Source organism: Quercus suber, unplaced genomic scaffold (genome assembly GCF_002906115.3).
Source record: "Quercus suber isolate HL8 unplaced genomic scaffold, Cork oak 2.0 scaffold_823, whole genome shotgun sequence".
NCBI lineage: Eukaryota > Viridiplantae > Streptophyta > Magnoliopsida > Fagales > Fagaceae > Quercus > Quercus suber.
Window position 1 is genome coordinate 145,629 of NW_027070253.1, and position 72,089 is coordinate 217,717.

The 72,089-nt window shown below is 35.7% G+C and overlaps 3 protein-coding genes across 3 annotated transcripts; 1 reads left to right on the forward strand and 2 right to left on the reverse strand.

Annotated features, from left to right (window-relative positions):
* Positions 1 to 1,024: 1,024 nt before the first annotated feature.
* On the reverse strand, positions 1,025 to 3,113 carry LOC111986656 (transcription factor MYB1). Its single transcript, XM_024018340.2, has 3 exons — positions 2,825 to 3,113; positions 2,548 to 2,677; positions 1,025 to 1,899 (listed from the first exon to the last, which is right to left on the reverse strand). Exons 1-3 carry the CDS (start codon positions 2,955 to 2,957, stop codon positions 1,392 to 1,394), a joined length of 771 nt encoding a protein of 256 aa, XP_023874108.1. The 5' UTR covers positions 2,958 to 3,113; the 3' UTR covers positions 1,025 to 1,391.
* A 7,106-nt stretch (positions 3,114 to 10,219) lies between these two features.
* Positions 10,220 to 11,997, reverse strand: LOC136064994 (transcription factor MYB1-like). The gene is made up of 3 exons (XM_065767565.1): positions 11,798 to 11,997; positions 11,521 to 11,650; positions 10,220 to 11,094 (listed from the first exon to the last, which is right to left on the reverse strand). Exons 1-3 carry the CDS (start codon positions 11,928 to 11,930, stop codon positions 10,587 to 10,589), a joined length of 771 nt encoding a protein of 256 aa, XP_065623637.1. The 5' UTR covers positions 11,931 to 11,997; the 3' UTR covers positions 10,220 to 10,586.
* Positions 11,998 to 23,330: 11,333 nt separating this feature from the next.
* Positions 23,331 to 58,065, forward strand: LOC112003027 (uncharacterized). Its single transcript, XM_024035195.2, has 12 exons — positions 23,331 to 23,810; positions 26,261 to 26,489; positions 32,505 to 32,652; positions 36,408 to 36,506; positions 38,522 to 38,679; positions 39,126 to 39,291; positions 43,905 to 44,041; positions 46,909 to 47,596; positions 54,723 to 54,835; positions 55,593 to 55,848; positions 57,340 to 57,658; positions 57,804 to 58,065. Exons 1-11 carry the CDS (start codon positions 23,621 to 23,623, stop codon positions 57,634 to 57,636), a joined length of 2,481 nt encoding a protein of 826 aa, XP_023890963.2. The 5' UTR covers positions 23,331 to 23,620; the 3' UTR covers positions 57,637 to 57,658; positions 57,804 to 58,065.
* Positions 58,066 to 72,089: the final 14,024 nt, after the last annotated feature.

Here is a 72,089-nt window from a genome sequence, read left to right on the forward strand (position 1 = left end):
ATCATTTAGTATCAAAGCCAACCACAACATCTAGTAATCAGACATAGCTCATTGAGTATGGGGTCAAATAAGTTGTGGCTTTATGGTTGGGTCTCAGAAGGGGCGACCTAGAGGCTAGATTAAAATGGCGTACTAAGTCATTGAATAACTGATAGGTGAGTAGAGCCACCAAAAATAGAAAGGGTTACTATCGGGTCAGTGTTGATAGAGTGGCCATTGTGGATATTGGCTGCGAAGCATGGTGGTATGTTATGATCCAAGTGTTCCACATAAATTAAGTGTAGACTTAGCCATGTGTTTATAAACTCTTGGACACCTTCCTCTTGCAAGCCAGTTTTCAATGGTGAGTTCTATCCATGGATTTCTAACATTTTAGGTCAATCAAATTTGTCGACTATAGCTATGGTTATGGTTAGGATAACCCTAATAGTTCCTATATAAATCACCAACCATCTCCTTTAAAAGGTCTCAGGGAACATACTATAGTTGTATTTTACTTACACTCCTATTGATTGTGAGTTATAGTTAAGCTATCGAGTAAAGATAGGGACACACCCATTATCGCACTATGTTTGTGTATCAACTATTGATTGGACTTCAGCATCTTCAAGTACATGTGGTGGGCCTATGTAAAAGTATTGAAATTCAATCAAGAGTTGACACATAAGCAAGGTGTGGATTTGGGTGCATCTCTTGCATTACTCTTAGCTATCAAAGAGGTTTTGGCCAACACACACCAATGCTCTCTGGCAAAAGTGTTTACTATTTTTCGCAAGTCTTCCAAGTTCAAAGTAGATCAAGTTGTCTGTTGACGGGTCTTTTGATCGGAATGTTGTTATTTAGTATTGTTTAATATACATTTTGTATTAGGAAAATTTATTAGGTAGTCTAGGAGTATACTCCCTCCCCCTTACATGGGAGTGAGTCTCATGTTGAGTGGGACTCACCCCTATGTAAGAGGGAGGGAGTCTACCCCTGGAGAACCCATAATAACCTATGTATTTTTTTTTTATAAACTAATAGCTTATATATTAGCATGATAAAGAAAGGACAAACTTTTATTTATTGCTCTACAAAACTTACACACCAAGTATAACTATAAAAATTCATTCTCAAAAAAAAAAAAAAGTACAACTATAAATACATTGTTTATTTAAAAAGCCCGCTAACATCAACAAATGGAAATAAAGCACTAATAAAATTTTCAATAAACATACCAAATTAACATAAAATCTTACGAGGTAATAAACAGTAAAAGACCAAGGTTTCATTGTCATATTAAGATGAGTTAATTTCTACTCAATTATCCTACCTGCTATTCCACTTCAGAGTCAAGAGAGGAAGCTAATGGATGTAGACTGCTGGGAGGAGTCACCTTGGGTTGAACACAATTACTGAATGAAGGTCCAGTCACACAGCATTTCACTGGAGAATATTGAACATTTTTCCAAAGAGGGGGACAATCCATTATCATAGCCATTGCTACATTCGAAGACACATGAGTCTGGAAGGTAAGAGCTGATGAGAAGATCAGAGAAGCAAAGCTCTCCCATATTGAAATCCATCATAAAATCCGATGATTGGATATTTTCTGATCCGTTAGCAAAAGACGACAATCCATGGTACATATCAAATTCCAAGGACTTATTATTACATGTATGGTCACAGTCCTCGGATAGCCATGAATCTTTGGTGTCAAAATGATAATTTTTTTTGTTAATTGCGTCGTTGGTCCGGACCACCTGCAAATTAATCTTGGATTTGTCCTCGGTGGAGTGGCCTGAAGGAGTTGGAGTAGCACTTTTGTTGTCATGAACTTTTCTGGCCAGATTTGAGTTCCAATAGTTCTTTATTTCATTGTCTGTTCGGCCTGGAAGCCTCCCAGCTATTAGAGACCATCTACAAATTAGAATAAACAGATCAAATGTCTGTGTCTTATCATCAAATTATATATGGTGTTCTCTTTTTCTAAAAGTATAAGGGTTGGGGGAATTTGACCTCTGGAAATTAATGTCGATCCATCTGAACGAAAGCTATATAAGCAAATTAACACTCTTAATTAGAACTAATTAAAGCTCACAAAAAGATAAGAATTATGTCTGGAAATATGTAGGTTCCAGTAAAACATGTATCTAAGGAACAATTCTTCTACAACTGCAACTTTAATTTGTTACAAGTTGAAGTAGTCGACGGTCAGCAGTGGACTATCATTTTCAGTAATGGCAGAACTAAGAATTTTGGTTTTGGTTTGCCCGCGGTGGCAAACTATAATTTTCAAATTTTAGCTAGGGGGTCAAATTTGTATTGTTACATACACAAAAATTCAATAACTTAAAAATATATTTGGGGAACATCTCAAGCCACTGATTTTCACATTATTCTACTATTGTTCTCCACCAGTCACCACGACCACTTTACACACACACAAACATATATAAACCATCCACGACATGAGGTGAGAATATTGGAGAAGATGACACGTCTAAAGCTATCCATAATGATTTTTTAAACGATTTCAGGGGTAGCGGATCGGAGAAGAAAGAAAACCTGTTTCCCAGGAGCTTGTGAAGCCTAATGATGAGTTCTTCTTCATCCGGTGATATGTTACCTCTCTTAATGTCTGGTCTAAGATAATTCAACCAGCGAAGCCTGCAGCTCTTCCCACATCTTTTCAAACCTGCACGCAGACCAATTGAATCTAGCTCTGTACGGACGTACGTACCAATATTCTAAATTCTAAGCTAGCTCTCCCTTCCTTAATTTATTAAAGGAAACAGAAAGAAAAGCACTCTTATTAGCTACTATATATGTATATATATCTTACCTGCTCTTTTTGGAAGTTTTCCCCATTGTCCTTCACCATGGATTCTAACGTATTCTGTGAGAATTTTGTCTTCTTGAGCCGTCCAAGCACCTTTGTTCAAGCCCTCCTTGGAACAACAGGGGCTTCTTCCCATTAAAACTGTCCAAACTCTCTCTCTCTCTCTCTCTCTCTCTCTCTGGTTGTGATTGTGGTTGTGAGTACAATGTGTAGGTCACTGATAATTATATATATTAATGCTAAGGGATACATATTTCATTTATTTATTATGGTATATATTTGGACCACATGCCTCAATGTTGTGGTCCTATATGTATCTGTGAAATCAACGTAATCATCATGAACATTATTCATTTATTAGTCAAATGGATAATATAGATGGGAGATAGGATTATATATTTTAGATGATAAATAATATTTATTTGTATAATAGGTGTAGTTGCGTGTGTGCGTTTACTAAGTAGCAGCAGTAGCCATCAACTCTCAAAGAGTCAATTTTTTGGCGCTTAAAATTTTTTTTTTTTGGATGCAAATGTGCAACTCTTTAGCCTTTATTATTATATAGATGATGGCCCTGTAAAGCTTTTCTATTTCATAAAGGTAAAAGTATCAAAATAATTATTGAACTCTGTATAGCCACTCTACTTCTCAACCTTCAATAATAATTGTGTCTTCTCCCAACGACCTTTCTATGTAGCTATTGAATGTTTGTTGAAGCACCCAGCCGCCCCACTTGGCATCTCTCTCTCTCTCTCTCTCTCTCTCTCTCTCATTGGTTAATATTTGTTATTTTAAGGGTGTGTTTTTTTTTTTTTTTTGGTGGAAGAGACGATAATATAAAGCTAAGAAGGAGCAGCAAAAACCGGACACAGTCTGTTAAAACACAGACCATTGCTGTCCTGATCCAAAAAAACAAAAACGTCCACAGGCGGACTTTCATAAATTCTAAAGTCTAAGTCTTGATTTGCACCTAACCTTGCAAGAGCATCTGCACACTGATTCGACTGGAGGTAGCAGTGATTAAATTGCACGTGTTGAAACTTGGTAATGAGCATCCTGCAGTCATCCAAAATGGGGGAAAACACATCATTAACATACCCCATTTTACAAAATATCTCCACAATGGCTTTAGCATCCATTTCAACAATAAGAGAGGGAAAATTTAGATTACTACACAGCAATAATCCATCCCTTAATCCCCAAAGTTCAGCCACAAAACAATTCGTGGTAAGGGTGTGTTTAGATACCTCTTATTTTGTTGAAAGTACGATAAATAAAGGTAAAAGTTAGTTGAAATAATACAGTGAGACCTATAAATAGTGTCAAAAAATATAGTAAGGCCCATAAATAGTAGTAAAAATAAACCGAATAGTAAAACAATTTTAATTTTTAATCTTAACCCAAACACATACTAACTTTAAGTGCCAATGGTGTACCTTACTTTTTATTTTAATCTTTTTTAGGTGTTTCCATAATAGAAGGTACTCAGTAGTCCAGACAAATAATAACCAAAGTCATGAAAGCAATGTTTACTAAAATGATAAAGTTTATCTACAAAATTAATTGTAGTATAAGGTTACAACTTTACTCAATAAAATAAATATTACTGCATATTTTAAAAATCTAACCATTGAGTTACATGTTCTTTACATTCTCAATACATATGTAAACTTTTGTATTAATTGGATGTTATTTACTATATAATCTACAACCTTATATTTTATACATAATTTTAAACTACAAAAACATGCAATTTAAACAATTTATTGATGATATAGCTACTGATATTTGATTTTTTAGAAATTTTGCAAGTATGAGGGATATAAGAAAAAGAAGTAATCAAACGGTGGATTTGTCAACATTCATATCCAATAAAAAGATATTAAGATTATAGTCTTATGTTATAACCAATTTTGTAACTAAATTTTATTCTTATTAAAAAACAAAAAGTCTTGAAAGCAATGTCACTAACAAATTAACAGGTGGTTCTATGGCCCATCATCCAATTTTCCTAACCATGTCTCCTCCTCTCCCCCCAAATGAAATTTTCAATCATCTCGTTGGAGTACGGCGAGCAACTGTAGTTCTTAAATCCAATAACGTAATATCATTTATTTAAATAAAATAAAAAGCCATAAAATCTCCCTGAATTTTTGGTTTAAATCAAATCACTAATTTGAAAATAAAAATGCCTAAATTTTAAGAAATATCCAAATTAGTCGTTTCAACATTCTAGACAGACAAAAAGCATGTCATGCATTGTCAATGGCAAAACTTCTATGTTTAATAGTATAAAATTGAAAATTACGGTAAGACTTTACTTACCAGTTATTGAAGGCCTATTTTTGTCATTTGCCAGCCCATACTCTAGTTGTAAGGCTTGGACTCTTCAAGGCCATAATAAAGCTATGGATGTGTTAGGGTCATATTTTCTATGTATTGGCTTATCCTTTGACAAAATGTACTTCACTTGTAATTGGATAAATCTAAGTTGGGTTTAATGTATCAAAATGTTGCATAGACATAACAAGTGGTATCATTAAAGACATGAAGATTGAACCAAGAAACAAGTGAAGAATAGCTCGACATTAGTCACAACACAAGCTCAACACTAGCATCTATTGAGACTTAGTGAAGAATTCTCGACACTATGCTCGACACCTCTTGATCTATTGAGCTCTACGATTTTAGAATTCTTATATCTGAATTTCGGCCTATAATGACTTGAATTGCTAGGATTTCATTCACTAAACCTCTAGACCATATAAAAGCTGATGATGCCATAAAACACCACCTTGAAAATGTCCATATGGCTCGTCTACGGAAGAAGAAAGATGGCACAGCCAAGATTGCCGCGTCCGTCCTTTGGGACGGACGAACAAGGTCTCGTCCGTCCCAAAGGACGGACGAGGAAGGCATGGCCATGCTAAGGCACGTCCACCCCTAATTAAGGATGGACGAGCCAAGCATTCGTGACTTAACCAATAAATCAAAACCTCCATCACTCGCAGTGAGACACCGGTTTAGGTGAAGCAACATCTACGGAAGTTATGGAAGTTACCTCCGATTTTGGTGAACTCCTTGACAATAGGAACGGTTATCAGAGAAAATAACTGTTCCATACACTATATAAACACAATTCTGCGTAGAGGTAAAGGATTCTGACTTTTTCATTTGAGAGGAAGGAGAAAACACTTAGATATTTTTTCCTCTATTCCAGCCTTCTAACTTCATCATCGGAGGGTCATAGACCGGCCTCCACCAGTCTTTACTCTGATTGAGTTTGGTTTTACAGGATTCAACTCTCAAGATTATTGAAGTCTGAAGATTTTCAACCCACTGATTTTCTTGAGTTATCAGTTGGCGCCGTCTGTGGGGAACGTATTTGTCGCTCTTGAACTTGTTTAGTTCTGCGATTTTCTTTCTCACGTGAAAGGGTTTGAAATGGTTCGGAGTAGATCAACAGCAACTAGCCCAGGCCCTCAACAGAGTAGGGACGCATCAAGTAATCCTCATCGCGACCGACAATGTGCACCCAATATGTAGGCCCTGTCTGTCCAACATATGCAATCTATGGCGGCTGCGATGGCGGAGTTAACTCGCCAGAATCAGGATTTACGGAGAGAAGTTAACTTAAGAAGGCAGATGCGTCAAGAGCAGGAAGAAGAAGGGCAAACTCAGGGTCAAGAGGGCAGAGAGAACTTTCAGCATGGGAGTCCATCAAGAGATACCACTTCGAGAAGGGCATCCGACTTGAAGAAAGAGATGGATCAGATGAAGAAGGCCATGGACGAAATGAAGGAGAATATGAGGAGGGCAAGCCCAGTAGAAGATTTGGTTCATAGAACTGATTCTCCCTTTACGGCCTCCATCAATGGCCATCCCCTACCACCGAAATTCAAAATGCCTTCTTTAGATTCGTACGATGGGAATCGAGACCCTTTTGATCACATTGCCACCTTCAAGACCACTATGCATCTTCAAGGAGTTCCAGATGAAATAATGTGCAGAGNACGAGGTCTTTGGGATAAACTTCTCTCGATGTGATTTGGAAAGGAGTGATTCTCTGTGAGATTCACCCCCACTAAACCACATTCTCCATCATGAGTCCAAATCCCTAGAATTAAGCCCTACTTAAATGCCACCACTCCCATCATGCCATGACAAAGGATAATGGGAGAGAATTGAGCAGAAAATGGCCATATACATTCTAGAATAGGAAAATTGGTTAGGATGGGTTAGGTTCATTGGGTTATGAATTATGAATGATATCGGGTTTAGGTTTATCGAGTTATGGGTTATAACGAGATCAGATCAAAACAAGTTTTCTTAAAGAGGTTGTGAACATGTTGGGTCAATTGGATTACAAGTGGACCTAAATTCTTTAACATGAAGAAAAATAAATAATAATAATAATAATAATAATAATAACAACAACAACATGATTATGTTGTCTTATGTCTTCATTTCTATAAAGTTGTATTTTATAACTATTTTGTGTTGGTTTTAATTTTGTGCCAAATTTGATTGTAATTTCTTCAATTATTTTTTCTTGTATGTATGTGGGTTTCAATTTTAAGGGATGAGTGTGAAGACTCAAGCTTAAAAGGATAAACAAGTGGATTTCGAGAGTGTCTCGCGAGAAGCTTACTCGCGAAAAAGCCACGCGTAGAGCACATGACTGGAAGATGAAGAGTCATGCCAGCTTAGAGGTTTTCACAAGTGTCTCGCAGAAAAGGCCATCTCGCGAAGTACTCGTGAAACTTTCTATTTGGCAAAAAGTTATGTTTGCTTTATCAAGTCTTTACCCACACTATATATACCCTCATTACCTACAAATTGAAAAAATGAGTGTCTTTCAGAGAGAAAATCCTAAAAAATACACTTGAGAGTTAGAGATTATTGTACCCACAATCATCTACACATTTTCTTGCGGTTTTCCTCAACTCCTACCTCTCCATTTCCATATCTCTGAGAGGTTGATAGCTCAAACACTTACCACACCCATTCAGAGTAAAAAGTGAGAATTTGGTGCTGCTGGGAAGCTTTGGAATGAGCCATTCATTGGCGAATGCAATTGGGTTGAATTGCAAAATCCGGAAAGCTAGAGAAGACGAGGTTTTGAGAAGTCAGTTGGTAGCAAGAGCTTGAAGGGTTGAAGTACACTGGGTAGACTAGGTTTGGAGGGTCTTTTATTATTCGTGTACTCTAACTTTATTCTCTAGTGGATCAATTTCAACTTGGAGGGTCACGGAGAGGTTTTTCATTGAGTTCTTCGGTTTCCTTTTCGATAACACATCTCGGTGTTATCTTGTATTTGCATCTCTCTTCCCTACTCTTTATGCTTTCCTTTTATTGTTGATAATGGATGAATATGGCTTAGGGTAGTGATATCGGTTATTTGCGCTCATTTACTCTTGTTCCGCTCTTAGTATAAGTTAGAGTAAAAGTTATCTAGTCGTAATTTTTTAATTGGATTTGGGGGTTTGAACAAGCTCTTGTGTTTTTATACAAATCCGAACTTTCAATTTCAATACAAATAAGATAGCAAATTACAAATTACTCAAAAAATAAAATTTAAATAAAACACAATTTTTTAATTATACACAATCTATAGTTTACTGATGATTATCATAAAAGATTAGTAAATAAATACATATTATAGAACATAATTTTTCTTTAGGTATAGTATATCATTACCATAAATACTAAATGTGTTGTATAATTGTAAAAATGAATATGTTGTACTCTCTTATAGAATTTGAAATGAGGAAACAAAAATTGATTTTAATAAATAGGTTGGGTGCGGGTTGACCTGACTTGTAGTTAAGCGGGTCAAGTATAGGTAGACCCATTTTTTAATTTGGTTTCAAAATTCTTGAGACAGATTTAGTATTTTTCTTCGGGTTATGTGGTCTAGAACATATTTTTTTTAAATCTAATATAATCCTAATTAAGGGTGTCCACGGGTTGAAACTGATAGATTTGGTGTCCACTTGTCACTAGATTCAACCATGTTGGGTGGAAAAATTGAAGACCTATCGTCAACCACTGCTTTAGTCGAAATCAACCACCACGGTGGAGTGGAGATCTCACCAAATTTTGCGAAAATCCGCAGCGATAGAGGAAGGCAATCAGATAGGTCGAATTTGTTGAAGTCTTAAAAGGTAAACCCACCACTCAAATTGAAATCATTAGTTCCTATTATCAATGACCTGCCATAGACCAATTTAACACTTGAATTTGGTGGTTTTATGTTATGATCATAGTGTCCCATATGGAATAAGTGTAAGCTTAATCATGTGTTTATAAGATCTTAAGCACCCTCCCCTTACAAGCCGGTTTTCAAGGGTGAGTTCTACCAATGGGTTCCTATCATTTAGTATCAAAGCCAACCACAACATCTAGTAATCAGACATAGCTCATTGAGTATGGGGTCAAATAAGTTGTGGCTTTATGGTTGGGTCTCAGAAGGGGCGACCTAGAGGCTAGATTAAAATGGCGTACTAAGTCATTGAATAACTGATAGGTGAGTAGAGCCACCAAAAATAGAAAGGGTTACTATCGGGTCAGTGTTGATAGAGTGGCCATTGTGGATATTGGCTGCGAAGCATGGTGGTATGTTATGATCCAAGTGTTCCACATAAATTAAGTGTAGACTTAGCCATGTGTTTATAAACTCTTGGACACCTTCCTCTTGCAAGCCAGTTTTCAATGGTGAGTTCTATCCATGGATTTCTAACATTTTAGGTCAATCAAATTTGTCGACTATAGCTATGGTTATGGTTAGGATAACCCTAATAGTTCCTATATAAATCACCAACCATCTCCTTTAAAAGGTCTCAGGGAACATACTATAGTTGTATTTTACTTACACTCCTATTGATTGTGAGTTATAGTTAAGCTATCGAGTAAAGATAGGGACACACCCATTATCGCACTATGTTTGTGTATCAACTATTGATTGGACTTCAGCATCTTCAAGTACATGTGGTGGGCCTATGTAAAAGTATTGAAATTCAATCAAGAGTTGACACATAAGCAAGGTGTGGATTTGGGTGCATCTCTTGCATTACTCTTAGCTATCAAAGAGGTTTTGGCCAACACACACCAATGCTCTCTGGCAAAAGTGTTTACTATTTTTCGCAAGTCTTCCAAGTTCAAAGTAGATCAAGTTGTCTGTTGACGGGTCTTTTGATCGGAATGTTGTTATTTAGTATTGTTTAATATACATTTTGTATTAGGAAAATTTATTAGGTAGTCTAGGAGTATACTCCCTCCCCCTTACATGGGAGTGAGTCTCATGTTGAGTGGGACTCACCCCTATGTAAGAGGGAGGGAGTCTACCCCTGGAGAACCCATAATAACCTATGTATTTTTTTTTTATAAACTAATAGCTTATATATTAGCATGATAAAGAAAGGACAAACTTTTATTTATTGCTCTACAAAACTTACACACCAAGTATAACTATAAAAATTCATTCTCAAAAAAAAAAAAAAGTACAACTATAAATACATTGTTTATTTAAAAAGCCCGCTAACATCAACAAATGGAAATAAAGCACTAATAAAATTTTCAATAAACATACCAAATTAACATAAAATCTTACGAGGTAATAAACAGTAAAAGACCAAGGTTTCATTGTCATATTAAGATGAGTTAATTTCTACTCAATTATCCTACCTGCTATTCCACTTCAGAGTCAAGAGAGGAAGCTAATGGATGTAGACTGCTGGGAGGAGTCACCTTGGGTTGAACACAATTACTGAATGAAGGTCCAATCACACAGCATTTCACTGGAGAATATTGAACATTTTTCCAAAGAGGGGGACAATCCATTATCATAGCCATTGCTACATTCGAAGACACATGAGTCTGGAAGGTAAGAGCTGATGAGAAGATCAGAGAAGCAAAGCTCTCCCATATTGAAATCCATCATAAAATCTGATGATTGAATATTTTCTGATCCGTTAGCAAAAGACGACAATCCATGGTACATATCAAATTCCAAGGACTTATTATTAAATGTATGGTCACAGTCCTCGGATAGCCATGAATCTTTGGTGTAAAAATGATAATTTTTGTTGTTAATTGCGTCGTTGGTCCGGACCACCTGCAAATCAATCTTGGATTTGTCCTCGCTGGAGTGGCCTGAAGGAGTTGGAGTAGCACTTTTGTTGTCATGAACTTTTCTGGCCAGATTTGAGTTCCAATAGTTCTTTATTTCATTGTCTGTTCGGCCTGGAAGCCTCCCAGCTATTAGAGACCATCTACAAATTAGAATAAACAGATCAAAAGTCTGTGTCTTATCATCAAATTATATATGGTGTTCTCTTTTTCTATAAGGGTTGGGGGAATTTGACCTCTGGAAATTAATGTCGATCCATCTGAACGAAAGCTATATAAGCAAATTAACACTCTTAGAACTAATTAAAAATATATTGTTACATACACAAAAATTCAATAACTTAAAAATATATTTGGGGAACATCTCAAGCCACTGATTTTCACATTATTCTACTATTGTTCTCCACCATTCACCACGACCACGTCACACACACACACACACACACACACACACATATAAACCATCCATGACATGAGGTGAGAATATTGGAGAAGATGACACGTCTAAAGCTATCCATTATGATTTTTCAAACGATTTCAGGGGTAGCGGATCGGAGAAGAAAGAAAACCTGTTTCCCAGGAGCTTGTGAAGCCTAATGATGAGTTCTTCTTCATCCGGTGATATGTTACCTCTCTTAATGTCTGGTCTAAGATAATTCAACCAGCGAAGCCTGCAGCTCTTCCCACATCTTTTCAAACCTGCACGCAGACCAAATGAATCTAGCTCTGTACGGACGTACGTACCAATATTCTAAATTCTAAGCTAGCTCTCCCTTCCTTAATTTATTAAAGGAAACAGAAAGAAAAGCACTCTTATTAGCTACTATATATGTATATATATCTTACCTGCTCTTTTTGGAAGTTTTCCCCATTGTCCTTCACCATGGATTCTAACGTATTCTGTGAGAATTTTGTCTTCTTGAGCCGTCCAAGCACCTTTGTTCAAGCCCTCCTTGGAACAACAGGGGCTTCTTCCCATTAAAACCGTCCAAACTCTCTCTCTCTCTCTCTCTGGTTGTGATTGTGGTTGTGAGTACAATGTGTAGGTCACTGATAATTATATATATTAATGCTAAGGGATACATATTTCATTTATTTATTATGGTATATATTTGGACCACATGCCTCAATGTTGTGGTCCTATATGTATCTGTGAAATCAACGTAATCATCATGAACATTATTCATTTATTAGTCAAATGGATAATATAGATGGGAGATGGGATTATATATTTTAGATGATAAATAATATTTATTTATATAATAGGTGTAGTTGTGTGTGTGCGTTTACTAAGTAGCAGCAGTAGCCATCAACTCTCAAAGAGTCAATTTTTTGGCGCTTAAAATTTTTTTTGTCGGATGCAAATGTGCAACTCTTTAGCCTTTATTATTGTATAGATGATAGCCCTGTAAAGCTTTTCTATTTCATAAAGGTAAAAGTATCAAAATAATTATTGAACTCTGTATAGCCACTCTACTTCTCAACCTTCAATAATAATTGTGTCTTCTCCCAACGACCTTTCTATGTAGCTATTGAATGTTTGTTGAAGCACCCAGCCGCCCCACTTGGCATCTCTCTCTCTCTCTCTCTCTCTCTCTCTCTCATTGGTTAATATTTGTTATTTTAAGGGTAAAAAAAAAAAAAAAAGAAGATAAAAACACCTTTAGAAACAAAACAAAACAAAATGCAAGGACGATAAGGACTAGAAACATACTTCTCCTTACTGTGACCTCGTGAGCAATAGCTTCGTCGGATGGATTAGGGCCCAAACCCCACTTGGCAAGGCGTCTAAGTGAGACCAAGGAGTGAAAGTCCCTATCCACGTGAAGACGAGCTCTGTGGACGCGGTCACGAAAAAACTTACTTAGGGACGGACGTTCAACAGCTGAAATAAAACATACTCCTGTTAGTTGGCCGTCGATATTAAAAATAAATAAACAAATATAAAGACAAAATAAAAAGAAAAAGGGGAACAACTTACCTTCAGGACGAAGGTTTCCTAGGTCCCCAGTATAACGGCCAAAGGAGTCCCGGCCAACGTCTACAGGATTTCCAGCCCAGAAGCCGGAGACGAAGAAAAATTCTGTCTTCCATTTTCTGTCAGACGAGGCCAAGGACTTGATCAACCTACAATCTTTACCCCTGGCTGTAAATTGGTGGAAGCCAAGGGATTGGTGTATCTCTGAAGGTTTGTAGCAGTAAAGGAACTCGTCCACAGTAAGAGGACAGTCCCTTCCAAATACTTCACCCCACAAAACTTGCATTGAGACGATTAGTCTCCATGCATTTGGGTTGAATTGACATATTTCTAAACCTAACCTAATTAACAACTCCCTAGTAAATACGTTCAAAAGAAATCTTAAACCCCCCAAGAGGTAAGCTTCATAGACGCCAATCCCGAAGTGAGGGTTGCAACACCATTCTCCTCGGACGGGTAACCTACCAGCTTGAGACCCAGAGGCCTTCCTAAGCTGTTCCTGTAAAACTTCCACAGAAAGCCCAAGGACGCCAGAGACGTATTCCTCGTCCGTGGTGTTCCCCCCACTACTGTCACTATTGCTACTGGAACTATCGTAACTACTCTCGTCATTATATTCGTCTATAGCCTTATTTACACTATCACTAGACGAGGAAAGTACAATATCTACCATCTTAACAGGAAAACTAAGGACGAGAAAAAGAAAAATACCTGGATCTAGGACGGAAGAAGGCTATAGACGCGAGAAGCTTCTAGACGAATATCTAAGACGAGGAAGGACAAGGAAAGAAATTTCAGAAATGAAGAGGGTACCGGAGGTATTCCACTATTTATAGGGAGCAAGCTCAGGCATCTGAAGCGACGTAGCCCAATCATTAAGAGACACGTGGCACGCTCCTCGAGTAGATCAATCGACGAGATTTTTCTACCAACAAGTTCTTGACACGTGGCACACCAAACTGCTACTAACACACCCTCTGTCTTAAGACGACCCAATGAACAAGGGGGCAACTGATGATGCCATAAAACACCACCTTGAAAATGTCCATATGGCTCGTCTACGGAAGAAGAAAGATGGCACAACCAAGATTGCCGCGTCCGTCCTTTGGGACGGATGAACAAGGTCTCGTCCGTCCCAAAGGACGGACGAGGAAGGCATGGCCATGCTAAGGCACGTCCACCCCTAATTAGGGATGGACGAGCCAAGCATTCGTGACTTAACCAATAAATCAAAACCTCCATCACTCGCAGTGAGACACCGGTTTAGGTGAAGCAACATCTACGGAAGTTATGGAAGTTACCTCCGATTTTGGTGAACTCTTTGACAATAGGAACGGTTATCAGAGAAAATAACCGTTCCATACACTATATAAACACAATTCTGCGTAGAGGTAAAGGATTCTGACTTTTTCATTTGAGAGGAAGGAGAAAACACTTAGATATTTTTTCCTCTATTCCAGCCTTCTAACTTCATCATCGGAGGGTCATAGACCGGCCTCCACCGGTCTTTACTCTGATTGAGTTTGGTTTTACAGGATTCAACTCTCAAGATTATTGAAGTCTGAAGATTTTCAACCCACTGATTTTCTTGAGTTATCAAAAGCTTTATTTTAAAGTCATAAACACACAGCGACTCAATTAAAGAACTTATACACTTTGTGAGAAGCTTTATTTATCTTGAAGATAATTACTTTAAAACCATATTATTTACAGTTTTTAAATCTTATCAGCTTACTTGTTTTAATCTTATGCAACAAATAACACCTTAGTAAAAATATTCCACCAATCACAAAAATTAATTTTATTTAACAACCATTCAAAATTAATTTCAATTTATCATGTGTGATAGGTTTCACCCAAATGAATGCATGCAAACCGTTAAAACTTGATGTTGCGATATCTTTCGATCAGACTGTCTGATTTGGAAACTAGATGTATCATTGGGATCATTGAAATCTCAAGATCACTTTCATGATATGATGAATGAGTTAATGACTAAACTGCAACCATGATTTTTTGTGGCACATAAAGCGGTTACTTTGTTATCTTCCAAGGTTAAATTATGGATACAAAATGGAGTGTCTACAGCTAGCCTTAAGCTCTTTCTTATCACTTCAATTATCATGAATATGATCTGAAATTGATGTTGATGATGAAATACTCTTAACACGGGGGGGGGGGGGGCCCCCCCCGAGGTAAGGTTTTAAAATGTGCGTGGCACCAATAAAATTTAGGTTTTAGACTTTTTGAATTTGGCTCCCTCAAAAGTTAGATTTTAGACTTTAAAAATGTATAATTGATGACTCAAAATTTTGAATTATTTAAAAAAGAAAAAAAAAAACATCTGGCCCATTCCTCAGCAATCAACAAATTCCAAATACATAATCCTTATTGTAATTAACATTTTTCCAAATTGTAGATATTTAAAAAAAAAAAAAAAAAATCAATCTTACGATAAATATGATCACTATTTATATGTACCGTTATACTTTTGTCTCTCTCTGATATACTCTTGAAAAGAGTAATGATTATCACACGCTCACAATTACACACAATCTAAACACACTACTTTGAAAAAACAAAATTTCAATTAAAATTGTAAAATCATGTTTCAAGAAATGACTTCAAAATTTTAGCTAATTTTAATGGAGTGTGTACAAGTTGTATGCATTGACGAGTGTGTAGCAAGATTTAATCTTTTGAAAATTAACTAATGAGTGATATAATAGTGTTTATAAATTATAATAGGGTATAATGTGGTGTATCTGATTTATTGTGTGTATCTAGTACATGTGTTGATATAATGGTGTTTATTTTATATTGCTTCGCCAAATTTATAAATGTGAAACATTTTCAGTCAAATATTTTCAGATGTTTGGTATAACAAGTAAAAATTTTCAAAAAAACCACCAAACAAGTAACTTAGCTATCGGGGTTGCTGGTGCTAAAGGTCCGATGATCAAATCATTGGAAGCAGTAGTTAGAATGGCAGCTCTAGTGACTGTCGCTGGAGTGGTGTCTCTAGTTGCTAGACCGCTAACACCAGTGTACAAAACAATGACATTTCCAGTAACGAGATTGTCGACACTACTAGTCGAAATAGCATCTTTGGTGACTAAACCTTCGACAATAGTAGCCAAAACAGTAGCTTTGACCCCCTAATCGATGGAACCGGTCATCGAAACAACAACTCCAAACAGTTGGTACTAATCACTAGAGCGGGCAACTCCAGGTGCTTAGCCCACCAAATGGGGTGAGAGGAGCATGTGATGAGCAAGCCACTCAGGAGATGCTTTTATAAAATATTTTACCAAAATTTTAAAAAGAAAATATTTTACAACTTTTATAAAGGATTTTACGGTTAACGAAAAATATTTTACAAGTTTGACCACATTTTACATGTAAACAAACATTTGAAAAGGGAAAAACATTGTTCGTAAAATATTTTACCTCTATTAAGGTATAAATTTTCACACATTTTGCATGCCACAATCCTATTCGATCCTACTTACCCACTCATTGAAGAATACCCAAATATCCTATACAATTATTTACCATCTTACTCCCTAAATTAGCCCACGATATAAACCATCATAAAAAGCCCAAAGTCTCATATCCTATGAAAATTTATATTACTATTTGGGAAAGCCCAAAATCGGTCCTATGAGCCCAAAATCGGCCTTATGAGCCCAATACATACATTCCATTTTATTCAAAGTCCAAGCAAACTACTTGGCAACATCAAAGCCCAAGCTAACTACTTGGCAATATCAATATCAAAAGTCCAAGACGATTATTGCTTGGCAAAAAAACATTTTAAACCCTAAGACTATTACTGCTTGACACACAATTATTTTAAATCCCAATATCATTTGGCAAGTATTGTCATATTATTTCAAAATCCTGAGACTAATAATGCTTGGCAAATACTATTATTTTAAAAGCTCAAGATTAGTAATGCTTGGCAAATTCTATTATTTTAAAAGCTCAAGATTAGTAATACTTGGCAAACACTATGATTTAAAAGTCTAAAACCAATAATGATTAGGTAGCCCAATTATCAAATATAAATATTTTACTAAAAGCCGATGACTAATTATGCTCAAATGCTACTATTTCAAAAGTCTAAAGCTAATAATGCTTGGAAAATCATAATTATTTCAAAAGCCCAAGATTAACGATACTTGACAAAATACTATGATCGTCAAATATAAATGTTTTCCTCAAAGACCAATGCTAACAAACTTTGGCCAATAAAATTATCTAGCAATTTTTTCATAAACCCATGGAGATTGTAAACCCATCGAAATTATTTATTTTATAGCATATTACAAACCATGGAACTTTTTTTTTTTTGAGGGACTCCAAACCATGGAACTTATGTTAAAAATATGTGGTAATTATTTATCTTATGTTACACTATTTATCTCTCCAGTATTAAGTCCGTGGAAATTACTATTGATAAAAACTCATGGCAAATATTTTTTATGGAATACTATGGGAATTAAATAGTCCATGGCAAGTATCATTTATGAAACACCAACAAGTTATTACGCATGACAAATATTATTGAAATAATTAAACCTATGTAAAATATTATTTATGAGATTAATAAAAATTATAATTTAAGTTCATGGAAATTATTATTCAAGACCCTATGATGAATATTTATAGAAGCCTAAAGTATATGTTATTCTCGCTAACAATCAAAGCCAATGAAAATACATTTATACTAACCTATGGCTACATTATCTATCTTTTAGGGCCTAAGAGTAAGAGCAAAGGAGCAAGCCCAAATGAAGAGAACCACTAAGACAAGGCCTACCAGAAATGCTTAACCCACACGGTAAAACCCAGCAAAAAACAACAGCAAAAGAAGTCCACATGTGCAACTAAGCCAGCTGGGTAGTTCCTCTTGAGTTCAGTAAGTTCTAATCAGATGCCAGTTGGACAACTGTACAAAAGTAAATAAGCTCCCTAAATAAGTCAATAGCTGGCCACCTGTCAACTTAGAGTCCCATCAGCATTACTGGAACTGTAGCACCTGAAGTGAACAGTACCCAAGTCACATTAATTGATTAAGAAAGTGTTTGGTATATGCACTTAAAAACTAAAAACATGTATTTGAAAATATGTATAGAAATACATGTGAATAAAAAAGTGTGAAAATATATGTAATGTTATTTAAAAACTGAAAACATGTTTGAGTTGCCATACCATACTAAACAGAGCCTAAAAAGTTGAAGAACAATAAATGCTTTTCTTCTCTTTCAAGTTTCAGTCATGGCTCAAGGAAGTCATCACCAAACCTTCTAAGCTTCAACTAATTAGATTATTTAGTGCTAAAAATGTATAATAATTGATTTATGAATCAAGCTCATGAATCTTAAAATGGGAAATTTAGGAAAAAGTGGTTGGAGGGCATACAAAGCTCTCCAGCAGAATTTCCAATAATGACCTCAATAGCTAGCCCTTGAAGCTCTGATCCCAGTTACAGCTAACAAGATCTCTAATCTTAACCCATGTCCTAAACCTATTGGTTGAGATATATCCACAATATCAGCACTTAATGTTGAGATTAGCTGAATCTTAGCTTCCAGCTCCCATTATCCAAAGAAGCTAAAATGCCCAAAAGCTAATCATACAATTTTTGGCCAAATCATAGGATATTGTGGATATATCTCAACCATTTCATTGTTTTTCAAGTAAAAATATTGTTTTTGGGGCATTTTCATGCAATAAACTGTATAAATCCATTCACAATGGGTGCAAATGGTCTAGACCACATTGAAATATGATGGATTATCTACTCCTAAAAAAAGGGGCTTGATAATATCCCATTTGATATTCCAAGAAAGGTGCTACATAATTTTCTATATTGCACTACCTCTCTTTCAAGCATGACATCTTGACAACCGCAACTCTGAATTTCATTAGGCCAAAACCTATGGAAACTAGACATCCATAAATTTCAAGTTTGAAGAAATCCAAACTCCCAAAGACGTCCAAACAACAGCATGAAAATAAGGTCGAAGAAGGGAAAAATCAGAAAATCAGGAAAGGCAGGTCGGAGAGGCTTCTAGAAGACTGATGTGGTGGCAGAAGGCTCACACCATGGTGAGTGCCTATTGCAAGAAGCACACACTATGGTGTGAGCCTCCACCCTCATTTTTTTTTGGTATAAATACCCCCATTCCCTCTTGAAATAATCAATCAATAATATGCACAAACAATCTTTGTTAGTAATGATTTCATTTTTATGGGTTTTTATGGTGCTTTTGTAACTAGGTTGAATAATCTTTTGATAAAAACTCTTGACACTAAATTCAGTTAAAACATTAAAAAAAAAATCGACTATTTGTATAGATTATGAAGTTGTTAAATTAGGTATAGATTATGAATTTGATTATATAGAGCAATTCCTTTGATTTTTCAACTATTTGATTATATAGAGCTCATAGAAAACACTTGGAATTTACTAAGTGGTTATTTGTCATCTATGAGCTCTTTTCTTTAGACAACTTGTCTTCTTCGTAGACGAACCCGCTTCTTCCTTCTGGTGCTTCTTCATTTTTCTTTGGATGATGTTCTTTCTTCCTCTTCTTCTTTTAGATGACTCTTATGCTCTTGGACGATACTTATGAATAATGATTTGCCTTTTAGTTACCCATCACTCCCCTCCAACCATGCATTTGAATTCAACTGAGGGAGAAAAAAAGAAACTCCACTATGAGAGCGTACAAAATAGGCTTTGGGTTTGTAAGCCCAAAGCCCAAACAAACCCTCTTAAATAATAATAAAAATGAGAAAATAAGGGTCCGTTTGTTTTGGGTGAAAACAATTTCAGAAAAGCATTTTCCGTAAAATAGGCTATTTGGGTGCGCAAGGAAAATTCGGTCAAATGGAAAATCATTTCCGTTGACCTTCAATAATACCTTTTGATTACGGAAAATCATTTCCGTTTTCATTTTACCTTCAATTCACTTTCGGAGAGAGAGAGAGAGAGAGAGAGAGAGAGAGCGCAAGGAAGAAGAGAGAGCCGGCGACCCACGAACCCAGAGCCCAGATCCGGCGACCCACCGCCACTCACCTTCGACCCACAAACCCAGAGCCCAAAACCGTCGACCCACGACCCACCGATCTTCAAACTAGAGCCGGCGACCCACGATCCCAGAGCCTAGAGCCTTCGACCCAGACCCAGACCGTCGACCCAAACCTTCGACTGACGACTCATCGCCTTCGACCTTCGACCTTCGAACCATCGCCTTTGACCCAGACCTTCGACGACCCACACCTTCGACCCAGATCTCGTCGTCGACCCAGACCCAGATGGTGACCCATCGCTCTCTCTTCCTCGATCTCGTCGACGACTCAGTTTTGTTTTTTTAAAGTTTGATTGTTGTTGTTGTTGTTGCCGGAATTTGTTGCTAGAATTTGTTGTTGAATTGGCTGTGATGTTGAAATTTTTTGTAATAAAATTTATTTGGATGCTAAGAAAATGTGAAAAAATTGTAGGAAAATAGCATTTCCTAATAAAACCAAACACATGAAAATATTTTATACAACAATTTTTATAATACAACCAAACACTTGAAAATATTTTTTTTTCGAAAAATAATATTTTTAAAAAATAGGTATTTTTTGAAAAATATTTTACGGGAACTAAACGGACCCTAAAAGATTTACTATAGCGGCGTGGTTATAAAAGGAAAAAAATAAAGGAAAATAACAAGGTACTTTCTTGTTTCTTGGCCACTAGGGGGTTGGACCTCGATCCCCGCAAACTTGATAAGTATTGAATGATATTCAATTTTACAAAGTTTGAAATCAACTGGGAGACAACTTTTTGATTAGACCTTAGTGGTAGATATAGCTTTCTTTAAAATCCTTTTAAAGCAAAAGTGGGGGCTCTTTTTTCCCCATACTGCTCACTTGCACAGGTTGAATTCAAAACCTTTGGGATAATGTGTCTTCAATTTTTCTTTATAGGATATTTTCTTCATTACAGAGATTGGTGATTAGCGGAGGATAGTAGCTTGTTGTATTAATTGTAAAGGGGAAGATTCATTTGCTCGACGGAGTGGAATATGAGTTGTGGCAAATTGTATATGCTGATCGACTTTAGTAAAGAGAACGAGGGTCGTTGCGAGTAATAAATGCTGATAGAGGCCAATTCATTTGGGTGGCAGACTTATGAATTTGTAAAGAGACTTGACAGTTGTCATGTAAATCATGGCTGATTTGTTCCCATCTCTCATGATGTTTTTTTATACAGTAAAAACAACACCAAGGAGGTGTGCCAAGTGCCAACCAACCACCCATTCAATCTTCTCTCCCTTTTCAGCCAAACCTCATCTCCTTGGGCTTGATAGTAATATGCAAGTTCTCTCTATAGGCTTGAGTTGCTAACTGGGTCACCCAATTTGGGCTTATGTTGGTTGGGGACCCACAAACATACATTGCAACTTATTTATTTATGGCAGATTTAAGACCATCAACCCCTTTTTGTGAAGTCCCTCTTTTGTGTCTTCATATCTATGGCCTAATTTAGGGCTTTGTAGCCCAAAAGCCTTGAGAACCTGTGGATTTGGGTCTCTATTTGGGTTTGTAAGCTAAATATCAAGGCGAGATGGAATTTTAGAGAGATTAAAAAAAAAAAAAAAAATTCAATGATGTCCTATTAGCCAAGCAAATGAAAGAAGAACACACATTTAATTCATAAGGTGTTCAAACACAGACTTTCCATTTTTTTTTTTTTTTTTTGCAAATGCCGTTGCATCAAGGAAGGGGATGACATGCATGACAATTGACAAAGCCTAATTGGTTCAAAGCATGTTATTGAAATGGGGTATTGGTGGAGGGTTGGTACACATGCTACGTAATAGTGCTTTGTTGGAATTCAAGTCTAATAGACCAAAATTTCTGGCCTATAGATTAAAGAAGCGGAAGCTATAATAAATATCCCTTTAAGCGTCGGAGACAAACTATCATTTGAATTGGGACAAAAAATGGGCATTCGCCGGTTAGGACTGCATACATAATGATAATGGTCTTGGTCTTGGTGAAAGAAGAGGATAGATAAAGGATGAGTTGTAGTTGTGTTCTATAGGATTTTTTTTTTACATCGTTTTTCTACTTGTATTAAAAGTGCGTTTGGTTTTTGTTTAAATTTTAGTACTTCACCGCTGCAGGCAGGCTATTTCATGTGTAGGCCATAATTTTAAGGCCCAAAAGTATAATATATTCAAGATTGGGCTCTATCTAATCTATCCATGTTGTTTGTTTGTGTTTTACTTTTAGGCCATAAACAAAAACAAAAACCCAGCAAGCAGCAACAGTACTCACCACTCCGCGCAAGCGCAACGCAAAACATTCACCAAACAACACCAAGGAGGTGTGCCAAGTGCCAACCAACCACCCATTCAATCTTCTCTCCCTTTTCAGCCAAACCTCATCTCCTTGGGCTTGATAGTAATATGCAAGTTCTCTCTATAGGCTTGAGTTGCTAACTGGGTCACCCAATTTGGGCTTATGTTGGTTGGGGACCCACAAACATACATTGCAACTTATTTATTTATGGCAGATTTAAGACCATCAACCCCTTTTTGTGAAGTCCCTCTTTTGTGTCTTCATATCTATGGCCTAATTTAGGGCTTTGTAGCCCAAAAGCCTTGAGAACCTGTGGATTTGGGTCTCTATTTGGGTTTGTAAGCTAAATATCAAGGCGAGATGGAATTTTAGAGAGATTAAAAAAAAAAAAAAAAATTCAATGATGTCCTATTAGCCAAGCAAATGAAAGAAGAACACACATTTAATTCATAAGGTGTTCAAACACAGACTTTCCATTTTTTTTTTTTTTTTTTGCAAATGCCGTTGCATCAAGGAAGGGGATGACATGCATGACAATTGACAAAGCCTAATTGGTTCAAAGCATGTTATTGAAATGGGGTATTGGTGGAGGGTTGGTACACATGCTACGTAATAGTGCTTTGTTGGAATTCAAGTCTAATAGACCAAAATTTCTGGCCTATAGATTAAAGAAGCGGAAGCTATAATAAATATCCCTTTAAGCGTCGGAGACAAACTATCATTTGAATTGGGACAAAAAATGGGCATTCGCCGGTTAGGACTGCATACATAATGATAATGGTCTTGGTCTTGGTGAAAGAAGAGGATAGATAAAGGATGAGTTGTAGTTGTGTTCTATAGGATTTTTTTTTTACATCGTTTTTCTACTTGTATTAAAAGTGCGTTTGGTTTTTGTTTAAATTTTAGTACTTCACCGCTGCAGGCAGGCTATTTCATGTGTAGGCCATAATTTTAAGGCCCAAAAGTATAATATATTCAAGATTGGGCTCTATCTAATCTATCCATGTTGTTTGTTTGTGTTTTACTTTTAGGCCATAAACAAAAACAAAAACCCAGCAAGCAGCAACAGTACTCACCACTCCGCGCAAGCGCAACGCAAAACATTCACCAGTCACCGTTACTCTCTTTACCAGTTGCCATTGCAAACAGAGAGACCCACAAAAAAAGTTCTTGTTCTTGCTCAACACGAAACAGAAATACACAAAGTGAAAGTCCCTCTGTCAGTGTCAACCGCGTACCCTTCAATCCAAGTTCTTGCTCAATACTCTAGATTTTTGTGCTTCATGTATTATTATTATTATTATTATTAGTACTTCAAAAAGATGATCTCAAAATCCCTAATTGCCCAGTTGAAACCATCCCCAGCTGCACCCAGTTCTTTGATTTTTCATCATAATAAGGACTTTTGCAAGTTTGGGTATTCTGCAAAGAATTTTTCTGAGCACAAGCACAGGTTCAAGCTTGTTGGGCAGTCTTTGGGGGATAGATGGAAGCTGACTGACATCAATACTAGTGAGTTTGTCTTCTTATTGTATCTGTTTAAATTTTAATTTTAATTTTTTGTGTTTCTGGTTTCTTAGTATTCCTAGGTGAAGCCTATCAGTGAGTTTAACAAGTAATTAATATAAAGGGCAAATTTAGCTTACCGGCATGTGGTACATAAAAAGTGCTACTGAATATTTGGACTTAAATTTAAGTTCCACCTAATTATAGTTTAAAATTTGACACATTATCCCACATGAGATTAGCACAGTTAGAGTTCTGTAACTCATAAAAGGCTAAATATATAATTTTGCTTTACTTCTATATTTCTCTTTCTCCAAAAACACAAAAAAACATAAAAATACAAAATTAAATAAGATCAAAAATAATCCCACGGAACACTTGCATTATGGGATTTCAAACTGGTAGAAAACTTAAATTTTGGTCAAACCTCAAGTGGGCAAAGCTTCAAATTTCAAATCATAGATAAGCAACTTAAATTTTGGTCAAACCACTGATGGGTAAGTTGTAATTTGCCCTAATATTAAATTTAATTGAATGAAAGATAAAAGAAAAAAAAGGGTGCAATTGCATTTTGTCCCTTAACTATGCTGCAGTTGCAACTTCCCTTAAACTAAAAAATGTCCCCCTAAATTATTGTTAATTATGAATAAAAAAAACTTTACCTTCTGTTGTCAGTAAAATAGAAAATTCATACTTTTATAAAATTTAAAGTTGTATTAAAATTTTTTTATTATAAAATATTTTGACTTTCCACCAGTTTTTGAAGTTTAGAGGTTATAGGCTTATAGCAAAGGAATGAAAGTGCAATTAACCCAAAAAAAAAAAAAATGAAGAAGAAAAAACATCGGAAGACAGTGAATGTATACAAGAAAAAAAACCATAAAAATTGCAAACATGTTACAAACCAAGGCCTGAGTTAGACAAAGGATTGATTGTCCTTAAATTGCAACTATCTTCACCTTGGGCCAAATTTCATCTGAATTAAAAATAGAGAAAAGTTTCCTAATCTCTTATCATCATCTATAGAAATTGTTTTGGGCCTTGCATATGTCATATGTGTGTGTATATTCATGGGAAGTCAATACTTCAATAAAGTAGAACAAGTTTGTTTGCAGTCAAGCCCTGTTGGGAAAAGTTTATGGTCAACAAGGGAGGTAAGAAGCACTCGTGGATGTAGATAATTATGGAAGAGTATTAAGGCGAGGTTGGGATAGATTTGCAGGGTATGTTCTGTATGACATAGGAACTCCGCTTGTGTTTGTGCTTAGTGTCATATATTACACTTTATCATGGATGGATCCATAGCATATACAAGTTGGGCTGTCACCTATGAGTGACTCTTTGAATTGAACCTGGGTGCAATGAAAGGTGGGAAAGGGTTAGGTAGGGGCTTAGGGTATTTCCTATAAGCAATGCACCATTTCCAAATTGCAAGAAATAGATAGGCAACAGTGGCGGACTATCTGGAGATCATAAATGATGCTATTCATTGGAACTCTTAATTTATTCGAGCTGTTCAGGATTGATCATTGATTCGTGTTTGGAGGAGTTGTATGCAGCTAAGGTGCAGCAAGGTCAGGAGGATAGGAAGGTTTGGTCAACTTCTTAAAATTAGGTATTGAGAGTACATAATTACTATGATGTGTTGAGGGAGGTGGATGATAAATCATTTCCTTGGAGACCTATTTGGTGAGTTAGAGCTCTACCTCATGTTGCTTACATGGTTTAAAAGTTTAAACATCAGTGAAGGGTAAAATTATAATAAATGATAATTTTATATACCAGAGATTATTATTATGGATTGGAGTTGAATTGTATGTGCAAATCCGAAGGGGGTAGCCCGAAATTTATGGACATTTGTATTTTACTAGGAGTGAGTTGGTTAATGCCGAAGTCAGTCTCTCAGTGTTTGAATTTTTTGACTTGTTGGAAGTGAACTATTGGACAAAAAAATGCAGCCTAAAAATTGGGGGGCCATTCTGCCATGTTTAATGTGGGGTACGTGGAGAGAAAGAACTGCACGTACCATTGAAGGAAAGGAATGGTGGTTAATTCAGATGAGGTTAAAATTCTTGGGATCTCTTTGCAAATGGAATCAAGCTGCAAGGCCATGTACTGCTTCAGATTTGTTGGATGTTATAGATACTTTGAGCTAGACATTTTGACCTTGTAGCTCCCATTTCTTTCTTTTATGGGGTCCTTTTGTATACTTGTCTTGTACTTAAGCTACTCCCCTCTTTTCTCTTTAATGAAAAATTATTTCACTTATAAAAAAATGGAGCTTCTTATTGGATTGTGATTTGGAAAGATACAGCAATCTGGGATACTTTATATGAGTTAGAGGAGATTGAAGTAGACATATCAGTGTGCTTTATAAAATGCTTTTTGTTCCATGGTAACAATCTTCCTCATTGCTTTTACTTCTGGTACTTACTCGACTCTTTATTTCTTGACAGATGTAGTGCAAGAAAGATTGAACTTATGGCTTTTGAAAACTCAAAATTTTTTTAGTGAAGTGGCTTCTCCATTTGCAAAAACTGTTCAAAGTAGAAAGCCTGATCCTGGAAATGCTTTTGATGCTCCGGATATGGAGGACATATTTATGGCAGAACAGACTATTCAGAGCAGAACACCGAATGGGATTCTCTCTTTAGCTGCTATCGTATCTATTGAGCAATTTAGCAGGTGAATATTTTTATCTAGAGTTTTCCATATTGGTGTCTCCCAAAGTGTTATTTTTTCTTCACTTGTTAACTGAAATTTTCAGTGAGATGAATTATATGTTATAACATTTGTAGCTTTTTACTTTCACTTAACATAAGATGTGGAACTTTATTACCCACTCCTTATTGCACACTCTGTACAAACTTCCTGTGAAAACACGATTTCAGTTATAATTGTGAAATGGTGTTTTCAAAACACGATTTCAGTTATAATTGTGAAATGGTGTTTTCAAAACACGATTTCAGCTGGCATGACATTGTGTGTACCATACACTCGGTGTATAACCATCACCACTCATATATATATGTGTGTGTGTGTGTGTATGTGGGTATATAAATCCGTGTGTGCGCGCCTCTCTAAACAAGACAAAATGTTTTAAGTGGGTATATATACCTGAAATATCATTATTTTTTGGTATTTTTGGATCAAGATGCCAATTGATAATCATGTATTTCTGGGAGTTTTGAAATGGAGGCTCTGCTTTGTTGATGTATATTTTTTGATAGGTAATAAAAGTTTTATTGATAAGAAAAGTGCAATGTGTTTACGATAGTAAACTCACTGCACTTGAAGCGGATACAAACAAATCAGAGAGAAGAGCTAATAGAAATACTGAATCAAACATGGAAAAGCAATGCATAAAACCCCAAACATGAGACCACTCAAACAACGTCCTAGCTAGTACAAACTTTAATAGATCTACCGGTCTCTCAATGTCCTCAAATGTTTGGGCATTGCGTTCCTTCTAGATTAACCACATAAGATATGCCGGTACCATATTCCAAACATTTGAAGAATAAGTCCCTAACCAATTCCTCCATGCAAACAGGAGAGAGACAACTGTATTTGACATTACCCACTGAGCCCCAAACATAAGAAAGACTTCACTCCACGAAGCATAGCAAACTTACAATAGAGTAAAAGATGATCCATAGTTTTCTCATCACAATGACATAGGCAACACCTATTAACAAGAGGTAAGTTTTTCTTAACAAGGTTATCTATTGTAAGAATCCCGCCTTTAGCAGTTGTCCATAAAAAGAAAAGACACTCTTTTAGGTACCTTAACACACCAAATGCTCTGCTAAGTGAAAGAAACAAAATGGGCTTCCAATAATGAATTATAAAAAGAGCCCACATAAAAAGCACCACTACAAGTCAACTGTCAAATCAAGATATCATCACCCTCCCCCTTGGTATTTTGGAGGAAATATGCTCAAAGAAAGAGTAAAATCTCTACAACTCCCAATCATTAAAGTCATGACGGAAAAGTAAGTTCTAGCTCCTACCTTACCCATTTGGTGCAATAAAAGCTAGATTAGAGATCCAAGCTTCTTGAGCCATAACATAGGCAAACAATTTTACTTATCAAAAAAAAAAACATAGGCAAACAATTCCAGATACAAGTCTTTCAAAGAAATAGGACTACTCCAAGGGTCGAACTGGAACTGAATGCGAAGGCCCTCTCCTGCCGCATACACCACATGACTAAAAAAATTCTTTGAACCTTTCCTAATGTTCTTCCATATCCCACAACCATGTGTCCCTCTAACAAAAATAGTGCACCAACCTCCATTAGCCTTCCATATTTGGTGGCTATAACCTGACGCCATAAATGGGTGACTTCCTACCCAAAACGCCATAGCTACTGTCCAAGCAAAGCTTAGTTAAACATCCCAATCCTCTAGATCCCCAAATCACTTGCCTCCATTGGCCAAACAACCTTTTCCCAAGCAACAAATGGATATTTAAAACTTCATCAGATTTCCTCCAAAGGAAATTTCTTTGAATCCTCTCTAATCTATCCACCACATGTTTTGAAATAGTAAACAAAGATAGATAATAAGTGGGAAGGCTTGATAGAGTGCTCTTCAATAAAGTAAGCTTGCTCCTTTTTAGCAAATATAATTGCTTCCAACCTGACTGCTTTTTCTCCATCCTTTCTATAATAGGGTTCCAAATCAAAGAATCCTTATAATGAGCCTCAAGAGGCATACCCAAATTAGTCATGGGCAAACAACCAACCTTACAACAACATAAAATACAAGCCAGAGCATCCAAATTCTTAACCTCACTAATCAGCACAATCTCGCTCTTACCAACATTTACTTTCAAGCCTTTGATAGCTTCAAAGAAATCAACACCATTCGGATATGTAATACTTGGTTCCTTGGATGCATCACAAAAAAGAATAATATCATTAGCAAATAGAAGATGAGAAATATAGTAATATACAAACCTCCTCCCGCATTTGAACTTGCTTGGAAACCACTAACAAAACCTCCCTTTTCTGTCCTCTTCAATAACGGACTCAGTTCCTCCATCACCAATTGGAAAAGGAGTGGAGATAAGGGGTCCCCTTGCGAAGGCTGTGAGAACTGCCAAAAAAATCAGTTGTAGACCAATTAATAAGCATTGAAAAATGTACTGTAGAAATACATGCCTTCATCCATCTCTTCCACTTCTTTCCAAAACCCACCTCTCCATAAGGTAAAACAAAGCACTCCAATTCACATAATCATAAGCCTTCTCAATATCCAACTTGACAATCACACCCGAAATACACTCTTCAATCTACTATCCAAGCATTCGTTTGTGATGAGAATAGAGTAAAGAATTTGTCTTCCCCCAACAATGGAATTCTGGGAATTGGATATAAGTTTATCCAACACACATAGTAGCCTATTAGCCAACACCTTTGATAGAAGTTTGTACAAACTACCCGCAAGGCTAATAGGACGAAAATCTTTATTGTTAACCGTGTTGATCTTCTTGGGTATCAAACACAAACACAGAAAGGTGGCATTGAGAGATTTCTTAAAGATGCTTTGTCTATGAAAGTCTGCAAAGAAAGCCATAACATCCCTCTTAAGCACACACCAACACTTTTGAAAGAAAGCCATGGTAAAGCCATTAGGACTAGGAGCCTTATCACCCTTAGCCTCTCTAAGAGCCGCAATGATCTCCTCCTTTTCAAACTCATTTTCTAGTGAAAGTTGATTGGATTCATCCAGACTAGCAAACTCTAACCCTTTAATAGTGGGCCTCCAAGATTCAGACTCTTGATATAACTTCTTTTAAAAATCCACCACTTGATCTTGGATATCTGACTAAGCCTCATACATCATGCCCTCAGTGATATATGCATAACATGGAATCCCACCTTTCTTTTCCTCTTTTAAATATTATCCATTACGAATAAGGAGAGGGTTTGGAATTTGATTGTATTGGGAATATGGAGAGGGTTTGGCTTGAAAGGAAGTTTGAGAGAGAGGAGATTCTTCAAGTTGTAAGTGACTTGGATGGGGAGAAAGCTCTAGGTCCGGATAAGTTTACGATGGCGTTCTATCATCATTGTTAGAGGGTAGTGGAGAAAGACGTCTCAGCGGTCTTTGAAGAGTTTTTCCATCATTGCAAGTTCGAAAAATCCCTTAATGCTACCTTCATCGCATTAACTCCTAAAAAGAACGATGCCTCTAATATTAGTGATTTCTGTCCTATTAGCTTGGTGGGGAGTGTGTATAAAATCTTGGCTAAGGTCTTAGCAAACCGTTTGAGAGTAGTTTTAGATCAGTTGATCTCTGAGAATCAGAATAGTTTTGTGGGTGGGAGACAAATCCTTGATTCGGTTCTTATTGCAAATGAGTGTGTGGATAGCTGAGGGAAGAGCAGGGTTCCTGATGTCATTTATAAGCTTGATATGGAGAAAGCCTATGATCATGTAAATTGGGAGGCTTTGCTATATTTGTTAAATAGGATGGGTTTTGGAGTGAAGTGGTGTAAGTGGTGTCATTTATAAGCTTGATATGGAGAAAGCCTACAATCATGTGAATTGGGAGGCTTTGCTGTATTTGTTAAATAGGATGAGCTTTGGAGTGAAGTGGTGTAAGTGGATCCGTTCTTGCATATCCACGATTCAGTTCCCTGTTTTGATTAATGGGTCTCCAGCTGATTTCTTTAGTAGTTTAAGGGGTTTAAGACAAGGAGATCCGCTATCTCCCATGTTGTTTTTGATCATGATGGAGGTGTTTAGTAGGATGTTGAGAAGAGTGGAGGGAGCTGATTTGATCCATGGTTTTAATCTTGAGGGTAGGAGGGTTGGTGGGGAACGTGTTTCTCATCTATTGTTTGCATACAATATTATCCTATTTTGTGGTGTAGATTTGGAGAAAATTTTTCATATTCGGTTGTTGTTACTTAGTTTTCAGGCGGTAACAGGATTGAAGGTCAATGTGCATAAGAGTGAAATGGTTCCAATAGGGGAGGTTGCTGATGTGCATGCCCTGGCTGAAATCTTGGGCTGTAGAGTTGGAACTTTTCCTATGTCGTATCTTGATTCTTGGCATGTTGTTGGGGGCTTCACATAATTCCCTTTCAATTTGGAATCCAATTTTGGAAAAAATTGAGTGGAAATTAGCCGGGTGGAAGAAGTTGTATTTGTCTAAGAGGGGTCGATTGTTGTTACTCAAGAGTATGCTATCTAGTCTTTCGACTTACTTTCTATCGCTATTCACAATTCCTGCTCATGTGGCTAATAAAATTGAAAAGTTGCAAAGGGATTTTCTATGAGATGATAGCAAGATTCATCTGGTAGGTTGGGATAAAGTTTGTGCGCCTATAGCCAATGGTGGCTTGGGGATAAGGAAACTTATTACCTTCAATAAGGCCTTACTGGGGAAATGGTTGTGGTGATTTGGAAAGGAAGAGGATCGGTTATGGAGAAGGGTGGTAGTTTCAAAATATGGGGAAGAATGGGGGGATGGACCTCTAAGTTGGGTAGGGGAGTTCATGGGTGTGGTTTATGGAGAGGTATTTGCATGGGTTGGGAGGATTTCAGCAAAAATTGTCAGTTTGTTGTTGGGTTGGGGAATAGAGTGAGGTTTTGGCAGGATGGGTAGTATTGGGATCAACCTTTTCAATTGGCATTTTCAAGGTTGTATGGTATTGCCATTGATAAGGAGGTTTCTGTAGAAGCTTCTTTGCCAAGGCAGGGGGTGGAGGAGAGAAGAAGTTGGGATGTTCGTTTTATTAGGGATTTTAATGATTGGGAGATGGATGAAGGGCTGCATTTTCTTCGTATTTTGGGAGCCGATACTCATCCTATGGATGCTGGAGACCGGATGAGATGAAAATTGAAGCCTGATGGGGTTTTTGACATCCGGTCATATTATAACGAATTAAGGGATTCTCCCTCAACTGCCTTTCCTTGGAAAGCTATTTGGAGAGTAAAAGCCCCTAGGCGAGTTTCTTTTTTTGTTTGGTGTGTAGTTTGGAATAAGATCCTTATGGGAGATAACTTGAGATTGAAGAGACTGGATTTTGTGGATTGGTGCATTATGTGCCGTCATTGTGGAGAGACAGTAGACCACTTACTTCTTCATTGTGAGATGGCGTATTGGTTATGGAGCTTTGTTTTTATAACTTTTGGCTTGTCTTGGGTTATACTTAGATTGATTCCAGATTTGCTTTTTGGTTGGTGGAATTGGCTGGGGAAGCATTCGTCTCAAATTTGGAATTTAGTCCTGTTGTGCATCCTATGGTGTATTTGGAAGGAACAGAATCAGAGAATTTTTGAGGATTTGGATAGTTCCGGTGGTCAGATGCTTGCTTCTTTTAGTGGAACTCTTTTTGATTGGTCTTGGATTTGGGGACTCACGTCTAGTGATTCCCTCTCTTCTTTTCTTTGCTCCCTTTCTCTTTTGTAATTATTCTGTTGTTTGGTTTTCTATTGTGTTTTTTCTCTGTTTTCTTCTTCTTGTACTTTTTGGGTTTGCTCTATGTTCTTCATGCATAGAGTAGACTTTTGTATATATATCATTCTTGCTTATCAAAAAAAATAAGGAACCGTTAAAGGGGAAAGACTATAACCCATTTTATTCTATTATTAACTTTTGTTTTTAAGGGCTTGCTAAGTTTTTTATGCCTATTGTACTAATAAGGGAATTGTGATTTGACTCTCCAACTTAAGATATGCAGGATGAATGGATTGACTGGGCAGAAAATGCAGAAAATATTTAAAGCACTCGTTCCTGAATCTGTATATAATGATGCCCGTAATTTGGTTGAGTATTGCTGCTTTAGATTCTTGTCAAGGGATAGTTCTGATATTCTTCCTTCTCTCAAGGTTTGTAATACTTATTCTTAGATTATAGTAAGTGGTTGGTATAGATTTTATTGGGCTTTATTTAAGTCTGTGTACAACGGAAATCCTTTACAGCAAATAAACTTATGAATCTCTGGTCTAAAACAGTTTTTTTTTTTTTTTTTCCTGATCTCATAGGCCATGCATGTATTCCTCGGTTCCTTTTCTGTTTCCCTTGCTTCTGTTCTCTAGTCTTTGACTTTTATATGCTCATGGGGAGTATTCTTGCCATCTAAGATCAAGTCTATAGTAATCAGTGTCAAAACTTTTAGCATGCAGTTTTATATAATTTTTCATTGTTCTGTAAAGTCCAATAAATGGAAAAGAGTAAAGACTAATGCCCTGCTTGGTAAACGTTAAAAAAAAAAAAAAAAGGTTTTCCGGTTTTAAACACCAAGCTGTTTTCCACACCAAGAAACATGTTGGCACCTTATTCCTGGAGAACTACTTTTAGAAAGCAGAGAACAGCAGAACAGCAATAAATGGAGGACACGTAAAATTTAGATGCTTTCCACACTATTGAATACAACCTTCATTACTCTCATCCGAAAAAAAATTGCAGCAGTTGAAGTGAGGAACTTTCGGCTGATTAGTCTTGTTGGGGGGTTTATAAAATTATTGCTAAAGTCTTGGCTACTTGATTATGCACGGTCATGGGAGCTATTATTTCAGCTTCTCAGAATTCTTTTGTTCTGAACGGGTAGATTCTCGACCTTGAACTTATTGCTAATGAAATGCCTTGATAATAGATTGAAGACCGGTCTACTAGGGTTACTTTGTAAACTAGATGTTGAGAAGGCTTTTGATCATGTTATTTGGGGTTTTCTTATTAAGTTGCTAGAGTGTAGTGGGTTCTTTGATAAGTGGAGGCAGTGCATTTTCTTTTTTCTATCTACTGTTTGTTTCTCTATTTTGATTAATGGTTCTCCCTTTGGTTTTTTTTGAGAGTTCCAGAGGGTTGAGACAATGTGATCTTTTGTTTCCTTTGCTATTGTCTTGGTCATGGAAGCTCTTGGAAGAATGTTGGATAAAGCTGTCTAGGAAGGTTGTATGTTAGGTTTTTGTGTGGGTAATTTGGAGGGAAGATCTTTGGTGGTGTCTTATCTTCTTTTTGCTGATGACACTCTAATTTTATGTGATGCCGACCTTGATTAGATTTTGATTCTCCATATGATTTTCCGTATGATTAGATTTTATCCTCCCCAAACCCCCTTGCTGGCAAGGCCGGTTTGGTCCTCCTTGAAATGTTAAAATGTGGATAATTATTCCCCATTGTTTAATATGGTGTCTTTGGAGGGAAAGAAACAGTAGGTGTTAGACCATGTTAGGTTTTTGTGTGGGTAATTTGGAGGGAAGATCTTTGGTGGTGTCTTATCTTCTTTTTGCTGATGACACTCTAATTTTATGTGATGCCGACCTTGATTAGATTTTGATTCTCCATATGATTTTCCGTATGATTAGATTTTATCCTCCCCAAACCCCCTTGCTGGCAAGGCCGGTTTGGTCCTCCTTGAAATGTTAAAATGTGGATAATTATTCCCCATTGTTTAATATGGTGTCTTTGGAGGGAAAGAAACAGTAGGTGTTAGACCCATACTAATCATTTTGGATTGGTTGTCTACCTTGCAAAACCAATCATTCTCTTCTATCTTTGTTTTTCTTGATTCTTGTAATTTTTGTATTTGACCCCCTTGTACACTCCCTTTGTACTAGAGTGTCCCTTTCTGATATCAATAAATCTTATTACTTATCAAAAAAAAAAAAAAAATGGTAAAGTTGGGGTTAAGAATTAGCTGTAAGTTCTGGGACTTATTAATCTTACTGATATGTAAGATTTGTCAATTGGTAATCTTCCATCTAGAAACTTTTTTTTTTTTTTTAGGTAAAAATACAAATTACACCTTTTAAGTTTGGTCAATTATCATTTTCATCCCTTAAGTTTTATTTTTGTCATTTTAGTCTGTGGAGTTTACATTTGTTGTCAACATTGATCCTTCTGTTATAAACTATCCTTAACCATTAATTTTTTTTTTTCATTTTTTCATTTTTAAATTTGAAAATTTATTTACATTTTTCCTAAATAAAAATAAAATTCATTCTTTCTCTCCTTTCTCATCCCATCTCTGGGAGGAGTGACTCTATGGAGGCTGCAGTCTTCTGTGATAACATAAACATTTTGATACTCATCATTCAGGAGACTTACCTTCGTAGTTTCTGTAAAGGTAATATATATGAACAAAATGCCTTCTTGAATTTACCTGTTCGACCGTGTTTTCTGCATGTGAGAGAGTTCCTGGCTCTTGCCAAAGAGTTTGGCTAATGTGGTTGTGTGGATAGCATTGATTATCTATGAGAGGCACCACAGGAGGAGTGACCAAACCCAATTGACACAGCGGTGAAATCCACCACAAATTGATATGATATCTCTGCAATAAAATAATAGTCAAAATGTTGTAAAGCTTAATGTGATGCCTCAAATTGTGTGAATTTAGTCGAATAGGAATTTTTGAGTATGGGTTGTGTGGGTGTGGACTGAGTTCTACATTGGGTATTTACTAGGTGGATTTTGGGTTTCTAAGTGTTTGTGAGGAGTCCCAATTATAATTTGACTAGTCCTTTTGGGGTATAAGAGTAGATGTCGCTAGCAGATGTGGCTAGTGCTTTTATCAGGTCGTTATAAATGGTATCAAAGAAAATCTAGTAAGTGGTAACGTCATGTTACTTGGACTGGGTTGCAGCACAACTTGGGCCCATATGAGGTCGTTGGGAATTTAAGTGGGGGAGATTGTGATAGCCCAAATTGTGCTGATTTAATTGGATTGGATTGTTTGATTGTGTGTTGTGCTGGCTGTACAAGCATAGGCTGTCCTACATTAGGTGTTTATGAGGTGGATGTTGGGTTTATAGGTGGTTGCGAGGAGCCCACTTGTAACCTGACTAGTCTTTTTGGGTTATAAGCGCAGAGGTGGCTAGCGCTTTCCTCGGATCATTACAATTATAAATCTTGTCATTTTTAGTCCATAGCTGCAAATGAGGTGGAGCTTGGCACTTGGGACAGGGGGTAGATGCTTGTCCACCATAAAATCCAATGGATTTCTTACTGATTCATCTTCTTTCTACTTTTTCTTCTCTAATCTCACTAACCCTCTTCTTTCTCATCTAACCATCAGATCTATTTCCTTTCTTTTTCCTTAGCAATGGCCAAAACCCCCTTTTGTCTCCTTTATTTGTTTTCTTTCTTTTCAATTTCACCTTCTTTTCTACATGGCTGAATTTTATTGCTAGATGTTTTTAGCTTTTCAATTTTTTAGGTAAATCATGTTTTTGAATTTGTTGCTTAGTTGGTATTGGTAATTGGAACGGTGCTATTGTTGGGCATGTGAGATATTTATTATTGTTTTATTATAGTTGCTATTTTATTTAAAATATTATTAGTTTGTTAATATTAAAAAAAGAGTTTTTAATGCTTAACGGTAGTTTGTGATGGAAAGACTAATGTTGACAACTAATGTAGACTTAATGGACTAAAATGACACAAATGAAAAATGAGGAATGAAAATAAAAAATGACCAAACTTAAAAGGTGTCATTTGTAATTTTTTTAAAAAAATAATTTTTTAATAATTAATAATTTACATTTTTTAATTATAAATTTCAAACTCAATAAATGTAAGTTTTGGATCTTCTACACTTACAGATTTTCTTCTTGTTTTTGGACAAACCTTGGCCCATTTGCAGGAGCCTGCATTCCAGAGACTGATATTCATAACAATGCTTGCATGGGAGAATCCTTACCAAGAAGAGCTTGCAAATGCTTCAGAGAAAGCTTATTTTCAGGTTCATTTTTTGTCATTTATTTGCTAAACCACCTCTGGAATGTTGTGAGTTTCTTTACTGACTTCAGTGGCAATTAGTGGTTTGAGCTTTGTGTTTATTAAGATAATTAAACTACAATGCTTGCATGGGAGAATCCTTACCAAGAAGAGCTTGCAAATGCTTCAGAGAAAGCTTATTTTCAGGTTCATTTTTTGTCATTTATTTGCTAAACCACCTCTGGAATGTTGTGAGTTTCTTTACTGACTTCAGTGGCAATTAGTGGTTTGAGCTTTGTGTTTATTAAGATAATTAAACTCTTCTTATGATCAATCACGGAATAAAAGGAAAGATTAGAAGAAAAAGCATGGGTTTTTATATGCATTAATTGCAAACCCGATCATTGCGTGTGATAATTTTTTTATGGTGATCTTGTTATATATATATATATATATATATTTTGGCAATTTAGTCTAATTTAATGGAGAGTAATTTATTTCATAATCACGTTTTCATTTATTATAGAAACAATAAAAAATGTACTATATATAATTTATGTCGTACCAAAATGAGACAATACAATTTTTTAGGAATTCAAAAGGTAAGTTAGTGAACATATTCATTTTTTAATAAAATTTATTTATAATATTTTGTGTATCATTAAAAAGTATATAAAAGGGAAAGAGAAGACTTTTGTGAAGGGAAATGAAAAAAAAAAAAAAACACACACACACACACACACTACCAAAACACATATTGAAGAAAAAAAAGGGAACCATCAACCTTAATTAGAGTTATAAGGAAGAACAAAAATCCACCAAAAGAAAGGAGAGAGAGAGAGAGAGAGAGGGAGAGAGAGAGAACTCACATATTTGTAAATGTGGGAAAAATATGAATTGAATGGGAGAAATGATATCAAATTTATACAAAATAAAATAGGGAGAAGAAGAGTCAAAATATAAGAAAGATAAAAGGATGAAGGAAGTGTAATGGTAAAGAATAAAGTAGTGGGGGGAGATAAAGAGGCAAGAAAGGAGGAGAAAAGTTGGAAGAAGTATAAAGTAGGTGTGAGCTAATAGGGAGAAGAAGAGGTTTTTTATTTATTTTTTATTTTTTATTTTTTATTTTGAGAATTGGGAGAAGAAAAGTTTAAAAAGAGAAAAGAAAAGATAAAAAAATAAGTGGATAATGTAGCTCCACAGGAGCGTAGAAATAATAAATACTATACTTCAACTTTTAGATATATATAAATATAGATTGGTGTACATCTTTGCAGATAATGAACATTTTTCTATTTTGAGATCATTCAAGAAATAAATGATTTCTTGCTATATAAGATAGTTAGGGATTGGATAGTGACATCGCATTCTCATCAGCCTGCATTTGATAGGTCAAAAGGAGACATGCATTCTCACAGTTGATGATCCTGATCCTTAGAAAGCAATTCATATTTGACTGCTATATCATAACTCCCTAGCTAGGAGAGGGGCTCATATGTTTGTGTTCTAGTGGGCTCCCTTTTTCTTGCTCTTCCCCCTCCCCCCCTCCTAGCTAAGCTTTTTGGTACTGATAATAAGTACTTCTAATGACATTTTTCTTGGTATTAGTTTCACTATTATTTAATTATATAATGATGGGTGAATGACCTCATCTCCTTCACTTGTTTATCATTTTCTACATCCTTCAGTTATTCTCAAGTATAGCAAGTTAAGATTGCAGAGTGTGGTTTTCTTCTGGAAAGTGGGAATAAACTAGAATATTTGCAATTTCCATGACATATATTTTATTATATACCACTCATATGGCTGACCTTGATTAATCTGCTGAGGATCCATAGGAGACCCCAAACTTAAGGACTAAGGCTTGGTTGTTGTTATTGTAAGTGGAAATTTGATGAACGTGTAGCTGGTAGGAGCATTTTACTTTGATTTCTCATCTGGATGTAATGGCTGTTGACAGTTTCTTTTCTCTCTTTCAACAATTAGTTTAATATTGAGTATGATAAATTTAAACATATCAATATTTTGTTGCAATTGTAGAGGAAGCTTGTTAGAGAAAAGGCTTTTGTTCGTATAGCTCCAGCTGTTTCTGGTGTGGCTGATCGGTCGACTGTGCACAATCTATTCAAGGCACTTGCTGGTGATGAAGAGGGTATCTCTTTGAGTGTGTGGCTAACTTATATCAGTGAACTTCTCAAGTGAGCTCATGATTTTCTTCTGATCTATGTGTATATGGTTTGTGATATTGTAATCAATGCTTTAGCATCTTAGTAATTTCTTTTTATACAATAACACACTTCCTAATAGGTTAGGAAGAACAGATATCTGAAAAGTCCCACTGTATTAGTTTGGACATGTATTGAACATGGACATGGCTTGGGTACATGTCTGATTGAGTTAAAACATATTTTAAAAAATGGAAATGGGAGGTGCACCTTTGGCAAAAAAAAAAACCCACAAAAATTTGACTCTTAAGTTATCCGCCATTGCCCTTTCTTTGAAAGGTATTTTGTGCATCATAAAATGAATTGTAATTTCTTGAATAACATGTCTTTTGTAGCTTTTACTGTTCATATTGCATATAATTACAAACTATATTTCTTCATCTGAAAATGCATTCAAGCTTCTACTGTTTCTGGTGTAGAGTGCATGAAGGACGGAGATCATACCAGATTCGAGAATGTCCCCAGTTTTATGAGGAGAGAGTCTTATGTATTGCTTCCAGCAGAAAGCGGCCTGTTCTAAAATGGGAGAACAATATGGCATGGCCAGGAAAACTTAGTCTAACTGATAGAGCAATCTATTTTGAGGTAATAGTCTTGTGTAACATTTCTTCATTGAATATGCATTTTGTGGAAAAATTGGTGTTCTTCATATGAAGTCCGTTAAGTTATTGGTGGAATGTATAGTATGATTCTATGCATATTCAACTCAACAAAAAGTGTTTTATAATACCTTTTTCATTGGTATGTTCTGTTAAACTGCCAATTCTCCCCAAAGCTTAAGTTATTAAGAAATGGTAAGTTTAATCACTTAACCATAATTCTAACACTCCCCCTCATTTGTGGGCCTAAACTTTCCCTTGATAAGTGGGGGCCCAACAAGTGGGAATATAACATTTTAAATAGAAGGTAGAGTAAAGACAGTGATTGAACTCAGGATCTCCTGTTTTGATACCATGTTAAATTACCAATTCTCCCAAAAGCTTAAGCTATTAAAAAATGCTAAGTTTAATTACTTAACCATAATTCTAACATGTTAGACGCTCACCCAGTGCGTTTTGAATCCACAACCTCATCTTCCACCAATTTTTATAGGAAAAGGAAGTATTTTCGACTGGGATCAAAAACTAAGCCCTCTATCTAATAGGAGTAGGAAAATTGTCTTATTACAAAAACAACTTATAACCCTGACTTTGAATAAAAGTAATTATAAACCTACTTCAATACTAGAGCCTAAAATAAAATACCCATTAAAATACAATTAACCTGCAAAATAAAGATCTTTTTGTGTCTCCTACATCAGCTACATGTTTATTGTATTTTCAATTATTGATTGCAATGAACCCTAGTAGGGTATATATAGGAACTAGGGTTAGCCCTACATGGGCTTACAAATTACAATATATTGGGCCTCTTGGGCCAGTACATTACATATAATTATCCTTGATCAGTGAATTTTTCTCTCAGCCATGACTAGATTTTTCTTCAGGCATTGATCACAACTAACCCAAAGTACAACTTAGCTTCACTGTAACACTGAGATTTGAGATTGCAACTAATTGCTCCAAAACCTCAATCTCCCACACAGGCTTTCCTCAAAGTCTTAAAACAAGTTAAACTCCAACAACTCAACCAAAAAGAGAAAAAAGAAAAAAAGAAAAAAACACTCCATAACACCAATCCGGGATGGCTGAACCTCTCAAACACACAAATAAAACCCCAAAAAAAAAAAAAAAAAAAATCAGCAAACAATCTTCAGATTGCTGGTGGGCATCTTATTTGTTCCAAGGAACTCGTAGTTATACATTGGCTAAGAAGTTGGTAGCTTTGAAAGTGGATCTTAAACGGTGGAATGAAACTGAGTTTGGCAATGTTGCTATTAAGAAGCAGCAGTTATGGAGTAAATTGAGTGCTTTAGATGTTAGAGGGGAGACTCATTTACTAATAGTTGAGGAAAAATTAGAACAGGTAAATCTCCGTACAGAAATTGAGAGGTTCACTTTGCTAGAGGAGTTTAGTTGGAGACAAAAGTCTAGGATGTTGCACTTGAGGCAGGGGGATGCCGATACCAGATTTTTCATAGGATAGCCTATTCTAATAGAAGAAATAATGGTATCGAGACTCTTATGGTTAATGGGACTTTGTCTTCTAATCAGGATATGATTGTGGATTGTATTACTCAAATTTTCATGGATTTATATTCTAAGCAGCAACTTAATAGACCTTTTCCAAAAGTGTTGAAATTTCCAACAATATCTAGAGATAAAGTGGACTGGTTGGGGAGATCTTCTGAGGAGACAAAGATATTTGAAGTCATTAAGGATTTCAGTGGTGACAAATTGCTCGGGCCTTGTGGTTTTCCCATGGCATTTTTCCAATCTTGCTGGGAGATTCTTAAACCAGATCTTATGGCTGTTTTTCACCATTTTTTTTTTTTTTTTCTAAAGGTCAGTTTGAAAAAGGCATGAATGCAACCTTCATTACTCTCGTTTCAAAAAAATCTGCTGTAGTAGAAGTCAAGGACTTTCGCCCTATTAGTCTTGTTGGGGGTTTATAAAATTATTGCTAAAGTTTTAGCTACTCGACTACACACAGTCATGGGAGATATAATTTCAGCTTCTCAGAATGCTTTTGTTCTGAAGAGGCAGATTCTTAACCCAGTGCTTATTGCTAATGAATGCCTTGATAGTAGATTGAAGTCTGGTCAGCCAGAATTGCTTTGTAAACTAGATGTCGAGAAGTCTTATGATCATGTGAATTGGGGCTTTCTTATGAATTTGGTGGTTTTTATGATAAGTGGAGGACGTGGATTTTCTTTTGTCTATCTACTGTTTGTTTTTCTATCGTTATTAATGGTTCTCCTTGTGGTTTTTTTGTGAGCTCTAGAGGGTTGAGACAATGTGATCCTTTGTGATGCAGGGGATGTGATGGGCTGTCTGTGTATGGTTTAGAAACAATGAAAGGGCTGAGTTACTTAGAACAAATTGATAGGTGGATAAGTACTTCTGCAAGAACACTTAGTTCCAAATAGCACACAAAGGCTAACAATTCATTCAATTACCAAAAAATGATTTACAAAGAGCTTACATTCTCCTACTTATACTAGTTGTTCGACATTGGCAGCCTCTAGATGGTTGGCAAAAGTGTCTAAATCCTATAGGCTAATGCTTAAGAAATCTTCTAACTAACTAACTAACTAACTAATTAGTTACAAGTGGATTAGGATATAGGCATATAGTTGCTTGAAATTCCTTGCATCACTTTGTCTGCTTTGTTAGTTGTTTTGGTCGTGGAAACTCTTGGAAGAACGTTAGATAAAGTTGTCCATGAGGGTTGCAGGTTAGGTTTTCATGTGGGTAATTTATAGGGTAGATCTTTGGTGGTGTCTCATCTCCTCTTTGCTAATGACATGTTAATTTTCTGTGATGCTGTCCTTAACCAGATTTTGATTCTCTGTATGGTGCTTATTTGGTTTGAGGCCGTTTCAGGACTAAAAATAAATATGGGTAAGTCAGAATTGGTACCTGTGGGAGTGGTTCATAATATTGAGATATTGTTGAATGTCCTCGACCGCAAGCAAGGTACTTTTCCAATGAAATATTTGGGTCTTCCTTTGGGTGTAAAATTTAAAGATAAGATGATTTGGAACCTGATTTTGGAGAAGGTGGAAAGGAGATTAGCGGGATGGAAACGTTTGTACTTATCTAGGGGAGGTAGAGTCACTCTTATTAAAAATACTTTATAAAATTTGCCTACTTATTTCCTCTCTTTATTTCTGACCCCTGCTCCTGTGACTAACCATATTGCAAAAATCCAATGGAATTTCTTATGGGGTGGTCTAGGGGATGAAGCGGAATTTCTTATGAGTGATCTAGGGGACGAACCCAAATTTCACCTAGTTAAATTTGCCACTGTGTGTACTCCTCTTTCTTCTGGTGGTTTGGGGATAAGAAATTTGAGGATTTTTAATGAAGCTTTAGTTGGGAAGTGGTTCTGGAGATTTGAAGAAGATGCTCTTTGGTAGCAAGTGGTAGAGGTTGGATGTGTATGGGGAGGCTGGTGTACTGGTTCAGTTGCTAGTCCTTATGGTGTTAGTCTGTGGAAATATATCAGTTGGGGATGGACTTTTTTGTCACGTTATATTGTGTATGAAATAGGTGATGGGTCAAGAGTGAAGTTTTGGTGAGACCGATGGTGTGGGGAGACACCTCTTGTTGCCAGCTATCCTAAATTATTTAGATTTTGTCATGATAAGGAGGGAAGTGTGGCTGAGCTTATGAAGTTTACAAATGGAGTTCTTCATTGGGATGTAAGTTTCTTTAGGGCTATTCATAATTGGGAATTGGAGGCTATGTTGAGCTTCATTGATACCATATATGGAACTTCTATAAAGGGAATACAGGAGGATAAAATGAGCCAAAAAACTAGATAGAACTAAGGGTTTTATGGTTAATGCTTATTAATTTCTGCTAGTGGGCTCTAATGATTCATGTTTTCCTTGGAAAAGCATATGGAAGTTGAGGATCTCCTCTTGAGTGGTTTTCTTTGTTTGGACTGCAGCTTGGGGGAAATGTTTGGTGATTGATAATTTAATTAAAAGGAAGGTTTGACTATTGGATTGGTGTTATATGTGCGAGTGTAATGGTGAATCAGTTGACCATTTTTTCCTTCATTGTCTAGTTACCATGGACTTGTGGTCTATGGTTTTGGGCTTATTTGGAGTAAGTTAAGTTATGCCAAAGTTAGTTGTGGGGCTCGTAGCTTGTTGGCAGGGGTGGTTTGGTCATCATTGGAATGGTCATATATGGATAATCATTCTCCATTGTCTCATGTGGTGTCTTTGGAGGGAAAGAAATAGTAGGTGCTTTGAAAATAATGAGAGATCCATTTTAGACCTCAAGTTACTTTTCTTTAGAACCTTAGTAGATTGGCTGTCTGCTTTGAGAAACCAATCTTACTCTTCCTTTCTTGATTTTCTAGATTTTTTTTTAAATTTTTGTACTTGATTTCTTTGACCCCTGTACACTTCCTGTGTACTAGGGTGTCCCTTTTTTGATATCAATAAATCTTATTACTTATAAAAAAATAACAATCTTCAACCCAATCCTTCTTTTTTATTTCTATTGTAATAATAAAAATAAAAGGAATACATTTTTGGTTGGAGCAATCTTTGTCAGTGATCTTTCAATTCTATGTTTCAGGCAATTGGTTTATCAGGGCACAAAGATGCTATAAAACTTGATCTCACTAGAGATGGACTACGAGTGGAGAAAGCAAAAGTTGGACCTTTGGGATCTGCTCTTTTTGACTCAGCTGTCTCCATCTCCTCTGGTACCGAGTGAGTAAGCTACTTCAAACTATCAGCAGAGCAACTTGTGCATTTAAAAGTGCTGTAGTGTATAAGTAATGATATACCTTCGATGTGGAACAGCTGGCTGCTTTTTTTATTCTCACAGTGCTGTTAAAGGAAAGATCAGATTGTTTATCCTATGATATTAGGGGGACAGACTGAAGTAGAGATCAAATCAAGAATACATGTCAGATCTGTTTGGTTTTATGCTAGGGACTTCCATTAATGAAACTCTCTTCATATAAATTAGCTATTCACTAGTAGGATTTTTTTAAAATTACCTTACCAAGGAATTCATTCAAGAAAGGAATTCAAGAAACAAGTGGACATTGCCTCCTGGGTATGAGGATAAACTGCTTAGTCCGTTAGGTGTGACAAGCCTCTGGATTACCCGGTAACTGGTTCTGGTGGGTGGGGTCAGTTGCCCGTAGGAGTTTGATTAATAGTGAGGATTGTTGTAGAGTATGCTCTACAACGTGCAGCTAATTTGAGGGAAATTCTCCTATGTCATCAAAAAGAAAAAAAAAAGAAAAAAGAAAAAAGAAAGAAAGAAACAAGTGGACGTTGTTACAAGACACACAAGGAGAGCAGTAACAATCAGAATATGGTTGTTAGTAAATCCTGATAGGATAATGCACTGACTTTGAGCAGGGTTGGTTGAAATATAAATGAATTGGAGGTGGTTAATTTTTCATTTTTGCTGAAGCATATTTGAACTGAATCTAAGGAATGTGGAAGGATACCATAAGCAGTAGTAGGTTCCTAAAGAATCTGCTCTTCTTGGTTTCATGCAGTTCAAAATTGTCACTTGGTACAATTGTTATTGTGAATGTTCATTTATCTGGGTCACTAGATCTTTTATTGTTTTAGAATTTATATTTAATTGTAATTTGCATGTCATGTAAAATATTCAACTCGGTTCCTTAAAAAGTGAGGACACATTATCTCTCTCAATGTATATGTTAGGATATTTGTGTATGTTTACACTTCTGTTTAAGTTTATTGGGTGACACACAATTGGTTGAGGACCAAAAGTCTTTCAAAGTTTAGAACTTACTCTGGATTGCTTATTTAGTATGGTTACCTTCCTTGGGCCAGAAAGGAAACCTTATCATTATATTTCTCTTTGACGGTTGTTAACATTCAAAGAAATCCCCATCATTACATTTCTCCCTTTTCTCTTATGGACCTTGCCTCTCCTTCTAAATTCATGGGGATTGGAATCTAGAATTTGGACCTTGATTGTTGTCTTATTTCACCAATATATTTTCCAATGATTGTTGAAGAGTGTGAGAGTTGCAAAAGGATATGCATTATGGAATTGAAGATATGTGTCTTAGTGGGTTGAAGCTTCTTTGTGCAACCATTTGTCTCATAAAACCAAGTATTCTGAGTTATTCTAGTCCTACAAGTTTTTTCTTTCACGTTCTTCTTCCATCAAATAAAGCAACTACAAGAAAAACATGGTGAAGTTGGATCAACCTATCAATTGTTATCGAAGTGCTTCACAGATAACATGGATACCTACTTATCTGAAAATAGATAATTGGGTTAACCCCTGATCTTGATTTTTGGTCATCTTCGAGGAAGAGTAATAAGAAACTCAAGAAAAATAAAAGTTTTTCAGTTGATGGGCTCAGCCTTGGCCAACTGCTAGAGGGGTGGAAGCATGGGAGGGAAAAATTAGGGCAGAATTTATAACCCACTCTAGTAGCACACTCAAATTTAAAGGGAAGCTTTATAAAATTAATTGCTTATGATAATCATTTCTGGGGATATGTTAGAGCTGCAGTTGGAAACGAAATGAAATCAAACCTAATGTTAATGACAATGATCCATACTAATGTTTAACATGATTTAGCGTATCTCACTCATTATGTTACTCCTGGACATCGTCTCTGGTATATAGGAAAAATCTGATCTGGTGCATTGTAATAGAGCGAGTGAGATGTATCAAATTATTCAGACAACCCCCCTCCCCCCCCCCAAAAAAAAAAAAAAGAAAAAAAGAAAGAAAGAAAGAAAGAAAGAAGAGAATAAAAAAAAGCGATTCATCAAATCATTATCGGTGTATATCTTCTCAATTTTATGGATTAGGATTGTAATGATATTAGGATTTTTCAAAATAAATTTAATCAATTTATCTTGATTGTTTAGGTTTTTGAAGGTCATTGTAATAGTTAGCAAACAATTAAAGGGCCAAGCCAGTATTTTGAAGCCTTATTTCTCCACATAGTATTTTATCAACTGTGTTGACCTAGCTTTAAGTATCCTTTCTGTCGCATGAACACTTCAGGGGGTGGCCACTCCCTGCCCTCTGGCCTAACATTTACTGCTTTGTTCTGTTTACTTTTCTGTCTTTTCAAGGAAATAATATTTTCTCTATATATTACCCATCTAGTCTGAAAAATTTGACCGCAGAGCCAACTCATAAGGATAATGTGACATTCCAAAACAATGTTGGACATCTTTGATAATGATAAACCCGTGAATGAAATCCTCATGTATTTGAAGGTGAATGTAGGAAATTATGACAAGGAATACTGTGATATTGTGAGTGAGATGTTGAATCATGTCTGCTTCATCTTATCTCAAACTTCTACAATAGGGTAGTGGTATGATTATTTGGAATATTGGATTTATCAAGATTTTGATTTGATTGGACATATCATCATCTTTCTCTTCTAGCTTTAGGGTTTGATATCATTATATAAACATTGTTTTGTTTGTAATAGTTTTTTTTATTTTTATTTTTATTTTTTTATGTAGAAGTCTTTTCTTCAAGCTGCATAATTCTCTTATAAATATCTCATCTACTTACAAGAATAATACACATTTTGTTTGTTTTTATTTAGGTCAAAATCGTGGGTCCTGGAATTTGTTGACTTGGGAGGTGAAATGAGGCGAGATGTCTGGCATGCATTTGTAGGTGAAGTTATTGCTTTACACAAGTTCATGCGTGAGTATGGACCAGAGGATGGTGATGAATCTTTGTTTCATGTGTATGGTGCTCTTAAAGGAAAGGAGAGAGCTACTATCAGTGCTATTAATAGTATAGCGAGACTTCAGGCCCTTCAGTTTATGCGGAAGTTATTAGATGATCCCACCAAACTTGTTCAGTTCACATATTTAGAGTACGCACCCTATGGTCATGTTGTTTGTCAAACTTTAGCTTTAAAATTTTGGGGTGGACCACTAGTTACAAAATTTATGGAGGCAGGCAGCCAATCAACTGGAGGAGCAAGGCCTTCTGATGAGGTATTTGAAAGAAATAACCATGTGTTTGACATAGATGGAAGTGTTTACTTACAGAAGTGGATGAGATCTCTGTCTTGGGCTTCCAATGATTCGACTACTTTCTGGAATAACTCTTCAATAAGACAAGGGGTGGTATTAAGTAAAAATCTAGTTGTGGCTGATGCAACTCTTGAAGAAAGAGCAACAGAAACATGCAAACAAAAATACCATGTGGTCGAGAAAACTCAGGCTACAATTGATGCTGCAACGCTTAAAGGGATACCTAGTAACATTGATCTTTTCAAGGTTGGTCACTTGACAATTTTTTAATATATTCTTTTACATTTGTATTGCTCCTTGATCCTGTATTTCTCCTTTAGTCCTTCTTTCCTTTGAGTAGTTTTTGAATCACAAGAATAGGAAACCATTTAGCAATACTTTGTCTAGCCATCTCTTTGATTACTCTACAATAGCATGCATCCTTTAGTCTAAAATATTTTTCCTAAGCATTATGTCAATCTAATATGAGCTGATTCCTCTTCTAGATGGACATAATTTTGTTGAAGTCCGAAGTTTAGTTTTCAGGTTACATGAGTTGATGTTGTGGTGGTAATTATATCATCAAAATAAACCAATAATAAGGTCTTTGCTCTTTTAGAAGTGGAAGGCAGAATGATCAGGTTGGCAGCAGAAAAGCACAAACCTTGTTGCTGCTTCACCAGTTACCAATTTAAGCTATAGGAGACTACTTAAGGCCTTAGATAGCTTTACCTAATCTGCATACCTCACCAAACAAATTCCCCCTAAACAACTGACCCTGATGGTTGCTCCATGAACACTTCCTCCTGCAAATCACCATGTAAGGATGCGTTTTTGACGTCCAACTGAAACAAAGGCGAACCAAGATTAGGAGCCAAGGATATTAAAATCCAAACCAAATAAATTTTTGCAATTGGGAAAAAGGTACGTGTAATCCACCCTATAAGTCCGAGTATACCCCTTTGGAACTAGGCACACTTTCAGATGCTTGATGGAATCATCTAGCAAATACTTTATAATATACACCTAACGAAAAGCAACAATTGAATTTTCTAATTGAATAGTAACCAAGTCCCAAGTACAATTCTAATCAAGGTGTTATGGGTATAATGCTAAGGGCAAAACAGTATTATCACGGTACTGTGTTATATATGAATAATATTTTGTGTTAGGGTTTAGTTAACAAAATCAAGACACGTTTTCCCCACAACAGAAGGGTTGTCATCGCTTCTTCCATAGTTGTCCTTTCTGAAATAGACATAGCCTCCTGGATAGACTGGGGAATAGCCAGAAAAAATACAAATGAGGTAAAGACATTAAATAAGGGAGATAAATGTGTACAAGAAACATAATGAAAAATAGGGTGAGAAGTATAAGTAACCATACCTTTGTGAAAGAAATGGGAAGATATCTGAATCAAAAAGGGATATCCATTTTGGGAAGGAGGCTCACACCTGTAAAGGTTTAAGGGAGCCTTAATCGAATGAGAGCTATCACGAATAGAACAGGAAGATACCAATAGCAATCAAGGAAGACATAGAAGGAATTATCACATCCTGAGAAAGAGGATGAATAATATGAATTAGTTTTAAGGAGGGTGACATCATCACTTACAAAATGATGACTGAGTTTAGGACAATAATACTTGCACCCTTTTTGCATTCACAAGTATGTGAGAAAAATAAATTTTAAGAAACTGAGGATTTGGTATTCCAGTTTTTCACCTTTGAGGCCTAATATTTAAACAAAGTAAAACACACCCAAAATTTTTTAGAGATAAGCGGAATAAGGTTTTATCATGAGCCAACACAATAAAGGGGATTTGAACACCAAGGACACTGGGGAATTTTATTGATAAGATAACCAATTAGCACAATATCGCTCCAATAGGATTTAGGAACGCTTTTCTTTTTGATAAGTAATAATTTTATCATGAAAATAAACATCAAATACTTAGGTGGTATACTAGATGCATATAGAAAACTTCCCCAAGTCCAATAACCACTAGAACAAATTCCTCATAAAATGCGTTTTCATCTAAAGTTGACCTCTCACATTCATCAATTTTTCTTGCATTTCTATTTCTCCAGATACGCCACATCAAACAATGAGGAATGGTTTTCCAAATCTCCCTATAGCAATGCCATCAAGACAGCCTTGCCTACTCACTAGTAGATAACTACCCTCCTAGACATCACCCACTGAACCCCAATAATTGCAAAAGCCAAATCCCATATATCCTTGGCAATAGGGCTGTGCAATAACAAATGATGCACTTTCTCTCCATCTCTTTGACACATACAGCACAAACTAACGAGAAAAGAATTACATTTTCTCAAGTTTTTTTGTTAGAATTTTCCCTAATGAAGCTGCCTAAAGGAAGAATGCTACTTTTATTGGTTCTGTAGGTTTCTAGATGCTTTTCTAAGGGAACATCTAATCACCTTTAGGAGATTTGTTTTTGATAAGTAATGATAATTTTGTTCAAACATTAAAAAAGAGTCACCCAATTATACACGATGTATTAAATAGCTAGGGACTCACGACTAGTGATTCCCTCCCTTCTTTTCTTAGCTCTCTTTCTCTTTTGTAATTTTTTTTTTTCTCTCTGGTTTGCTCTGTGCTGTTCTTGCATAGAGTAGCCTTTCATATATATATATATATATATATCATTCTTACTTATGAAAAAATAAAAAAAAATTACAAGCATTTAGTTAAATTGTAAACTATAGAAATTCAGGTTAGAGAAGTAAGAGGAAGGGGAAAATAAAGGGAGAGTTTAGGCGTTAATCTATCAGCCTCCACCTTACACAAGTATCCTTATTAATATGCTAATAAAACAAGTAACGAGAAAATAGCTCTAACACTCCCCCTCAAGTTGGGAGCATACATATTAAACATGCCCAGCTTGAAAGATAGTCGTTGAAACGAGGCATGAGCTAAAGGCTTGGTGAAAATATCACCCAACTGATCATTCGAACGAACAAAGAGGTTGACAATCTGTTTCTTCATCATTAAATCCCAAATGAAGTGACAATCAAACTCAATATGTTTGGTATGTTCATGGAACACAGATTGCTAGCAATATAAATAGCAGCCTGATTGTCACCAATAAAGGTGCAATAGCCATAGCCAGATGTGGACTGCTATTCAAAACGACTACCAACCCAGTTAGTATCACTAATACCTGTCACAGACAGAGAAGGAGAGGGCTTGTACAAAAGTCCCCGTCGAGGTGCCCTTTTCAGATAACATAAGATACGACGGACAGCATTAAAGTGAGGTTGTCGAGGAGCATGCATATATTGATTAACCACACCAACCACATAAGTAATGTCAGGACGAGTCACAGTAAGATAATTCAATTCCCAACCAAGCGGCGATATCGACTAACATCACTAAACAGTTCACCTTTCTTGCCATCAAGTTTAACAGCAAAATCCATAGGACTATCAGCAGGATGAGCACCCAAGTGATCAGTTTCAGACAATGAGGAATAGCGCTTCTCCCAATTAGACATGACCAGTTACTACAATCCAATAAAATAGGAAAGTGATCTGATAAAAGCATGGATAAACTTCTTTGTGACAACGAGGAATAGCGCTGCTCCCAATTAGGCGTGAAAAGTGAACCTGTCAATTCTCGACATTGAAGCAATCTCACAATTATTTGACCACATGAAATTACCTCCTTCTAGTGGAACATATACTAATCCATGTGCATATATAAAATCAGAAAAACGATGCATTGCTGCCGTAAACACATCAGCCCCTACTCTTTCCATGTGGAATCGAAACACATTGAAATCCCTGCTTATACACCATGGTCATCAAGAAATTGAGACAAAACAGTATGAACTTATTCTTGAGCATTTTTTAGGACAAAAAACACTAATTAAATCAAGTTGTGTTTATTGGACAAAGTTTAGCTACAACTTCCATTAAAAAAATTAACACGACTATATATTTTGAAAATCTAATCATTGGATTGCATATTCTTTATGTTCATACACATGTCAAATTTTGTGCTGCTCAGATATTATTTACTATTTGATCTATAACCTTATTTTTATGAATAATTTTAGACTACATAAACTTGAAATTTAAAATTTTGATTGATGACATAGTTATTGATCTTTGATCTTTTGGAAATTTTGTAAGCATGGAGGATATAAGAAAAAAAATGTAATCCAATGGTGAATTTGTCAAAATTTACATCCAATAGAAAGATATTGAATGGATTTGTAACCATGGGCTACAATTAAGTTTGTAGCCAAACTTTGTCCGTATTTATTTCCCTATACAAATAATTTATAAATGGAATACAACTTTGACATTTTCTTCAAGTTAAAACCAAGTGACTTTAGAGAAATCATCAATGAAGAGAAAAACACACCAAAGCCCCAAATATGAGTGGACTTTTATTGGGCCACAAATGTGTAAGTGAACTAGGTGAAAAAGATGACTAAAACCTCTTTCATGTCTAGACGCACAAGTCACTCGATGTTGTTTATTTAACTAAAAAGCTTCACACTATAAGGACCCAATTTGACAACATGATGGAACTAGCAACTTTAAGGTTTGGAGAGAGGGATGACCAAGCAGACAATGATGCTGAAAAGGAGAGACAGATGACTGAATGGCCACTGAATGAGAAGAATTATGAATCCAGATAGTACAGACCATCAGACTCATGTCTACTACCAATTTTTCTCCCATTAGGAGATCCTGAAAAAAACAGTGAAGTGCTTTAAAAAGTTTGCTAATAGATGCTAGACTTACTAAAAATTTAAGGAATATAACATTGAAGACAAGGATGGGGTTAGCAGTGTCCAAACCTGATACAATAGTGATTGAGAGAAACCTAACATGGGGAAGACTAGTCGGCTTTTCAAGATCAGAAAGTAAACTAGTAGTACCAGTTATATGATCAGTTGCTCCCTAGTCAATGACCCCGGGTTTTTTTTTTTTTTTTTTGATAAGTAAGAAGATGTATATTCANATTTTTAAAGGCTCTTTTTTTAGGCTTCAATTGATTATTTCTAGGAAAATGATTTTTGGGCATATATTATTGGCTGAAATAAGGTTTACCTTAGTGGTGGAATTACCATTGCTCTCTTGTGTCATGAGTGCATCTTGTCCTCTAGCCTCCTCCTCCACACGGATGCGGTGATCAAAGTCTCTAAGGATGTCTCCTTTTGTTTGTGCCGCAAAGTTTTTGGAACTCCCTCCAAGATTGTGGTAGTTTGTCAATTATGCCAGCTACCACCAAATTGTCTCCAATCTTTATGCCTTCGGATCTCAATTCTGCAATGATCATTTGGAAGTCTTGTGCTTGATCCACCACCGATTTTCCATCCACCATTTGGTAACGGAAAATCTGCTAGCAGCATACTTCTTTGCACCTGCCTCATCGGTATCATACTTGCTTTGTAAAGCTTTCCAAATTTTCTTAGCAGAATTGTAAGTTGTATCATAATAATCATAGAAATGATCAGCAAGACAATTCAATAGATAAGAGCGACAGTTATACTCATCTTTTGTATACTTATCTATTTTTTCTTGATGGAGAATATATTCTTCATCACTCATCTCATCGGTAGGAACTTTTGATGGATTCTTGTCAGTGAGGATGTAGGAGACTTTGAGAAGACTCAAGTAAAAGAGGACCTTTCCTTTCCATCTCTTGAAGTGGGCTCCCTTAAAGCGAAAGGGCTTGTTAAGATCTCCAACAGGCTCATTTGGTTTCTCTTGTGTAGGCTCCATGTGTTGAATCTCCTTAAAATTGTTGGTGCAAATACAACGTAATAGAAATAACACAAAGAGAAACTGAAAAATACTTCTGAATATTATTAATGTAAAGAGAAATTACACAACACTATTTGGACTGAGGCGCGGCACTCGCTCTCTTTAAGGAGATTCAAGCCCTTGGTTGGCTAAACTTTGTAACCGGTGCAGACCTTCTATGACTTGTCTCCCCCAGGATACAACAGCCCAACAAGTGTCGTATGGCTAGAACAACTTCTGCACAAAGTGTTCAAGCCCAAAGCTCCACCAGATAGAACACCCTTCCTTGCCAAGAATCTCTCTAATTTTTTCTTTATGTGTATTGTAATTTCAGTTACTTGGATTGAGTCTGAATGAGTCTATTTATAGGTTCAATGGGCCTCACGAAATTACTACCCAATTTATTCTGATTAATTAGGTCCATAATTCTGATGTAGTGGGTGTTACAAGATTAATTGCTGGATTTTAATCTGATGGGCTGGAGTTACACAATTAATGGTTTGATAAGGAGTTTTTGAAGAATGAAAAGGCCCAAACGGATAGTCCATTAAGTGGGTTAATGGCTCTTTATTGTCCATAGTAAAAATGGAGTATTAATTCGGGCCATTTACTCACCAACGGATATGGTAATTGCTCTGAATGGGCTGTCAAGTAGGAGGATCCAAGAGGCTGATTCATTTCGAATCTCGATACCTCCACTCTTCACCTCCCCCTTGCGCACGTATCTAGCACAATATCTGAGTCAATACATTTTAGCCCATTAATCACCACAATTAAAAAGAATAAAAAAGTCTCTCTCCTTTTCAATGTGGGATTAAACATTTTCACTAACTCCTCATCTCCCATATTTACTCACATATCTTTTCATTTATGTTATTACATTTATTCATTTTATTTATTTAATATTAAAAATGCTCCAACGTAGCATGAGGGGTCACAACAAAAGTTCAAAAGATGAGTTTCCGTGGAACTCCGGTGATCCCTATTGTGGATTTTTCATTCAAGACACCAGGATTTGGGTTGCTGGGTCGAGAGACCCCAAGATTCAGGTCGTCAGGGTTGGTCGGATTGACCCATTAACTCAACTGGGTTGGGTGATGTTTTTCTCTCGTAATTGCTACAGGGAGCCTTTGTCGAAGTCACAAAGTTTTTGAGTGTGGGTTTTATTTCATTTTATTATATTTCTTATCCTTTTTTTTTTTATTTGGGGATTTGTTTTACGGTATGGCTATGGTTATGGCTGCAGCTGTGGGCGCCAATGGTTTCAGTTACTGTAGTCACTGGTAATGGAGAATGCCAAAGTTGATGGCGGATGTCAGAGTTAGCAGTAGTAGGTGAATTTGATTTTGTTGCTCTAATACCATGTTCTCATGAAGTGTGTTTAGGGTTAATTAATTTATCCTAACACATGCAAAATATCTATACTAATAACTTCAATGCATTATTACAAATTTTCCCCTAGTATTTTATGTTTTACATTAGAATAAAGCAGCAATTTCAGTTATTGCACCGCAGTTACTTTATATTGCTTACAGTTGTTTTGCCCTTGCCCTTGAATCATTGCATCATAATTAGATGAAGACTATTGGCCTTTTGTCCTTGTGCAGGAACTTGTCCTTCCTCTGACAATAATCGCCAAGAATTTTGAAAAGCTTAGGCATTGGGAGGAGCCATACTTGACTATTTCTTTTCTTGCATTTGCATATACAATAATTTTCAGGTAGAAATTCTCTTTTAATAATTTTTTTAAAAAAATGAAGTTCTAAGCTGGTAGATTACTTTACAACTGAAATTTTGTTTCTTATTTCACAAGGCAATGCGTGATGTGAATTTTTAATCAGAAATGATAATAGTTTCTTGCTTATATGACATTCCTAATGTTAGAAAAGTTGCAATTGTATTTTACTGAAAGCAGTTGTTCCCTCCATCCTATGATTAGTGGCACAAGTTGCATTTTTGTTGTCTCGATATGTATGTCCTTATCCAAACGTCAAAACCATTATTTTTATTTCCTTTTCCTTCATCAGGAGAAAATACAATTTTGGTCCTTACATTTTAAGGTCACCATCTACATTTTGGTAGTAGTCAATTTTGTCCATTTTATTTTCAACTTATAGTCAATTTCTGTTAGTAAGTTGATGGTAGGAACCAAATTACTGTAAGTTGAAAATAAAAAAGACCAAATTGACTACTAAAAAAATGTAAGAATCAAATTTACCGTGACCCCAAAATGTATGGAGAAAAATGGTATTTTTGCCTACCCAACTACTTTTTCTAAACTGACAAATTTTGAAAGTCTAAAATGTTTTGTTTCGAATTGATTTTTTTTATATTAAAATTTTTGCATTTTTCAATTGAGCCAGTCATTACGGGACAGAGGAAGTACTTTGCATCTTGCTTTGTTGATTGTTTTTATATGTTCTGAAATTTTGAACTCTATGATTGTAACCTAAGCTCGGTGTTGATTTTGTTTTCAGAAATTTGCTTTCATATATATTTCCCATGGCCTTGATGATTATAGCGGCTAGCATTCTAACATTGAAGGGGCTGAAGGAGCAGGGCCGCCTTGGACGATCATTTGGGAAAGTTACTATCCATGACCAGCCACCAGCAAATACTATTCAAAAGATTATAGCCGTAAAAGATGCCATGCGTGACTGTGAGAACTATTTGCAGAATCTGAATGTCACACTACTAAAAATACGTACTATTCTCCTCTCAGGTCAGCCGCAGGTACATTGTCACTTGTCACTAGTGAGAAATCTTGTTAAAATTATGCATTTAACAACACATGCTGTATTGATGTCACTTGAATGTTTTTTTTTTTCCCCGTCTTTTTGACTTGCACATTAAACCTGATGTATTTACTGCTGTTTGGTATCATCTTTCGACAAAATATGTTGCTATGCCAGAAATAAATGCCTATTTTGTTCTGAAATATAGCTCTGTAGGAAACACAATTAGCAGGATGTGTTTATTTTCAATCTTCTCTTTTTCAGCCTACGTAACACATTCAATATATAACCCTTCATCAATATTCCTTGGAAACATCCATGAAAACCTCATAAACTGTTGTGCAGATAATGTATTGCTTTTCCATGAGAAAACGACCTTAAATTCAAGTTCAAAGATTAAAGGTGCTAAAGGAATACCAAAAGTGAGGTGTAGAAGTAGCAGAAATAATCCTCAAAGATTTCACTGAAATTATGGCATTTATTGGGGTGGACTAGTTAAAAAGATTTGGTTAGTTTATCAATCAAATGATATATTGTTTCAGTGATTTTCGTGTCTTAAAAAAGTGCTAATTCATGATAATTGCTAATTTTATCAATCAAATTGCATGTTAATTGTTTTCAAACTTCATTATTTATGTCTACTTTTTTTCCCCTTTGATTTACCATATTGCTTGACCTACAAGTACCTTGTTTTATTGATACACAATATTCAAGTTGAAGAAAATTTTAATTAATTACACTGGTTAACATATGGTGGACAAAAATGTGTTCTCTTTTATTCATGTGGCCTTTTTTAATATGCGTAACTTGGGGCTTTTGGTGAAATAATACCATTCTTTTTTGTTTTTTGTAGAAATAGTGCAGTTTGATTGTTAATTGGGAATCCGATGCTGCTTTAAAATTGTGTCTTGAGATCATGATTTTATGGCTAAAACCGTGTCTTTAAGACACAGTTTTTGCCTTTCTGTAAAAATTGTCTCTTTAAGGGCAGGCTTTTAGTTATGGCTTTACTCTGTCTCTCAGAAGACTCACTTTATAGTGATTGGAATCTTATATTATTTTTGAAATGATGACACTATTGTGGCAGTTGTTAGTCTTTTGACACTATTGGATATCGCTTATTGCTGAAAACTAAAAACTAAAAACTGAAAACACTAACAAAATAATTTTTAAAAGTGCGAATAATATCGTGAGATCCAGTTTTAAAATTGTTTTTTTGAAAAAAAGTACTTGCGAGTCCCGTGAATAGTGCACGGGACCCAAAAAAAAATGTTGGACGCAAGACACGCTATCCAAACAATCACTTAGTATGGGGTTGAGAGATACCTGAATGGTTCCAGCATCTCTTGTGGTGCCTGGGCGCTGGGGTTTGAACCCCATCAGCCCCACTCTCTTTACTTCATAGCAAAGAAATAGAAAGAAACAAAAAACTTTGAAGTTTTACTCTGGCTGTGATGTGATGAATTATATTTATTTAAACTCTTATCAGATAACTGCTGAGGTTGCACTGGTGCTTTTTTCTTCTGCAACCATTCTGTTTGTTGTCCCCTTCAAGTATGTTCTTGCTTTTCTTCTCTTTGATCTCTTCACTCGGGAGCTAGAGTTCAGGATGGAAATGGTTAAGAGATTCAGAAAGTTTTTGAAGGAACGTTGGGACATGGTGCCTGCAGCACCTGTAGTTGTATTACCATTTGAAAATGAACAGTCCAGGTCAGAAACTGAAACAAAGGAAACAGAGGACCAAGAAAAACCATATAGAATTCAGAACAGTGGCAAGTCTGGATAGATTGTGTATGTGCACTTTCAGAGTAGGTTTTTGTTGAAACTTGGTTGGAATTATCGCCTTCATATGGTCCAAGTTTGATTTTCATCCCCCAAATTGAAAATGTTGCACTTTTGTCTTTGAAATTTTTAAAAGTATTGATTTTGCCCTTCATCTGTTTTCCTTTAAAGGAACTGCATGCATGGCAGATGGAGCCCTAACTTGTCATGTCAAACAGCTGAGGGGCCCGGCATAAATTTTGACAGCAGATGGATGTAAGGAAAATTGGCACTTTTTAAAAATTTCAGGGAATATATTTTAACATAGGCCAAATTTTGAAGGCTGAAAGTGTATTGATAAAAGATTTGCTGCTAGCTCCCGAGAAAAAGAAAATGTAATGTTATTGCAATTTTTATTTATTTTTGGTATAGAAATTGGTGTACATTGTGTTTTGATTTGTTATCTTTTATGTTTGTATTAGGATTCATTTATTTTTGTAAATTGATATCAATATTTTTGTACTAGAACACAGAAATCCAAAGAATGAACACAAGCCGTATATAAAGGTTTTTTATTTTATTTTTAAAGAGATTTTTAAGAATCTCACTTCTTGCACTAGAAAAGGAACTAGATTTTTTACTCTGGTTTCAATCGGAATGTGTGTATGCGCCAATAATCACCAACATAGCCAGCTGACTTGGAGCTTACCTCGGTAAACATTCCAGAATTTTCCTTTCATCCTGTTTTGGCATTTTAGCTCAGTTTGCTGACTTGTATTTTGTTTATGTTCAATCTGGTGCTCTATCTTCCCTGTGATAGTTCCATCCTACAGTAAGTTGCTACCAATTCATGACATTAACTACATCTATAAAATTTGGATTTGTCATATTTTTTGGCTTCTGAAATATTTTTTTTTTGACTCCGGGCTAAAAATTTTCCTACTTCACAATTGGATTCTTCTAAGATGTGTAAAAAAAATGCCTCCATGTTTTCTCAACACATTAATGGTTCCATATGCTAAGTAGTGATTAGCCTAAGGCTATGTTTGGTTGGAGGTGAAATAGGAAAGATAGAAGAGAAATGAGAGAATAGAATTTTAGGTTGTTTGGTGAGGAAAGAAAAGTTTGAGGATTTTTAACAGGGCCTAAGCATTTTCTTACCTGGTTCACTAAAAATTGATCTCTCTATTTTAGAGAGAAGACAAATGTGAAAAGTTGATGCGATTGATGATACTAAATTACCTCTAATTAATACCTATCACCAACCCCTCATTTCTTCTCTCTTTTGCATATCACGTATAGGGATGGTCATGGGTAGGGTTGGGTACCAATTAATTTATCCATGGATACCCAATTACCTTACCCAATTAGTATTCATACCCAATTGTTACCCAATTTGTTTACCCATGGATATCCATACCCTACCCAAACCCAATTTTTATAAAATCACCAAATATGCTTAAAAACCACTAAAAAAACCAAAATATCCTCAAAATCTCTAAAATGAGCAAAATGCCCATGAAACCTCTAAAATCACTAATTATGCTCAAAAATTACTAAAATGACCAAAATATCTCAAAATCTCTAAAATAAGCAAAATACCCATGAAATCTCTAAAATGACCAAAATACCCCCAAAATCTCTAAATATGCTCAAAAACCACTTAAAATTACTAAAATACCTCCTAAACCTAAAAAATGACTAAAAAACCACGAAACCTAAAAAATGTCTAAAATGCCCTTGAAACCCAAAAATTACCAAAATACCCCCGAAACCTAAAATTTGACTGAAATACCCCCTGAAATATAAAATTACCAAAAATACCCCCCTAAACCTAAAAAATGACAAAAATACCTCCAAAACCTAAAAACTAACTGAAATACCCTTGCAACTTAAAAATTACCAAAATACCCTCAAAACCTAAAAAATGATTGAAATAACTCCTAAACCTAAAAAATGACCAAAATATCCCCGAAAACTAAAAACTTACTAAAACACCCCTAATACTTAAAAATTACCAAAATACCCTCAAAACCTAAAAATTAACCGAAATGTCCCGTAAACCTTAGAAATTACCAAAAACACCCCCAAAACCTATAAAATGACCAAAATACCTCTGAAATCTATAAAATAATAAAAATGCCCCTAAAACCTATATGATGGTAAAAATACATCATAAACCTAAAAAATGTTTGAAATACCCTCAAACCTATAAAATGACCAAAATACGCCCTAAACCTGTAAAATGACCAAATACGCCCAAAACCTCTGAACAAGAGAGTCGTCCATGTGCAAAGCGCATGGACGACCAAACAACATCAATCTGTTAACAAAGAGTCGTCCATGGGCAAAACGCACGGACGACCACGTAACACTTGGCAATTTCTCGTGTTAATTACTTCACATATGTGAAAGATTCAGAACCATAACGCCTTGGAGCGATTAACCAACCCATGATCATCGCCACCAATTTCTCCTAAGTGTTTAACTTCCACTAGTGGTTACAACTTATATAGCCGTTGAAGAAGTTATATCCGGAATCGCTAGTCTCCACGAATCTTGGGGAAGTTACTAAACGAATAACCGTTCTAAGGTTCTCTATATAAGGACCGGTCCGAATCGAACAAAGGTATGACATTCTGAGATATTACTCCTAAAAAGTTGGAACTCCATCCTTGTGAGAAACTAACTTAGCCATCGGAGGAGATTTGACCGGTCCACCCCGGTCTCCTTTGATATCGTGTTTGTTTTTACAAGCCTTCACTACAACAATCAGCCCTTCGAAGCCGGAGTGTTCAGCCTATTGATTCTGTGAAGCATCAAGCATAATTTTCAATATTTTCTCAAAAATTGTGTACGTTGAATATGTGAAATTTTAAGCATTCTTCGAAAAATTGCGTACTTAGAACGTGCAAAATTATGGAAAAATTTGAGTAATAATGTTTGTTGAATGCACAAAATTTTAACATTTTTGAAAAATTGTATGTCAAACATACTTTATTTTTAGGGTACTTGGAAAGTACAAAATTATGCAAATTTTTTGAGTAATAATGTTCATTGAATGAGCAGAATTTTCAACATTTTTTTAAAATTGTTTACATCAAACGTGTTGCATTTTGAGCATTATTTGAAAATTGCATACTTCGAACATACAAATTTATGTAAATTTTTTGAGCAATAGTATTTGTTGAATTAGCAGAATTTTCAACTTTCTATGAAAAATTATGTACGTTAAACGTGCCAAATTTTGAATGTTCTTCGAACATACAAAATTATGTAAATTCTTTGAGCAATAGTATTCATTAAATGCACAAAATTTTCAACATTCTCTATAGATTTTTTCCTTCATGAAATGGGACACTTGTGATGATGATATGTATGAGATACCATGCCTAAATGTATGTTAGGACATGTATGAGATGTTGTGGCTAGATGTATGTTTAGGATGATACGTGTTGATAATGCCATGGCAAAATGAATGGTTAGGGTTTTGTGATGATGAATATGAGACAAAGATATACCATATTTTGGTGCATGTTAGGGTAGGTGTGCGTGCATATAGAATAGCCTATTGCTAAGGTCTTAGTCAACAGACTTCGCACAGTTATGGAAGATATAATTTCAGCTTCACAGAATGCTTTTATGAGGAACCGGCAGATTCTTGACCCTGTACTTATTGCTAATGAATGCCTTGATAGTAGATTGAAAACTGGGTTGCCAGGGCTACTTTGAAAATTGGATGTTGAGAAGGCCTTTGATCATGTAAATTGGGGATTTCTTATGCAGTTACTAGAAAAGGGTGGGTTCTCTGCTAAATGGCAGCAGTGGATATTCTTTGTATATCTACAATTTGTTTCTCTATTCTTATAAATGGCTTTCCTTGTGGGTTTTTTTAGAGTTCCAGGGGGTTGAGACAAGGTGACCCATTGTCCCCTTTGCTATTTGTACTAGTTATGGAAGCCCATGGGAGAATGTTGGATAAAGTTGTCCATAATGGTCACATGTCAGGCTTTGGTGTGGGTCGTGAAGAGGGAAGATCATTGGCAGTGTCTCATCTTCTCTTTGCGGATGACACTTTGATTTTTTATGGTGCTGATCTGGATCAGGTTCTGTTTTCCTGTATGATCCTCATTTGGTTTGAGGTGATCTCTGGTCTAAAGATAAATTTGGGTAAGTCAGAGTTGGTTCCTGTTGGTATGGTGGATAATTTGGACTTATTGTTGATTGTCCTTGGCTGTAAACAAGGTACTCTTCCAATGAAGTATTTGGATCTTCCTTTGGGAGCCAAATTCAAGGATAAGGCAATATGGAACCCAATTCTAGAGAAGATAAAATGGAGATTAGCAGGATGGAAATGTTTGTACTTATCTAAGGGAGGTAGAGTCACTTTAATTAAAAGCACTCTATCTAATTTGTCCACTTATTTTCTATCTCTATTTCCTATTCCTATAGCTGTGGCTAACCGAATTGAAAAACTTCAGAGAAATTTCTTATGGGGTGGCATAACTAACAAATTACCTCAAGGAGGAAAGTGTCCGCAGTTTGAGTAAAAATCTTTTACGAAATGAAATATTCCTTTGGTGAAATCACAGCATAAAAAGGGTATAAACTTTTTTTTTTTTTTTCTTTTTGAGAAACAAAATGAAAACAGTAGGCAGTTCTCACAGCATCAGGTAAGAGTTTTATTTATTATTTTTATATTTTATATTATATATATATATATATATATTTAATTTTTATAATTTTGGTAATTACACCCATTGTTCAAGTTTCAACTACCACGAGATGTTGTCGGACCTTGAGATTGCATTACCATTTCTACTCTGCGTTTTTTGCAGTTTCTACATTTTCGTACTCTAGTACGTGGATGATGAATTGCTGCCTGAGTCTTGACTGTCACGGTCACCCAAAAAATGCTTGGCTGTCAACCAATTTTCTCTTAAATTATACTAAAGAATTGTTTAGATATATCTTATTTTACTAAAAACTGAAAATTTATTATTGAAAATAATAAAAAAATAATTTTTGAATTACTGTTCACTCTCCCAAACATTGTTCATTTGCCTTAATGCACTGTTTATGTTCCATGAACAGTGCAAGAGGCGCTGGTAAAAAAATAAAAAAAAAAGGCAAAATGCTAAACGTGGATGCTGGACGTGGGATTCAAATGGGTACTAAATGCTTGGCTTAGTTATCAACCACTTTATTTATTTATTTGGATAGAAACTCTTCAAAATTCTCATATTTCTTTATATTGAGTATAAATTATGAAAATTTAGCTGTTGGGTTGCATGTTCTTATTATATCATTCGTGCTTGCAAAATTTCAAAAAGATCAAAGATCAATTGCTATGTCATTAAATAAATGTTAAACTTTCAAGTTTTTGTGATCTAAAATAGTGTATAAAAATAAGTTTTTTGATCGAATAGTATATAACATCCAATTTGAACGAAATATAATATTAAGAATATAAGAAACATGAAATTCAACGGTTTTCAAAATTCACACCTAAAAAAAAGATATATAATAAGTTTAAAAAGTTTCTATCCAAACTAGTTTAGAGAGAATATTTGTTCAGGCCTGCAAAAAAAGAGTAGCATATTGAGCTCTAACAAAAATGTTAAGTATATTAGTTTCATATGTATGTATAAGTTAATGAAGAGATATATATATATATATATATATAAATAATTCCAAAATGGTACATCGATATTGGCCGGTACAGAAATATTTCATCATCTCACCAAAGCGAAATGAATTATGGTACAGTATTAACTATCTTGATAAGAAACTTGATATCTAATTTATGATTGATTAAGATTTAATATTTCTTATCTTCCTTATGAAAGTTATGATATGAAAAATATTTTTGAAAGGTAGATCTCTATATTTATTGGGACTGTTTTAGTCAAGTTTTTCTATTTTTACTAATTTAATATCTTTATTTATCTTTCATATAATTATTAACTTAGTTATGATGTCATCATGGTTTGACCTTAGTTCTATCTCACAAATTTTGAACCTCTTCCTTTTTTTTTGGTTCTTTGAACAATTTGTGTTTCAAAACCATAGTTATAATTTGTCTGATGGTATCTGCTACTCGAATAACTCTAAATCAACCAGTTTCTCATGTTTCAATTAGGGTTTTAAAAATGTTTTCCAAATAAATTGTTGCTTTCTTTGCTTTAATCTTTGTTACAAATGATTTTCAAACTTAAACTTTGTTTTCTTGAAAACTTTTTGGTTATCTTTTTATAAAAGGAAAAAAAAAAGTTTAACCCTCTTTGAAAATTGGATAAAACCATAGTTTTCACTAAAACCATGGAAATCATTTTCCTAAAATAAAATGGTCTTTAATGTTTAAACCTTTCATCAAGTTCTTTCTATCCTAATAAATGAAGAAAAATCTTGGTGTTCAATAAAACCATGGACCCCATTTTCTCAACAAAAAAAAAAAAAAACCCAACTCTTTTCTTGTAAAAAATACTCATGTGTTCCAAATTCATTTTCCTTAGTATCAACACTTTCACCATTTTTTTAATGTAAAATAAAGAGAAGCCCTTTTTCTAAATGAACTTTTTCCAAAAGCCATGAGTTTTCCTAAAAGAAATTGCTCATCTTTTTAAAGGTAAGTTTTCAAGATTTTCATTCATGTCCATTATTTTGAATCTTTGTAATTGCACTATTTTGGAGGTTTGTGTCTATGGTTTGTTTTCATTCAACCGATAGACACTATTCAAGCTAACAAATCCCCTATTTCCCCTTTGTAGTAATGTTTTGGTTCATTATGTTGTGCATGAGAATGAAAAAATGGAGGATAAATTTGCTAAAAGGTGACATCTTTCATTCACTCTCTCTTATTTTATGTTGTACATATTCACACACTAAATATGTAGTAAATAATAATCACATGTTAAATTATATGTATTATGTTTGAAACCTAGTAAATTCTCACATGTTATGTGCATATAATTTAACATGCTTTGTTTGTAAATAATTCTTTGAAATAAATATTCACATGATATGTTATATGTAAATAAACTTACATGTGCACACACACACACACACACTGTTTACACAAAGCCTTTTCAAAGGCCAAATGCCAAGTGTCTAATTTTTTCACTAAAAATTTAACGTTGGAATTAAAATTAAATGGGCTACTATCCCTTGGATAGGCGGTGTGGGGTGTCTAACACCATTCCCACTCGAAATCAAACTTCTAAGTCCAAGATTTTTTTATTTGAGATTTTAGTTTATCTTAATTAATTTATAACCCTTGAATTGGTTTTAGTTAATTAGGTAACCAAAAAAAGAATTAGACAAATAGGTGACCAATCACACCTAATACAAAATCAATAATTGGTGACGACTCATAAAATAAAATAAGAAAAAGAGACCTCACACACACACACACACACAAAATTCACCCTAGAAATACATACACACAAAAAGTCACGTCGCCAAGGACCTAATGTGCTATAAATGAAGAAAAAAAAAAAAAAACCCTTAAACAAGGCTTTCCTTTTTTGGGGCGTCCACAAGCTGGAGGTAGGGTCTAGGAAGCGCATTAATTATCGTGGAGTATCTAGTGCGCCCTTGGCGGCCTTTGAAATTCCAAAGCCAAGTGCCTTCCACGCATGGTCGTACTAATAACCGCTTCAAGTTTCCAAGGTGAAAAACCTCTGGTCGATGGAACAATGTATTAAAGGGAAGTCAGCAAAATAGATTTGTAACACCTCGGGAAAAGGATTGGCTCTAAGGGCTGGGCATGAGGGTCCCAGTCCTAAACCTGTTGGCTATTGGTGGACTACTCGAGCTACTCCCACGGCAAGAGTAGGTTGTTGTGTGTTGGTCAGGGGATGGACTATGAATGACCACCTCAGTGGTCTTCCTTAATCGTCAAACAATCGACTTAGAATTGGAAAGTACAAAGGGAATCCTATTGTTTAATTAAAACAAAGCATTGTAATGGTCCCTATGGATGCTTTGGCAATGTAATTTTTACCCAGTGCTCTAAATGTCAGAGTGAAGAAATTCAACTAAGCGCGGGTAAACGACCTGAGTAACTATGATTCTATTAACATAGTTAAATGCCTCGTCATCTAATTAGTGACACACATGAATGGATTAATGAGATTCCCACTATCCCTATCTAATATCTAGGGAAACTTTAGCTAAGGGAATGGGCTTGGCAGAATCAGCGGGAAAGAAGACCCTATTAAGAACCTTGTGAAATGATTTGAGAGTTGTAGGATAAGTGGGAGCCAAAAAGCGAAAGTGAAAGACCACTACTTTTAAAGTTAATTTACTTATTTCATGAATTGGAAGTGGGGCTTTGTCCTATTTTGGGACCCAAGGCTTGCCTTGGTGGGTCAATTTGAGTGGAGGACATTTTCAGGTGTGGAGTATGGCTGGGGCAGTACATTTGCTAAAAGATAATGCAAGTGTTATAAGATGAGCTCAACAAGAACATAAATCCCGTGTGGAACAAAAGGGTGTGGCTGCAAGTTCCAGAAACTTCATTTTGTACCCGTTAATAGTCTTTGGTCCTTGAACCCAATGATGAGCTTAAAATATGTTAACTAAGTATATGTTTGGATAGCTGAAAACTTATTGCATTTGCGTTTCACCTTTTTTTTTTTTTTTTTTTTTTGAAGCGCATTCCAGCACTTTTGAGTAAACCCTAATTTCGAATGCATTGTTGGCCCAACTTCAAATGGTCATAACTCACTCCATATAACTAAAACATGCAAAATTTACGTTCAAATTGAAGCCTAAGATGTCTAATTTCCAATAAAACAAATCTAACTCAAAATGTTTTTATGGATCAAACGTTATGGTTAAAATAGTGAACAAATGTTATCTTTTAGCATCATTTTTTAAAACAATTTGAGCACTTTTGAGTTGTGATTATTTCCACACTATTGTGAACTCTTTAAATACACTTATGGTCCATTTGGATATCGTTTATTTTGCTGAAAATTGAAAATACTATAGCAAAATAATTTTAAAATGTGTGAATAGTGTTGTGTGACCCATTTTAATGAAAGTTTTGTTGAAAAAATGGTGTTTATGGGTCTCGTGAATAGTGCACGGACCCACTGAAATCTNATATGTAATGCCTCAAGCATCCTAGATCAAGTCTTCAAATTATTCTATAAAGGTTTAAAATTTTTGTAGTATAAGTAACAGTTAATTAGCCCTTCCTTAGAAACTTACAAATTTCATTAATTAGCCCTTCCTTGGAAATGGACTCAGGCATGCTATATCCATATCAGAAGCTCGAGAGACTAAAGAAGCAAAACTCATACACAGCACCTTTGTACATTTTTTACAAATTCAAAAACCTCTCTTTAGTTAGTTCTAAGGTAGAAACTAGTTTTCCAATTTGTTTTCAAAACCCTTTTCAATTAAACTTTATTCTTGAGTTGTGATTCCTAAAAACTATTGTGTTCTTTAATTCTCTTGTTCTCTCTAAACTCATAATCTTAAACAATTATGAGTATTCTTTCCTTGAATTATTTATTTATTTATTTTTTTAAATATGATTCACGTGTTTTCTTAACATAGTTTTTATAATTGTTTTATTTGTGTCTTTATTTTATTCTTGTGTTATATTAACATGTTAATTATGTGATGCTAGTTTGAATATTAATGTTTTTTTTTTTTGTTTTTTTTTTTGTTTAATGATTTTGATTCTTGTTTGATGTGTTAACATGATTATAGGTTAGTTATATTTGGTTCTTAGTTTAATATTTAGGGTTTTTAACATACTTGTTAATATCTTTGTTTGTTTAAATATATAAAAATGTAATTTTTTCGAATTTGTGCTAAAGGATGCATATGTATCATTGAGTATGCGTGCGCATGGTTTTGACCATGCGTACACACCCCTAAACCCAGATTTGACAAAAATCTTATTTTTATTGTTTTAATCATTTTTCCATGGGTTCTTTGATTTTGTTTGACAATGTTTAGGTTAATTATTCATGTTTATTTGCTTTCCGTATTTTACTTCGTCAATCTTGCCATGTTTGGTTTATTTGTAATATTTTTGAGTTTATTTGTTTGATTAGTTTTCCATATTAATAGTATCTATTTAATCATGGTTTTAATGTGTTTTCTTTTCAGTTATTGTGTGATATTTAATATGTTGTGTGTGTTATTTTATTTAAGTGCATGATGTATGTTTAGGTTAAGGATTGTGGCTCTTTTAATAACTTCTTTATTTAAACATGGCCTAGCAACACATAATGAAGACTAGCCCACAAGCCAGACGGTTTTGGATGCCTAACACCTTCCCAAGCCATACCCAAACTTCGTACCCATAATTTGGTATGTGGAGAAAAGGCCAATTTGGTTCCTGGTCCTAAACCATATGGCAACTCCATTTTCACCCTCCGCCCCATCCACTCTAGGTCGAGGCGTATTTGCCACGAGGAAACCACTTGTTGTGAGCGCTTGCTCCCACATAAGCGCCTACAACGCGGCCATACCATATGTTGTTTGATTTTTTGGGAGTACGCCTCGGCCAAGTGGATCGTGGTGAAGGGTAATAATGGAGTTACCACCTAGCTTAGGTTTAGGAATCATAAATATGAGCACCCTTTGTGGAGGGGCTAGTGTAGTCAAAGGCGTTTCGGGTGCTCGCCTAGGCGCTCGGGCGAGGCGAGGCGCCATAAAAGCACCTTAAAGGCATTGAGGTGAGGCACCTTTAGCGAAGGGCTCACCTCTGGAGCCTAGGCACTCACCCATATATTTTTATTAGGCAAAAGGCGAGAGCCTTAGTAAATTTTGGCTTTTAAAGCCACTAATGGCATGTTTTTATAAATTTTAGCAGTTGCAAGGTTGGTTTTAAACCTATATCCTTTAGTGGGGATGAGCTGTCACCCGCTAGTTAAAATAAATTAATATAAAAAAAAAAGCATAAAACAAAAGATCCAAAAGAATCTTCGGGAACCACTCTTTAACAACACTATTTAGCAACTTTCAAAGCAAAGCATTGCTCTTTCTACTTCTTAGGTAATATTTTTATTTATTTATTTATTCCTGAGTTCTCTTTCATTGTCTCTAGCAACTCTCTGCTTTTTTTTTTCCCCCTTTACCCTTCTCTCTCGGCATCTGAGTGTCTCCAACAACTCTCTCCTCTCTATCTTTTCTCTACTTCTTTTTTTCCTTTACCCTTCTTCTCGAACTCACTATCTCACAACAACACTCCCCTATCTTTCTAATATGAAGTTATGAACAATATTTTGGTTCAATATTCAGACTTAGTTGATTTTTGGATGGATACTAATTTTTAATGGTGATTTATGAGTATGATGCACAATGCATGTATTAATTGTTTATCACAAACATAGGCTCTATTGGGATTCAAACCCAAAAACTGGTTTTATAGACTAGCTCCTATCCCTTAGGAACAAATTTAGATTTATTTATATAGTATTCTTATACATCAAATACATTAGAATGGAACCCTATATGTAAAAAAACTATATTTAGAATTTGGCGCCTCGCTTCATTCGGGCTAGCGCCTTTTTGGCCCCTTATCGCCTTGAGTGATACAAGGCTTTGGAGCCTTAAGGGCGCCTTTCACCTTTGACTACCCTGGGAGGGCCTGATCTTACTAGAGCGCGTGTCTAGAGTTTAGGTATGTGGATGGGAATGTGTTAAGCACCCAACCCTACCCGACTCGTGGGTCAGCTTCCATTCATTGTGTTCCACATCCTAATTCCATCAAAGGTTCCTCTAATAGGTTATCTACACACACACACACACACACACACACACACAAAACAAACATGCATCTAGCATACACCCTAACATATAAGCATGGTATATCACATACATCACATGGCATTTCATACATGTCCTAACATGCATCTAAACATAACATTTTATCTCATCCACGCGCATATCCTAATTAGCATTCATCTAGGCATGCTATATCCTACCATTCATCTAAGCATTTCATGCTTTATCTCATGACATAACACATTACATAACCAAGGGCAGCAACCACATCATCATCATAAAATAGTAACAACACATCATCACAAAGAAAACAACATCATATCATCATCAAGAAGCATATTCACCATGTTCATCACCAAACTCATCATATTTATAAAACATATCATGTACATCATCGAATTCATATGTGTGTTAATGTGATCATGCATAACTTACTTTCACTTACCTTATTGCATTACAACCTTATGCATCATGCATATTCATGTTCAAATGTATGTTTGTGTTTGTTCATCAAAGCACATAAGCCCTAAGTATCAATCTAATAGGTTAAGCATACAAACATTTTATACTACTAACCTCTAGCTTGAACATGTGAAAATTGACTCAAATAGAACCTAAACATACATTTAAACTAATCAAGACCGAGAAAAAGTCAAAGAACAAAAATTTTGGGGTTCTGGATTGAAAATGTGTGCGCATGAATAAGCATGCGTATTCATGTTCGTGGAGATGCGTATGCATGCATGTGCATCCCTACCTAAATACGCAATAAATAACACTCAAAGAAACTACATCTTATCTAACTTATCATGCTTCTAAACTATTTAAGTTATAAACCTAAACTACAAATCAGGTTATAAAAGTAGAAAAATAAAATAGAAACTAAAGAAATTTAAAGAAAAAGGGAAGAAAATACCCCACACAAAGGACTCTTAGAGCTTGATTTTGACTGTTCCCCTCTATCAATCTATAGAACCAAAACACCTAGGGAGTTAGCAAGTTTAACTAGAGGTCTTAGATAAAAATAGATCCCAGTTAAGAAACTTCTAGTTTAGGTCATCCTCTAATTCTTTCTTTGGTCCCAAGGAAGAGGGATTAGCAATGACAAGGTTCTTTCCCTTTACGGCAGGAAAAGCCAACATTTGAGGTGGGGTGCCATGGAAATGGATATGAGTAGAGGAGAAAAAAAAAAGGAAAAATATAGATTTATTGGAGAAGAAAATGACAGAGAAAGAGAATGGAAAGAGGGGATGAGTTGAAATGAACAAAGTATGGGTTAGTAGGAGAAATAACAATGATAATGGGAAGAGAGGATGAGTTGAAATAAACAAATATATGGGTTAGTGGGAGAAATAATAGGAAACGGTGAAGCGTATTATAAAATAGGCGACCCATTAAATGAATTAGGGGCTATATGTCTAGATAGCAATTAAAGGAAGAAACTTGGAAAGACAGGTTTGTTTGCAACAGATTAGAAGGAAAGAGAAATAATAAAGATATAGGGACTGTTCAAAAAACCTTGCGAAGGAAAGAAAAGAAGGATTCACACGTGTGGCTACAAGACACCCCACATGCTTAGGGGACTAAATGTTGATACCCATTTTTTAAGGTTTGCCCATAATCCAAAAGCCCATTGGAAAATAAGGCTCAAGAGGCCCTTAGGAGGAAGAGTGCAAATGAGAAATGTGTTAAGGAATAAAAGCCCAAAGGCCCAATTAAAGAATGGAAGAGTAAAGCCCAAGTATAGATTCTAAAAGGGTCTAGTAAAGCAAATTCTGTGGTAAAGCATTAGAACAAAATAGGAAAAATGAATAAAGCTAAAGGTGGCCCTTTGCAATAAATAAGAAAGTAAAGAACAATGGGCCTAAAACCCAACAAAAGGCAGCAGGCCCATAAAGCCCATAACATCCATATAAAAGAGAAAGAGAATCCAAAGCCTCCTTTGGTGGAAAAAGATGAAAGGGAACAAAGAGTAACACCAAGTGATATAGGCAGTAATTGTATAAAGAAGAAAAAAAAACCAAACCCGAAGAGGAGACAAATGTAGCAAAGTTGGGGTCTTTGCCGTCTTGTAGCCCAGCCAATGCAAGGGAAATCAAGGCCCACTGTTGACAAAATGCTGGGGGTGTGGCTTCATGAGGAGGGGAAAGATTTCATATTCCACCGAGACCACTTTTGGGAATATGCTTTGCTAGGAAAGCATCTTTGCCAAAAATGGGAAGGAAGAGGTGAGAGTCATCCAATGCATGCTAGAGGAGGACAAAAAGAATTAATGAGAGCCTTTACAGTTTCAAGAAGAGAGAGTACTGATGACTCCATGACAAACTAGCTCTTACCCAAAATAGGAGGGGTTGCTCTATGGTGGGGGAATGGGCTGAGGCTCTTTAGTGGGAGCGTATAAGGCTGAATGTGGGCGGGGGGGGTAGTGGGATGGCATCCTATTGAACATGGCCAAAAGGTAATAGGAGAACGCCCGACTGACATGGGTAGCAAACATCACACAATAGGGATGAATGTTTGCAGTAAATAGAGAACTAGAAAAGAATAAGGGTAAAAGGGGAAATTACATAGGTATGACTTTGGGGTATAAATAGGAACAATAGACATAAATAGAGGGACACAATAAGCTAGGCTAAGAGAAAAAAAGGAGTTAGTGATAGAAGAGAGAAAAGGCTAAAGTGGCATTCGAGAGAAAAAGAGGAGTGGGGTATTCACCACAGGAGT

What these genes read in the sequence shown, in the direction of transcription:
- LOC112003027 (XM_024035195.2), top strand. Translation starts at nt 23,621, where the DNA reads ATGATCTCAAAATCCCTAATTGCCCAGTTGAAACCATCCCCAGCTGCA. An exon ending in GTAACATTGATCTTTTCAAG is followed by an intron (nt 47,597 to 54,722) that starts GTTGGTCACTTG and finishes GTCCTTGTGCAG; the next exon opens with GAACTTGTCCTTCCTCTGAC. An exon ending in TCCTCTCAGGTCAGCCGCAG is followed by an intron (nt 55,849 to 57,339) that starts GTACATTGTCAC and finishes AACTCTTATCAG; the next exon opens with ATAACTGCTGAGGTTGCACT.
- LOC111986656 (XM_024018340.2), bottom strand. Translation starts at nt 2,957, where the DNA reads ATGGGAAGAAGCCCCTGTTGTTCCAAGGAGGGCTTGAACAAAGGTGCT. An exon ending in AAAACTTCCAAAAAGAGCAG is followed by an intron (nt 2,678 to 2,824) that starts GTAAGATATATA and finishes GTCTGCGTGCAG; the next exon opens with GTTTGAAAAGATGTGGGAAG. An exon ending in CACAAGCTCCTGGGAAACAG is followed by an intron (nt 1,900 to 2,547) that starts GTTTTCTTTCTT and finishes TCTAATTTGTAG; the next exon opens with ATGGTCTCTAATAGCTGGGA.
- LOC136064994 (XM_065767565.1), bottom strand. Translation starts at nt 11,930, where the DNA reads ATGGGAAGAAGCCCCTGTTGTTCCAAGGAGGGCTTGAACAAAGGTGCT. An exon ending in AAAACTTCCAAAAAGAGCAG is followed by an intron (nt 11,651 to 11,797) that starts GTAAGATATATA and finishes GTCTGCGTGCAG; the next exon opens with GTTTGAAAAGATGTGGGAAG. An exon ending in CACAAGCTCCTGGGAAACAG is followed by an intron (nt 11,095 to 11,520) that starts GTTTTCTTTCTT and finishes TCTAATTTGTAG; the next exon opens with ATGGTCTCTAATAGCTGGGA.